Genomic DNA, 72,089 nt, shown 5'->3' on the forward strand with positions numbered 1-72,089 from the left:
CAAATAAAATTTAGGAAAAATTTCACTTATTATCTTAAACTGTCAGGTTTTGCAATCGTAACTTAGAATTATCAAAACTCTCAATGTCAGGTTCCCAATCATCAACCCCTTTTAGTGTTGTTAGGATTTTCTCTTAAATCATAACGGAGGATGTCAAAATCTTCAAAATATTCCCGTTTTAATTTTTAATATTTCTTTTTTTTTTTTTTAAAAAAAAAAAAAAAAAAAGTAAAACCAAAACATTTGGTCACCCATTGCCAGCCAACCATGGTGACCAACAACCAAGCCATTTATTTATTTTATTTTTAATTTCTTAAGGGTAAATTTGTATTTTTATAAATTATACAAGGTATGAGAGACATTTTATTTGTCACCCGTTTAACGCAAAACCCTAACAATAGGAGTGAGATTAAAAGGGGCTTATAATTGGGCACCCGACATTAAGAGTTCTGATAATTCAAGGACAATTCGAGGTAAGTGAAGTTTCCCTTAAAAATTATAAGCAAAATTAAAAACAAAGGAAAAAAAAAAAAAGAAGAAGAAGAAAAAACTTGGTTTGGGATGGTCAAAGGGAGTAACCAATTACCTCCAAAATGGCCTATAGACTAGAGTTAGCCAAACCACCTCCAAGGACAATTGTTGTGGTTCGGCCACCTTAAAAATTAGCTAGAGATGGCGGCCACCCCAAGAATCGGCCAGAGGGAGTGGCCAACGGCGATAGGGTGGTTCGACCGCCCTTAGAACCGACCAGAATGGGTAATCGACCACCTTAAAGGCCTACGAGATGGTTCGGTCACCATCAAAAAAAAGTTTTTTCTTTATAATTTTTTGTTTGATAGTAAAATTTTATTTTCGTCAGAACTCTATTGAAAAAATTACCAAAAATTGTATGAAGTGATCATTTTCTTACCAAGGCATACCCATAGAGAGATTTATAAGTATATTTTAAAATCACAGGACTTCATAGTTCCTTATAAATAAAGAATCAAATAACTATTCTGGAGAAGTTCTTCATAGAAATAAGTTCTGCTTATCTTTGACCTTTTTATTTACTAATAGCTCTCTTTGTTGCCTGACTTTTCCTTAGATTCTGTTGCACCAGTAATAGTTTATCAATGCCACTTATATATATATATATATATAGCACCGCTGCACCAGCACTAGATTAGTCAAATGGCTAACTGCTCTCTCTCTCTCTCTCTCTCTCTCTCTCTATATATATATATATAATGGTCTCACATATTACGAACCCTCTACTTCTTAATTTCACATAAAAAGTTGGAACCACAAGCCATAAGGAGCTGTTTCTCTCCTTCCAGATCATTTAAAACCCCTTATAGTGGTCAATTTTGCATATATATATATATATATTGCGTAAGAAGTTTAAGAACCGTGACCTGTACAGTCCCATGAGGTGCACTTCACTGCTCCCTAATGATTCAAACGGAACAAGATGAAATGCGAATCACTCAGTTATTGCAATGATTGTTTTTGTGTGGAGGATAATTGAGGCAACATTGTTTGATTACTTCATTTTTATATAATTGAAGATTATTGAGCATAAATATATCCCAATATAGCCTTCATCCTTCTTAATTTTTCGGCACGGTCCGCAAATTCGACATGAACTCAATATAAAATTAATGTATTAAGATTAAGGAGTCTGTTTGAACTATTACTCGTAATGGTACCTATATTAGTGCTGATACTTGAAATTTTCTGAAGAAAAAGATGGTTGTTGTGGGTTGGTGGTCTTTAGTTTGATTCCCTTATGCTATTTTGAAGAAGGCTTTTATCCTTTGGCTAACTACAGGTGACCGTTTAGTGGCTTGGGGCTACACAAGAGACACTATTACGGTACGTTTGGTTCGAATGAATATTCAATATTTGAACCGGGTTTTTATTCAAAAACCTTAATCCGAAACCAAGTTGAGTAAAACTCATGGGCCACTTGAATAAAGTTTGAATGTAGTTTGGATTTCAAGGTGATGATGATGCGTGAATTTCGAGCTGACTTGGTTTCTGGACAAGGATGCAGCTTTTGGCAAAGTTTTCTTTTTTCCTTTGCTACAATTTGTCTTATTTTAATATTTTTTAAAACCTATTATATTTTTTTTTCAAGAAAAATAAGAAAATCGCAGGCCACCCCCAGAGGTGGCCGGTGCCACCTCTGGTGGTGGCTTGCGTCCACCCCAAAGGTCGGGGGTGGCCGCGCGCCACCCCGCAACCCCCTGGGGTGGCTTTCGAGCCACCCCGCATGGATTTCGAGGTGGCCCAAAAGCCACCCCTAAGCCTTACGGGTGGCCGCGCGCCACCCCATGAATCCTAAGGGTGGCTTTCGGGCCACCCCAAATGGATCCAGAGGTGGCCCGAAAGCCACCCCTAAGGCTTAGGGGTGGCCTTCGGGCCACCACTGGAGCCGGGGGTGGCCGCGTGGCTACCCCTAGTGGCCGGGGTTGGCTGCACGCCACCCCCTGAGCACTAGGAGTGGCTTTCGGGCCACCCCAAATAGATCCAAGGGTGGCCCAAAAGCCACCCCTAAGCCCCCTAAGCCTTAAGGGTGGCTTTCGGGCCATCCACATGGGCCAGGGTGGCTCGCAAGCCACCTCCCTCCCCAAGGGGTGGCCGGCAGCCACCCCAAAACACTATATATATATATATATATTAAACAAAAATAAAAATAAAATTTTAGTTTTTTTTGTTTTTAATTTTTTTATTATTTTTTTTATTATTAGTTTTATTGATTTTCAATTTTTAAAAATTATCACTTATTTTCATAATACCAATCATTATACACAACTTTTCATACAATTCAATCATTTTCAATCACTTTCTACCATTATAAAACACTTTTTTTCAATCTCAAAAATTCAACACCCAAACACTTATTCGAAAAGAATCTGAATTATATTCAACATCCAAACACATTTTCATTGTCTTGAAATCCACAATCAAATTCAGAATATTATTCATATTCGAAATATTCGACACCCAAAAATGTGTCTTCTGCAGAAGTGGAACTAAAAGTCGGGGTCATATTTTTTTTGTCTCTTGTAGTTTTAACTCTCGGATTTGGAAGACTTGTATGCAACGATGCAATCTTATGACTCCCTCCTCTGATTGGCAAGAAGTGATCAATGAAGGAAGCAAGAAATGGAAAACTAAGTCCATGTTGGGTGTCTTTTGCAGATTGATTTTAAGCTCTATTGTTTATGGTATATGGCGTGCCAAGAATGAAGTAAAGTACAATGGTCAATCGAGAACAGAGGAGCAGATACTAAAGACAATTTCTTGGAAAGTTCAGTTCCGAATTTCAGGCAAAAGAAAATTTATATGCATATATCTCAACACCACACCGAATGCACCAAAGGAACTTGAATTGCCACGCTACTCTTAAGAGAGTGCCAATCTTATTGCTAAACTACAAATACATACAAAGAGAAGCTCTATAATAGTCGTCCAATTAATGCGATGGTTTGACCCGTTTGGCTTCAAAGTGTATGGATGCAGCTAACTTAAGCTGTTTTTTTCCTTCCAAATTCCCACATAATTATTCAACAGTACTACTGAGATGACATCCCAACCGATCTTCTCTCCCCCCACACCTTAATTTGCTTTGGTAGAATGTACCGTTGAGAGCAATGCACACGCCAAATCTCAGGATCATTGAGCATCATTAAAGGTCTTAATTAAATGCTTAAATTTATCATTTTTTTGAGAATTTAAATTTTTAATATAAATAATAATTTAATTAACATAATATCATAACAAAGATCTTGACGTGAGTATGAACATCTTGCGTTTCATAGGCAATAAAATGTTGTTAGTTTTGATCCATCAAAGTAGCTTTTTGATCAAAGGCATGTAGCGTGTATGTCTCATGTAAATAAATGTAACATAATTAATTTGAAGAGATATATATATATATATATATTAGAGTAGGGTTGAGGGAAGTACAATTATTATTGGAGATAATAGAAGATTCATTATTATCAAGTACTTCTAGGTAATCATTGCATAGTTTTCTACCATTAGAATAAAAAAAGAAAAAGAGAAAACATGATAGTCCCCGTCAATCCAACAACATCATGGGCACATGGGTTGTCATTAGAAGAAACCCATTTCTAAAAACTGATGTTTGTCTCATGTTTCATAATCCACATCAAATTTATGACCAACTGCATGGTGCACGTACCTAACCCTTTTCCTTTTTCTTTATTTCTTTTCTGAGTTGCTCTTTGGAACCACTACTTAATTGCCCTGGCCTGCCCGGCCATAAGCATTTGGAAAGAGGCCACTAAACAACACGGAAACAAGAAAACGACGTAGAAATAAACGAGACCAACATCTAGAAGAATTATTTTTGAAAGGAACCCACCTAGCTCTTCAATAATTCGATGTAGATGCTCTTCGTGAAGTTTAATTTAAACTATGTAGGTTCTTGTTTCCTGCCTTCCTTTTTCTTACAGGAAGATTCTATTCCTTGAGCTATATTAATTAACAAGTAATTATTCGCAAATTAAAGGAACTTACCATTCAAGTCCAAACAAGCAACTCCTTAATTAAGCTTTTCTATGGCACCAGCTAGCAACTCAAGTGCTCTTGTCTGACCATCTAATGGGATTGTTTATATATTGTGAACTTTTAGGTGGAAGTTCTCAGAAATCAAAATAGACATTTTGCTCACTTCGATATAGCACAACTGCTCATAGAAATTAAGTATATTTGAATTAGTTCCAAGATATAATTAACCATATGCATCTTAGCCTCAAATATACATACATGGAATCCTTAGCACTAAAAGGAGCAAGACTTTTTAATTAATTGATGTCCCTTCAAGACGTACAATTAATATACGTTGTATTTTAACTCAAGTATGTAGAAAACATGATTGTATGTTGAATCACACTGAATATTGTACAACAAGGTCCTATGTATGCAAGTCAGCTAACCTAGCAGTACATATAACAATACAACTTGGGACATATAACCCAACGGTCCCCTTCAAAACACAAGGCGGAGTGCAAGATACCAACTTGAATTTGGAGACAAAATCACGAAAACACCCTAAAAGATTTGACTTTGTAAAGAGGTCCGCAAGCTGATCATGAAACGTAGTGGAATGGGACAGTAGCGAGCCCGGGAGAAGATGATGATGGACAAAATGACAATTAATCTCAATATGTTTGGATTGTTCACGAAAGATATCATTATGGATAATCTGAATAGCAGTACTCTTGTAGTCGCAGTATACAGGAGTTGCAAAAGAAAGGGAGACACCCATATTTTGTAATAACCATCAAAACCAAAGAAGCTTCAAGGTAGTGTCAGCTAGAGCACGATATTCTGCCTCATACTAGATCGAGCAACAACAGTTTGTTTCATACTTCGCCAAGAGACAAGAGAAATACCAAATAGAAAACAGAAACCAGTAGTAGAACAACGACGATCTGTCAGATCGCCTACCTAATTTACATCAATAATATAAGCGCGTAGCTGAAGAGGGGATTGTGAGGAGAAGTGTAAATCATGAAACAGTGAACTCTTGAGGTAGTGAAGAATACGAAGCATGGCGGCCAAATAAGTGAAGCATGGAATAGCCATGAACTGACTCACCTGATAAACAACATATGAGATATCAAGCAAGTGATGACAGTAAGATAGACAAGAAGATTGCCAAACAAATGATGATACAAAGTATGATCAAGAAAGGGTTCGCCTTCATGAGGATTGAGGCGAGCATTGAGTTCAATCGATGTGTCAGTAATCTTATTTTCTAAATAGGTAACTTGACAATGACATATATATAATGTAACCAGACGGGTTTGTAGCAAAGAACCATGAAAATATGGTATATTGGTATGTAAGTTGCAAATGTCCATTTATTGACTTAAACAAACATCTCAATCATGGAACATCAGGTTTGATGCGATAATTAAACAGTTTGGTTTTGAACAAAAACTCAATGAAACCATGTGTATAAGAAGTTTCAAGATAAAGTACTGACATTTTTGGTGTTGTATGTTGATGATATCGTACTCATTGTGAACGATGTAGGGACATTATTAAGAAGGAATCTAAGCTTTGTTTAAAAGAATGAAAACTCCACTTATAGCTCCCGATCTTTCATTATTTTTACAATTAAGTACTCAAAGTTTAAAAAGTGTCAATTTAGGGTATCTATCTTTCAATTTTTTTCAATTTTAACCTTCCATTAAAATTTTTCGTTAAATCATATCAAAATTCTCAAAATATTTGCAATTTTTTTTTCTTTTTTTCCTAAAAAAAATTATGGGTATTTTGAAAATTTTGACAGAATTTAACGGAAAATTCTAACGGAGAGTTGAAATTGAAAAAAATTGAAAGATTGATACCCTAAATTGACACTTTTTAAAGTTTAAGTACTTAATTGCAAAAGTGATGAAAAATCATGGATAAGTGAAGTTTTCCATTTGAAGGATAAGAAAAATTTCCCTTGAGATAGATTCAAGAGAGTAATGATTCTAAGCCCTTGGCCAGGGCATTTTGGTAAGAGTTGCAAAAATACTTTTGTACATAAAGAAATGAGATTTCACAAGAACATGAGTAGTTATGTGACTAAACTAGGTATTCAAGGATAAGAGATAATGAATTAAATTACTCGATAATCCAAACACACTTGTGGCTTATCACTTCTTCTTATCTAATTCATGAGGATGATAATTACTATCGGTTTGAGTATTCGAATCCACTATTGATATGTCTTGTGCTTCAACACACATTAACGATGGCAGGTTTTGCAAGACCCTGATTTAGAAGGTCTATTTGGTCCGATTAAATATTCAAGGATTTGCTTAGGAATTGTGACAAAATAAAAAAATAAAAACGATGGAATGGTGTTAACTGTTAACGTGCATAACCCATGAGGCAGTATGTAAATGGAATAGTGAATGGGAGTAGAAAAGTAGTTTAGTGGAAAAGGAGAAGGAGTAGGTTGGGGCGTGAGTGATGAGTAAAAGAATGATGATTAGGGAGGAAAGGTGGGTGAAGCTTGGCTTGGCAGCGAAGCGTGTGCCACTGCCACCCCTACCAAATTGGAGGGCTTGTCTTCCAACCCAAGCAATAAGACTGAAGAAATAGTCGAGGGGACCCATATCAAATTCAAATTGACTCATCCTTTGTATGCTAACAAATCCATGGCCGCGGAAAAAGATAAAGAAAAGAGGGACAGGGCGCCGCCTGGTGGAGGTCCACCACTAATATCACCACCACCGCTAGCTGTGTGTTGTGTAGTGCTAATATATATTTGCCTCAAAAATATATATAGCCCTAGCTACTAAGCTGACCCCAATGTCACATCCATAGAGCCTCCCCCCAACATGCACTAGCCCTTTGTTAAATGAACCACCCCCAAAATTTGCATTTGCAAGTGGACCTCAATCATTAGCTTCAGTTTCCTCTCTACGCCCACCAAAAATAAATGTTATAAGCACTCTACAATGCAAATTTTATGATGTGATACTAAAAATTATGTTTAAATTTTAAATTTGATTGTAATTTTATGCAAATTTTATGACATGATACTAAAAATTATGTTCAAATTTTGAATTTGAATATAATTTTTAATGTCACGTAAGAGAATGTGCAGTTAAGAATATGAGAGGTTAAAAGGGTGACATATTTTTTTTTTTTTTTGAAATAACATTGCTAAGGTCTAGTATATATTTTTTATATATATTTATATATTTTGAATAAGGGTCGATTCAATGACTAGCTACTAGCTAGATCACGCCACATCATCTTATTATATATTTGTGAGATATTTTTATGGTGTGTAGCACTTCTATATTATCAATGTCTGGGTTTGTCCTAATCCTCACAATTGATATATATATATATATATATAGTCTAACACCACAATAGGTTAGGATTACTCTCTTTTTTGTTTTCCTATACAATAATACTAGGAAAGTAAGGAAAGGCAGGAGCGGCACTAGTGGAACTAAATACAGTGAGACTCATTAAGATATTCTACCCAGACAACCGTTGACTGAAAGAAGAACCATGGTGCTTAAGACTGCTCCGGAATTGGTTAGCATTACTTATGGATATCATAATCATTCTTGCCCAAATGACTTCATGCTAAGAAAGTCTCTATATATGTTTACTAAAATGGTGAACAAAAGATTTGCAAACCGAACCTTGATTTCTCCTCTTCATTCATTTGGGTGTTCGATTTTTAAAATTAAAATTGAATTTTTATTTGGTGCGTAAATTTCGAGATTTGACTTTGTAAGATAAAATTAGAAAAATAAAATAAAATATAATTTGTTTAGGAAAAATTGAATAAAATATTATTTCTTTAAAAAAAAAAACAAACACAAATACAAAAAAATTAAATAAAATCAGAATTTCAATCTTACATCTAAACAGACCTATTAACATTAGAGCCTCTTTCTTCACAGGGAAAAGAGAGTCTCTCTCTCTCTAAATTTCTAATCACAAGTTCAATTTTTAATTTTTTATATTTGTGTTGGACTTAATTGGCTTTAATATAATTTATTGAAGATGTAGCTAGGTCCCTTGGAACATTCTAATGGATGTGTTCAAATATTTAATGCACGCCCGCCCTCATCCTATTCCTGTAGGCTGTTGTAGGCTTTAAGAAACCATGATGTGCTTTGTATATATATGATAGTCCTTTGATTGTACCCTCCTTCCTAATCACCTTTTCTTCACTCTCCTTTCATTCTTAACTACGATTATGGATAACATTTATTTTACTCTTCAAATTTACTTTAATATAAATTCATATGTTAAAATTTTTTTTATTTTACCCTTCTTATAAATTCTATTGTTTCTTCGCAACCTTTTTAATCTTTGATTTTCATGAAATAATTACTTGAGGGTAAGATTTTGTACCAAAGTGTTGACTCAAAAGAATTATATGCATAAATGGATGATTTTGATAGGAATTATTGTAAATTACAACATTCCACCATGAAGAGGCGTCTCTGACGTGAGTGAATCTATGAAGAATCGTGTTGAAAATGGCTTGACAAAGAATATCACATCAGTATTATAAAATATTTTTAAATAAAAATTTAGCATATAATAACATATATGTAGAAACATATCCCCCCATTTTAATCAATGATCTTTGATTATCGAACATAAAATTAAACTGCCAATATTTCATGAAAACTATAATAAAATGAAACCGATCAGTATGTTCATGCATACTCCAACCCATTTTTATGATTTTGTGATTTTTTTTAATTATAAAAATTTTAATAATTATATAATGTGATAGTCAAATATCATTTCTCTAAATAAAAATAAAAAAGCTATAGGCTATAGGCTATAGAGATGGCTAATTTTGGTTGTTAGAGTGAGGGGATGGTTCAAGTCTGAATTCATCTTCGTCAGTCGCTACAAAGGCGAAGCACCTCTGTACAACTGTAACCAATTACTGCTCTGTGAGCTTTGTATGATAGGAACAGCTAGGGCTGACATGGCAAACTTTTATTGGTTGTTCGTTAACAGTCGCAGATATTTTAAGAAGTGGGTAGATGTTCCCTCCGAATCCCTCGGGTGGGACAAGAGAGACCCATGCCACTCTGGCAACAACAATGACCCTACCCCCTACGTACTCAATACTTTCTTCCATCCTCACCCTTATTTTCTTTTGGGATAAATGCAAATTTACTTAATGTGATTTGGAGTTTTGATAGATCCTTTGTTTAGTTATAAAACGGGATTAGACATTTATTGGAGTAAAAGAAATATATAATAAATAAGTCTATTTTATTAGAAAAGTTGACATAATATGTTAATGTGTTACATCAACACCAGTTATAATATCACACGTGTCATTTACACTAAAATATAAAATATATGTATATTAAATTTATATATATTAAAAAAGAAAAAAGAAACAAACAAAGGGGGTGGCCAAATCCATCCCAAGACTATGGTTGTAACGTTCCTAAAATTAATTAATTGTAGTAATTAACTCGGAGTGTTACTCGTGGCGTTTCAAATATAATTAAGAGTAATGTTTTCTGCACAACATTTGTACGCACTTTGTTCAATTTCATTACTCACACCATAAACTATATTATCAGGTTTATGGTTTTAAGTTTTTCTGTTTAATAATCTCATTACTCACACCACAAACTATATTCAATGCAACTAACAGACCATTTATATGTACATAATAAACAATAATCAATAAAGATAAACATGTAAACATATTATATGCCCAGTAGTCATAAATATATCAGCAAATAAATAACTCTATTTAATTTAAATCAAAATGTCTTAGTGAATAATTGGGATTTATGACACTATCCCTAACATGTTGTTGGCCGAATTGATAAGGAAAAATTTCTTGGGGGTTGATGTTTTAGAGTTCTTTGAGGCCGGTTGCCATCCGATTGGGTATGGGTTTTCTTATGGAAATTTTTTTACATTTGTTTTGAGTTTTTGTATTTGGCCGAAAATGGGTTGGGAGGAATATGTTGGGTTTGTTTTCTATTTGATTTTTGCACTTCCACCGAATGGGTATTGTGAGGTTTTGGTTTTATTTTTCCAGTTGCCCCTTTGAGTGATTTCATTTTATTTTATTTTTTTATTTTTACAATTTTTCCGGCTAGTTTTTGATTGTGTACTTGTGGTTTTTACAATTTTATAGGTTGAATATATGAAATATTGAGCTTTGGTCGAGTGAAAGGATGAAGGCCTTTCTTTCATTTCTTGTGTTTTGTAAGATATTTAATTTTGGATGTGCCTGCGTTGAAGAAGAAGTAATGGAAGGGGGGGCATGCGTTGAAAGAAGAAGAGAAAGAATGAGAAACATTATTATAATGGGCAAGTATCATCCTCTAAGACACAAGGAACCCTAAAAATGTGTATTCTCTCTCTCCCGGCCTCTTGGTGGCTAAGAGGTTGAGCAAATGGCATTTTTTAGTCTTTCTGGCCTTTTAAAAACAGAAAGTGATCAGTTTCAGATGTTTTCGATGCATTGAAATCGCATGCGAGATTGACACTGATCGATCACCCTCACTAGGCTGATCGATCACCCCTTGAAAGGTTAGGAGTTTTCAACCCTATATTACTCAAAGCAAAAATTGAGGGTTTAGGGAATTAGCAAAAGGGTTTTCAATGGCTTGTTTTTATTCTTTTCAAAACACTTTTTATTAAACCAAGAATATTATAAAAATAAAATAAAAAAATAAATCTCATAAACTTAATACCCCCTTTTTTTTAAAAGAAAAAAATAATAAAACAAAAAACACGTGTGTTTTAGAAAGTTAAAAGCCAGAGGGTTTGAAAGTATTTTTGTGTTTGAGAAATGAGAGATTAATTTTATGGGTTTTGAAGACACAGAGGGTTGATCAATCACCTGTTGTGGGGTGATTGATCACAACTATTTTTTTTTTGTCAAAAGGAAACAACAATCCATCGATTGCTATATTGCCAAAAATTTCCCTTGGGGATTTTCAAAAGAAATTTAAATCAGGTAAATAAATTTTTGAAAATTAAAAAGCAAACTTTTGAAAAATTAAAACTTGTATTGCTTAGTCAGTTGTATACCAAAAGATGGTATTGCGGCCATTAAAACTTCCACAAAAGTATACCTCAAGGTTAAGAAAACTATGTTTATGCTCGGTGGCGGACCCAAGCTTTAAAAGATGGACGGGTCAAATCGAAAAAAAAAATAATTTGAGAGGGTAAAACTGAAAAAATTAAAAAATTAAGGGGTAAAATTAATTTTTTAGAGAAAAATTTTGGGGCTTGGGGGGGCCAGGGTCCCCCCTAGCCCCAATGTAGGACCGCCTCTGTGTATACTCATATTTTTATATAATTATTTACTAGCTAAGGGTTGCTACCGTCATTCTAGTGACCTAGCGTCGTCGATTCCTCGGTACTCATCCATCTATTCTAAATCATCATTCATCTTCAGCTCCTTCCTCAATAAAGTTTTGGGAGAGGTTTTCCTCATCCTTGACCATCGCAGTGCTCCTTCTCAATCGTTGCCTAGTTGTAGGATGTGAACTCAGCCTACACCATTGGACTCTAAAAGTCACCTATTTTGAGTACTCTCAAAACGTCTTTCTGACGATCTTCTTAAGTTGTTTTTAGAAGTCTTTAATTTATCTCTCATCTCGTCAAGACATATCTAACAGTCTTTTGACCCTAGTGTAAAAACTTCAAATTTAAAACCTAATTTTTTACACCAAAACAGTTAAATCTTTAAAAAATTAAAATCTTAATTTTGATAACCGAAATGAGCCAATATCTTAAACCTAACATGGTTCAATGATGCCTTGTCCCTTCAAATGGGAATGAAGGTCCATTTGAATAAGCTTCTTTCCCCTCAATTCCAACTCTATAAAATTTTGCAAATAATGCATAATAGTGCCCTACATCATGTGGACTTTCATAAAGTTTCTTTTTTTCTTTTTCTTTTTCCTTTTGTTTTTTTTTTTAAAAAAAATTTGGTGCATCCACACATTCCCGCAAGTGGAGGGAATTTAAAGGCTTCTCATCCTATGGATTGATCACGTGGGAAATTTGTAACACACTTGAAAAAAAAAAAAAAAAAGAAAAAAAAAGAAAAAAGAAAAAGAAAGTGGTGGCTCTTAAGCAAGAGGCATATAAATAAAGGCATGATTTTTTTTAAAAGAAATGCTATAGCTCATTTTAGTATTTTTTTTTTTTTTAAGGTCTTTTTATTATGACATAATCCCAAAAGAACACTAGAAATAACCCTACGTACCCCTTCTTTGAGCATTCTCAAAAATCCTAAAATATACTTTTGAGTCAAACATCATAAATGAAAATTATGATTCATTTGAAATGAAAGAAATTTAGAGTTCAACCTACTAGCATTATGATTATTCAAACATGTGAATAAACAAGAATTACCGACAATATTTATCATTCTTGTCGCTTTGTATGATTGTTGTAAACTACTAATATCTTCCACATACTGACTTGTTGCATATGGATTTGATTGAAAGTATTTTCTTCTATCCCACGCCCTGATGACTTGACTTGAATGGTAGAAAGCAAGGTTAATAAGAGAGTAAAAGTAATTTTCCCATTTTATTTGTTTTCGCTACTCAATTAACCAAATAATTAAGAAAGGTACCAAGTTATCATGCAAATTATCTCACTTTTTCTTTTCTTTTTTTCTTTTTTGTACGGATCTCTATAGCCATTGGGGCTTTGCCACGTCAACGGAGTAAAATAAAAAAAAATATGTATTTAAAATTAGTGAATGATGAAATAATGGTATGGTTTATATTAAGTGATCATTTTTGGCGCATGGGAATACTTTTGTTTTGTTGAGACTCACGAGAGACATAGATAAAAGGTGGATAAAATAATGGTATATAGAAATAGAATAGAATTACTCGGTATACAACATTAATTGTTGTTATCTTTATGTCAAATAAAACATTTTTTTTTAAAATGAAAAATAAGAAATAATAAAAATAAGGGATAACTTTACAAAAGAGTATCGAACTATCGGTCGTTTTGAAAAAAGGTTATGAACTTTCAAACGTCTCATATTAGGGTATTCAAGTTTCCAAACATCTCAATAAAGGATAATTCGTTAATATTTGCTGTTAAACCTGTCAAAATTCTCAAAATACTTATATGTTTATTTTTTAATAAAATTTAATAAAAAATTTCAAATATTCACGTATAGGTATTTCTTCAAATTCTGTTAAATTCTGACCAACACCTAAATCTTAACAATTTTTCTTTTTCTTTTTTCTTAAAAAAGAAAAAGAAAAAAAGATCAGGTATTTTGAGAATTTTTTGTAGAATTTAACAGTAAACCCTAATGGATTACGACGTTTGAAAACTTAGATACTCTAATTTAAAACGTTTGAAAGTTTAATATTATTTTTTCAAAACGATCGATAATTCAGTACCCATTTGTAAAATTATCGTTAAAAATAAACGAAAGGATACAAAAAAGAAAGACAGAGATGGATCGATTAGCATGAATTATGAATAGTATGGCTCCACCGGAGCAGTGGCGACCAAGGAATTATTGCGATGAGGGTGACCCAATACTCAATTGAAGGACAACGCCGTTAATGGGGATTAGATTTGCTTTAACTAATCCTAATGATTTTGTACCAAAATAACTCATCCCTTGCTCTCTGTCCACGACCCACCAAAGGATAAAAAATAAAAAAATAAAAAATAAAATAAGAAAACGAGTCGTTATAGGTCGAACTGTTTTGTGAGAAGAATTCGGGCATCCAACGGTGAATATTTCGTCAAACACAAGAAGCATCCATCTTATAAAGCCCACCGTTGTGGCCCTTCTTCAGTACACTCTTTTTTTTTTTGTAGAAGAAGCGGTCTTTTGTACGAGCAAGATGCAGAGTTACTCTGTTCTTCACTCAGCATCTTTGCCTTTTGCCTTTCTTTGTCGTTCTTTGCTAGCTGGCTTTGGAAACTATTGATTTCTTGAATGCCCTTTCTTTATTCTCTGCAAGAAGAAGAAGAACAAGAAGAGATCTTTTCCATCAACATCAATAAATCCACTGTTTTTTCTGGATTTTGATGAATTTGCAGAGAATCAATCTCTTGAGGTCTAAAATCAGCAGTTTTACATTGATATTAGACTTCTCTCGTTTCCAGTGTACGAAATAGCTCTTTTGGTCTATTGGGTTCCTCTTGTTTTTCTTCTTCTTCTCCTCCTTCTTTCAGACAATCAAAATCAAGTACGCCATGGCCAACCTGTTTCAGAGCTCCTTGCCCAAAACCACCAGATTTGAGACGGCGGTCTGGGCGGCAAAGCTCTTGCTCCTATCCATGGGGATTGTATCCGTTTTTATGATGTTCAAAGCGGCAATAGTTCCGTACACAGTAAACTTGTCAGCATCCACTCTTCCTCGCCTCTGGATCTCCCTCCGAAGCTGGCTGTCTCCGCCGTACATCTACATCGTCGTCAACTTCATCATCATCACCATCGCCGCCTCCTCCAGCTTCCAACAGTACCCAAAGCACCATCATTCTAATTCCTCTTCACCCACCAATGCCAAGCCCGCCGCCGCCGACCCATCCCAGAACGAAGACGAAATCGATAGCTCCGAAGACCCCAATTCAAACGCTATATTAACTACAGCCAACATTGACGACTCCCATGAGATCATCTGGCACAACATCATGCAACCGCACGAGAAGCAGCGAGTGATCATCAGAGATACTAATTTGCCCAACGCTCCGCCGGAAACATCATCCGGCGAGAAGGAGGAGGACGACGAGGAGGACGGGGACAGCTTGGACGCGACGTGGAAGGCGATCATGGAGGCGCAGGGGAAGCCGGTGACGCAGCAGCTGAAGAAGAGCGACACGTGGGACGTGCCGCCTCGTGTTGCGCGGATAGAGGCGGAGAGAAATGACGTGGCTGCAGGTGGCGCTGACGATCCGGTGGCTTGGGCTCGGCGGGAGCTGAAGAAGTCGGACACTTTCAGTGACAGAGCGTCGGTGAAGAGGGACAAGTCGATGAGTCACGAGGAGTTGACAAGGCGAGCGGAAGCGTTCATCAAGAAGTTCAACAATGATATGAGGCTACAGAGGCTGGAATCTCAACAGCGTTTCTTGGAGATGGTTAATGGGGGTGTTTAGTTTAGTTTAGTTTAATTAATTAGTGCTAAACTAAAGTCTTAAACACATGATGAGGAAAATGACCCACGCAATTGGTACGTGTTGGAGTTTGTGGGGTGAAACTTTAATTTTCTGATAAATCTGGAAATATTGAGGGGGCTTTATGTTGGTCTTAATTACCACCCATTTGCAATCTCATAATAATTTAGAATAGATTATAGATGATCATATATATATATAGATATGGTGTGTCTGTGGGTGTGCATTAGTGTGTATATAATATATACATAAACTGTCTGCTTGTGTATTATTTGAAGTACAACAGCTCTTGGTCAATGCATGTGGAGTCTTTCTATTTAAAATTCCTTTTTATTTTTTATTTTTATTTTTTTTATGACTGAAAATAAAATTACAAGCAAAAGAAAATTAAAGTTAACCAGAACAAAGGCTAAAAATAACACGATTCATTGCAGCAATCCATTTTACAGTCTTGGAGAAAATTTATTGCCGCAAAAGAGCTTCACGAAAAGGGAGACAGAAGAGTAAGTATAGAAAACCGTCAAATCTACTTGAAGAAACTAAAAAGGGTGTTGATGTGATTAGCTTCTTGAAAATTATTTCATAAAAATTTAAGTCTTACTCCAATTTCATTATTTCAACTTTTCTTCTATTTTTTTTTTTTGGATGAATTTCCCTTTATTTTTTCAATAACATTTTGTCAAAAGTTATGAGTTTTTTGTGTGCTTTATAATAATTTATCTTACTCTTATACTAGATTGGATTTTGAGTACACACATACTAGTTGTGTCACCTAGAGGTAAAATAACCATTTGCTAACTGCTAACTGTGCAGCCGCAAAACTGTTAAAATCGCTTTAAAAACTGATAATTGTTAACTGCAAACCGTCCTACAGGAGCGGTTAGCAGTTATATATATATATATATATATATATATATATATATATAAAACGATGTTGTTTTGATGTTTAACACCAAAACAACATCGTTTTGGACGTTTAAATTTAACTCATCTTTGATTCTCTCCGCCTACGATTCTCTCATATCAACTGTCATCGATTCTCAAAGCTATCAGCTTTGTAGTCCTATGGTAGAGAAACATGGAGATCTGAAGCCTCCTACTCTTGATTTATATGAAGGTATGCCTATCATCAGTTAACTTGCTTTATGTATATATATATATATTTTGTTCTAGTCCATGGCCGCCAACTCCTGCTTTTTTTTATTATTATTATTTTTCAAAAATTAAAGCCATGGTCGGCGACCCCCGTTTTGTATCTGATTTGCCAAACTGTTGCCGGTTTATAAGTGCCAACCAGGGGTTGGCGAAGGCAGTTGGCAATTTTGCTAACTGCCTAGACGGTTACAGTTAGCAGTTTTGGCCAATAACCACTAATCGTAACCATCTTTTCACCCCTAGTGTCACCTAGTGCTTTGCATTAGCCATCTCACGCAAGCGTGTTGCATAGTCGCTTTGACGCACTTAGCACGTGCACATCATCACACACGAGCCACGAGCTTATTATGTACGTGTGCATTTTTCTGACATGTACAACTGCTACTCTAACAGTCGTTTTTTTTAAAAAAAATATTTAATTGTTTTTTCAACAATCAAAAACTGCTATTTCAAAATGCTTTTTCAATAGTCAAAAACTGTTTTTTCAACTGTAAGAAAATTGTAATAAACTACTTTTGTAATTTATAAAATATATTTTTCCGCATATTTTATTGTATCTTTTCATTCTCTTCTTCTCTACTATTATAGAATTTCTTATTCAGAGTAGTCTTCAGAATTTGCAATATGCACACTACATTTTGACAGTATTATATCCCGATGATAGAATTGTTGTATTTCCTATTGCAAAACTTATTGTATAAGTGGGATGTAATATTTATCTAAGAGACAAATTAATATTCGCCTTACTATTCAAGAGATCAGTGATTTTTCATACAATTTTTATTTTGCTTTTATTAATTTTTATAGTTTTTACATCTTTATTTCCAACATAGCGCACCGGCCCTAATGCACATGGTATGAAAAAGGGAATACAATTGATGTGAGAACTATCTATTTATTGTTTAGATTTAAAGTTGATACATCTATCGGTATATATAATATTACATTATTTAAATTTTTAAAAAACATATCAACATTAATTTTATATTCACCGTTAAATGCATTAATTTTAAATCCTATTACTTAGTATAATGTTCGTAGAGAAAGAGTTGGTGAAAGATTATTATAGAAGAAGTTGCGCGTAGCTCGTATAGATGGAAAAAGTATAAAATTATTTTTTTAATTTTGTGAAATAATTTAAAAACCTTATGGTTGTAATAGTGTTGTTCCTTTTGTGGGAGAATAGGCTAGGCAAATAATCAGACGGCTGACGGCTCTTTATATATAATATATTTGTTGTTGGTGTACGTTGGGCAATCGACCAAAAGTGGGCAATTTGGCTTTTAGTAAATTGAACACAGAATGGGTCACATAAAGAATTGTTGTGCAACTCCAAATTTGTTGAAATTCTTTCTCAACCACTGTGGACCGTACGTGATAAAGAGGATATTTTTCTACTTCTTATATATGGTTGCGGGGAGGGCTTGAGAAAATAGCTGCCCCAGTCAGTTCACAGCTTCGCGACAAGATCATACTGCATTCAAACCATCATGCTGGCCCCAGGTGTTTCAATCTACCCTTTACTTGGCACCACTAAAACAAACAAAAAAGATTTTAGGTAATGTAGTAGAGTGCGTGGGTACCTAAATACACTCATGAACAGTGTACGGATATCGGGGTCGTATTTGAGCCGAGTCAAGTTGAGTTTGGGACTATTAGACTCGACTCGAATATATATGAGAACTCGAGTTCGAGCCGAATTTTGAAGGGTTATTCGAATTCGACTTATTAAGAGCCTAGCCGAATTCGAGCTTAATTGGAGTTTTATAATAATTTTTACTTTAAAAAAAAAAATATTAAAATTCAGTACAATTTTAACTTTGATCTATATTTTGCATTCTAAATAGGACGTTTGTAGTACTACATATATTATGTTTACTATGTTAATATTTATACACTATAATTATAAATCTTATATTTATAAAACTTATTTTTATACATGTATATTAATAAATATGAATACAATATATATAAATATATATACACGACGAGCTAATGATTCGAATCGAACTTATACAAGCCGATTGAGCTCACGAACTTTATCCGAGCCGAGTTGAGTTTATACGAGTATATCTCATATCTCATATTTAGTTTAAAATCGTACTTTTTATCTACGAAATCGTAATTTTAAACTCACCGTAAGGTAATAAAAGCAATAATGAGTTCTCAAACTTTTTAATTATTGCTTTCAATTTTTAAATTAAACAATTCAGATTTTGTCATCTCTGTACTTACCATTAACTTATATTTTATGCATTAAAGAAAAAATAAGATATTTTAAAGATGTTAGGAAAAATATTAGTTTATTAAAGCCCATCAAAATCATTTTGGCCCAACCAGTTCAACTGCCCCGACCACCCGACTCGGGTAGTCGACCCGGATACGTCGTAACACCCGAGTCTACGAACATCTCGGGATTACTCGAGATTTAAGAGACACGTCGCACGATACATAATTAGATCGTGCGCCCGAAGTTTCTCAACCAACATGTCACCCATAAAGGATTGTGCACCCGAGATAAGCGGTCATGGAACCCGAAATGTCCGTGCGCCCGAGGCCACGTCCTCCTCAACTACCGATCCCCACACAAACTGGGAACAATCCTAACTGCTCCTCAATTTCTATAAATACTAGAATCTCTTCAGATATTAAGGTAGACTCTATGCTTCTAAAAATTACTTTGCTCATAATCAATATTTTCTGACTTAGGCATCAGAGGGGGATCGTTGGCACCCCCACCCCACCCCTGACGCAGTGTTTTTTTATTTTGCAGATCATAAATAACAAGGCGAATCATCATCCGACACGTCACCATACTGAAAACTGTATCAACAATTTGGTGCCGTCTGTGGGAACGACAAATCGTTTCTTGCAAAAATATAAATTCAGAATGGTGACTTGCAATCAGATCACGTCTCTCATCAACAGAAGCAGATTCGCACAAATCTGGGCTTGCATGCAGCAAATCTAAATTAACACAGCTGCAGATCTACACCCATGCTTCATAAATCGCGTTCAACCGACAGATTTATCCTCAAGTGGCACCGAATCGGTGCTCACCCCCATAAAAAAATGAGATAAGTTTATTCTAATGTGTTTTCAATCAATTTGTTAATTTTTAGCATTAGGCTTTCTTTGTGCTTTTGATACATGAGATATCTTTTGATTAAAAAAAAAAAACACATAGAAAAGAAGAAGGCTCTTTAAGGCATTAATGGCCTACAAGCTTTCGTTGCTTCCACAATGGATATATGACTTTGAATCTATACATATAAGTTCATTGTTGACTAGTCATAGTTACTATCATTGTCATTATGCATGAGAAACCAAGGACTCGCACAGCAAACCATAGAAGCTTTCACTTGGAAATCAATTATGAGCATGACTCCAGTGGTTGGATTGGAGACATGCGGTGCTGTCACGGAGAGCCCAACTCAGATTTTATTTTCGTAAAAATATATATATGGTTTACTCACTCATGGTCTTCCCTTATATATTCATGTTATCTTTAACTTCAAAAAGGAGATTCTGATCATCCAAAAAGAAGATCCTAGTCTTCCCACTCTTTTCTTTTGTAGCTTCGGACTACAACCCAGGTGTCACGTCTGTATGCTATAAGCAACGGAAATATGGCATAGTATGTGGTACAAAAGATCAGAGATTACACGTGAGTCGCTTGGATGATCTCCATTGGCTTATCCGAAAATGCCACTGTGGCATCACTACAAAAATGCATGCATTTTGACACGTGCATTTTGACACGTGTACAGTGTCGTACACGTGTCAAACAGTTAGACACGTGCATTTTGACACGCGTGATACGCGTGTCAAATGTGCATGTTACGAACTGCACAATTTGACACGTGTATGAAAATACACGTGTCAAACGGTTTGACACGTGTATAAAAATACTCGTGTCAAAACGTTTTGACACGTGTATTTTCATACACGTGTCAAACCGATTTTTTTTAAAAAAAATTCCAAATTGCTAGCCACGTGTATGCATACACGTGGCTACATGTGTGTATATATATATATATATATATAAATTATATATTTTTCTTGATACGTGTTAAGAATACACGTTGCCAAAAATATTGCTTTAAAAAAAAAAGAAAAGAACATGTCTGTACGTTATTTAAAATATTGCCAAAATCAAAAATATTAAGCGTTGCTATACGAAACACATGCACTGATGATCGTCCACTTAGAACTGGCCGGTGGTCCGGTGTTGACGAGAGAGAGAGAGAGCGAGAGACAGAGAGAGCGAGAGAGAGAGAGATAGAGCGAGAGACAGAGACAGAGAGAGCGATGGTCGGGAAGCTGGCCGGAGGGAAGGCCGACCACGCGGTGGTCGGGAAGCTGGCCGGTGGTCCATTGTTGACGGAGATCGAGAGACAGAGAGCGAGAGAGTGAGAGAGAGCGAGAGGGAGCGAGAGACCGAGACAGAGAGGCGAGAGACAGAGACGGAGAGGCGAGAGAGCGATGGTCGGGAAGCTGGCCGGAGGGAAGGCCGGTGGTCCATTGTTGACGGAGATCGAGAGACAGAGAGCGAGAGAGTGAGAGAGAGCGAGAGGGAGCGAGAGACCGAGACAGAGAGGCGAGAGACAGAGACAGAGAGGCGAGAGTCGCGTCGGGAAGCTGGCCGGAGGGAAGGCCGGTGGTCCATTGTTGACGGAGATCGAGAGACAGAGAGCGAGAGAGTGAGAGAGAGCGAGAGAGAGCGAGAGACAGAAGCTGGCCGGCCGGTGGTACAGAGAGAGTGAGAGAGAGCGATACAGCAGAGAGTGAGAGAGAGCGATACAGTGAGAGAGAGAGAAAGAATAGTGAGAGCGCGCAGAGAGAGAGAGAGCGAACGAGAGTGTATAAAAAAAAAAAATTCCGTTTTGAAACTTAAATTAACAATCAGGTGGGCGCGGGATATAGTTCCCGCGCGCCTGCCTACACCAATCCGGGACGTGTATTTAAATACACGTCCCCAATTGTTAAAAATCTATTTAGTTAAAAAAAATTATATTTAGAAAAAAATAACATTTTGACACGTGTATTTAATACACGTGTCCAATTAGACACGCGTATTTAATACGCGTGTCCAATTGTTGAAATTCTATTTAATTAAAAAAAAATTATATTTGAAAAAAAATAACAGTTTGACACGTGTATGTAATACACGTGTCCAATTGGACACGCGTATTAAATACACGCGTCCAATTGGACACGCGTATTAAATACACGCGTCCAATTGGACACGCGTATTAAATACACGCGTCCAATTGGACACGCGTATTAAATACGCGTGTCTAATTGTTGAAATTCTATTTAATAAAAAAAAAAATTAAATTTGAAAAAAAATAACAGTTTGACACGCGTATTTAATACACGTGTCAAATTGGACACGCGTATTAAATACACGTGTCAAATTGGACACGCGTATTTACTACTCGTGTCCAATTGTTAAAATTCTATTTAATAAAAAAAAATTATATTTAAAAAAAAAAAAACAGTTTGACACGTGTATTTAATACACGTGTCCAATTGTGGCGGCTGTACAATTAGACACGTGTCTCATAAGACACGTGTCAAATTGGACGCGTGTCTACAGTAACCGGTACTGTAGACACGCGTCCAATTGTCAGTATTTTTGTAGTGCATCCTTGCCGGCACGACAGTAGGCTACGATATGCAGGAGAGCATCTGGCATCAAATAGGAAAAGCATGACTCTTCGGTTTCAAGCCACCATATGGTGCTGACCTCCGGGTAAACAACACAAGTATCGAGTACAGTAGCCGAGCTTGCAAATCCTACCTCCCGAGCCCCAAAACTCTCGCGACACGCTCGGTTCACGAATCTTGAGTTTCTTACTTTTTAACCGAACAAAGTCAAAAGCCGGCCTTCACCCGAGCTTCAGTTTCAAACACAGATCAATATCTGGAAAGAGAAAGGAGGAGAACAGCTATATGTTTGCCAAAGCCAAGAAGGGGGCAGATTTCTGCAGAATCCCCTTTCTTTTGGCACAGTGAAGGTGCACTTCATGTTTCAAAAATATGGAAATTAATTCCCGATGCTCACAAGTTTCCACCAAACTACTTCGTCGTCTTTCTCGACCTCTCTTATGCCAGTTAGACGATGGATGCTAGTAATGCGGGCAGACCCGCTCAATGCTTCTTCAACAAACCGTTCGGCTAGTAAATAGCCGATCGAAGGTCGAAGCGCCCGAGAGACAAGAAGAGGCTTGCAAAAAAAAAAAAAAAAATAAAGGACCTAACCCATATCGTAAAAAAAAAAAACTCATTCTGGTCCGAACCGGCCCCGCGAATTAGACTAACTCCCAGAACGTCGCCTCCTCGGGTCAGACTTTGGATCGGGGGAAATAGGGGTGCATCCCTCGGCCGCTACCTCGGAGGACCCATCACCCCAGCCAGTCTCTCCCAGAACGTCGTTCGAAACTCAGATTTCAGCTCCAGTCCGATCTTCCTTTGAAGATCCAGCCCTTTACGCCATGAATTGTTCGGTGGAACAAAAGGTCATGACGACGGTTAATGGGTCCGATCTACAGGCCTTGAGATCTTGTCCAACGATGCTGATGAGTTCCGTTCCCAGACTTGTCAAGTTCAATTATGGGTGGCTTTTTCTTTCGCAGATGTCACCGCATGCCACCGGCTAGAATAAAACAGGATCGCAGTCACAAGAGTAACTTTGGTTAGAGTTGAACTTGGCAAAGAGGAACTTGGCACTCAGTTCGATAGTCGGGTTGTGTCTTTTTCTTTGTTGTGTTGAAAAGGAAGACCGTATGGAAGAACTCGGTGAAGGTTGATTTTTGGGGAGCTCAATCTTTGGAGCTTCTAGATCTGGACCATGGATGAGGACTGCTCTAACAATGGGCCAAAGGTTTTGGCTATTTGATCTTATACCAAGCTTTCGGCTGGCACTGGCATTGATGCCGAGGATTTATCATCTTCATCGCCTCCAGCCTTCTCAAACTACAACAAGCAAGCGCCTTTGAAAATACCGGTCTGAGGAGTATGAGCAACAAAAAAAAAAAACCGCCAGTGAATAGCCCAAGTTTCAACACAGCACATATAAGCTGATGATACCATCCGAGCAAAGGATGCATTCCGAAGTCAAGGGTGCATTCCGAGCCGAGGAAACCATCCGAGCTAAGGATCAACCCGAGCCAAGGGTGCATCCCGAGCCGCTCCGCCGACCACCGAGACGACGCAACACACACTGCGGTCTTCATCCACAAGCCTTGCAAGTAGCGGGAAAAGACCGAGAGACCCACAATAATGGGGTCCGGATAAAACCAGATTTCAACGTGAAGCGGCCATTCCACCTCGGTCGAATTGAACGAATTGATAAGCAAAATTCAAACTGTTTACCGAGACCTCTCTTCAGTCAACATGATACCGAGCACCCCTAAAAAAAAAAGAAAAATGGAGTCCATGGCCAAGCTCAAAGTGTAGCAATGCAAACACCCAATACTGTCAAAAACAGTGCATCTTTCGCTCTCATTTTTGCAATCCAAAACCAACTATCCGGTTTCTACATGGGGCCGTGACATGCGGAAACACTCTCTGGAAAAGAACCAAGCTAGTGATGTCAACAACTTTGGCACAGCCGCTAGCCCGGACTAGATCTAATGCTCCACGGTCCCACCTTTGTCCAGACTACCAAAGTCCTCGCCACAGGCCAGAGACCATCGTTGCAGCTGATGTTTCTGCCCAGACGATCTACTTGACTTGGAGGACCGGATGTCCCAGTTTGCCAGCTGCATTTCCCGCACAGCCTTACAAGTCGTGGGTCATCATCGGTACAATACCCAGTGAATCATTGATCAAGGAGCAAGCAATTGCCCGGTTTAATGATTCAGTAGGATCCACAAAGTGTGATAACAGGTCAGTGCTCATGATGGTTTTGGCTCAGACGCTTGAAGGAGACTTCTCCTCAACTCAGAGGCGGCTGTGTAGAAGTACAAAACATCAAGCCTTAACAACATGTATAAAAAAAAGCATCACGCAAATGTCCATCCCTGCTGATGTTTGCCTTCATCGAATTTACCAGATAAGTCCGAAATCTCCCTTTATCTCTGTATATTGAACTATCAATTGGAGCTCTGCTTCCCTCATATTCAATACTTTTAGCCTTTTGTCATCTTTCATGTGCACTATGAGACAAATTGATGAAACTTTTAAGCACATAATATAAGTTGTATTTTCTCATAAAGTCAAGACCGCAGAATAAACGCCATTTGCTTGGCATGAGACATAGGGATTATACCATGTTCATTACTAATCACTCCTATGAAGATATTGGTTTGACTTTCAGAGTAAGCATTTGCAATAGCACATTGAATAAATCCTGTGGATTTAGACTCTCCCTGTCAGCAGCACGAGCTTGTACAACAATGATTTAATGTCTCAAAAGATAAAATTCTAAGCCGAGGGTCCATCCGAGCCACAGATCATCCCAAGCTGAGGGTCCATCCGAGTCGAGGATCTCATCCGAGCCGAGGGTCCATCCGAGTCGAGAATCCCATCCGAGCCACAGATACATTCCGAGCCTAAGGACCAATTTGACCAAGGGTCTAATTTGATCGAGGCTCCAATCTGAGCTGAGGATAAAATCCGAGTCGAAGATAAATTCCGAGCTGTGGAAACATTCCGAGCCAAGGGAGCAATCCGATTAAGGCTCAAATTCGACCGAAGGTTTAATTTCCCGAGAGTCCAATCTAATGGCACACTTCATCAAAATATTGAGATAAGTTTACTCTTTGCATTTTTGTTTATGCTAGCGGCTAGCCTACTCATAAATTTTTAGACAATCAAATATATATCTCATGCATTGAACAGTGAAATTTAAAATTAATTTCTCGCCACAAAAATGATTACACATCAAGTATAAAAGTTGAGGGTACCTGGTAAAATAGAAAAGTGAAACAGAAGACTATATCAAGTCGCATGATTGAATCTCAGTGCAATTTTGCAAACTTTGCATTAATAAATTGTTAACTGCTAGGCTCTACTACATATGTGCTGTATAGACACAGGCAAGGCTAATATTTCAGGCCAGAGGTCTCTATCAAGGGAGATCAAAAAATTCAGAAAAAAATGCTCGCTCGTGAGCAAAACCTGGCCAGACAACTTCACCATACCCATGCTCTGTCAAGCTTCTCCACAGCCCTTTTGAATCCTATGTCTCAACGATGGGAGGAACTCCACTGAAATGCTCAAGAGGAGAAAAAGACAAAAGTCTCGTCATGCCTCGAGCAGACTCAGCATGACTCGAGCACCAAAGACTCGTGCCCCCGAGCAAAGGTCTCGGCATACCTCGAGCACACATAAGCCTCGGCATGCATCGAGCACACATAAGCCTCGGCATGCATCGAGCACAAAAGCCTTGGCAATCCTGACCAAAAGCCTCGACAATCCCGAGCAAAGCCTCATCATGGCCTCCAGTAGACCCGAAAATCCCGAGCAAAAGCCTCGATACGTCCGAGAACGAAGCCGAGCCACCGTAAGCCTCGGGCCACCATAAGCCCAGAGCCGCCGTAAGCCTCGAACCAGATCAAATCAACTCAAACCAGATCAACTCAAAGTGTTGTCTCCCTCGGTTTGAAACACAATCGGCTCGGAACACACACCCGGTCATGTCCCTCGGTAACACGGGGGGTGACTCGGTTCAACTCAAAAGAGATCAACTCAAAGTGTTGTCTCCCTCGGTTTGAAACACAATTGGCTCGGAACACACACCCAGTCATGTCCCTCGGTAACACGGGGGGTGACTCGGTTCAACTCAAAGTGCTGTCTCCCTCGGTTTGAAATACTACCGGCTCGGAACACACACCCGATCATGTCCCTCGGTAACACGGGGGGTGACTCGGTTGAACTCAAACCAGATCAAATCAAATCAACAACAATTATGCTTTCAAAGTGCTATTTCTGTGTTGCAACGCCCATAACCACATCTGTTTGGAAATCAATCTATCAACTCAGGTATGCAAACTAATCATTATTCAAAATATATATATCTGTTCTAACAAATTTCAGGGGTCCTGCTCCGGCACATACCATACGGGGAGAAAACCTCTACAACAAACCATATGGGGAGGCAACCCCTACAACACACCCGATCATGTCGCTCGGTAACACGGGGGGTGACTCGGTTCAACTCAAACCAGATCAACTCAAAGTGTTGTCCCTCGGTTTGAAACACAATCGGCTCGGAACACACACACACCCGGTCATGTCCCTCGGTAACACGGGGGATGACTCGATTCAACTCAAACCAGATCAACTCAAAGTGCTGTCTCCCTCGGGTTGAAACACAACCGGCTCGGAACACACACTCGATCATGTCCCTTGGTAACATTGGGGGGTAACTCGGTCAAATCAAATAATTAACACCCTCGAGAATAACTCAGACAACTCAGTCAAATGTTGGCCTTGCAATTTTTCTCGCTGTTTTCAACTAACCTTGAGCTCCCGATCCCAAGTCTCTCTTAGTCAATCCGGAACACTCAGTTCTTAGTCCCGAGCCTCAAAAGTCAAACCGATGTTGAATCGCATTAAATGCACCTTATTGCATACGTTCGCTGATCCTGAAATTCGAGATTTTAAATGTGAGCAAATTTGAAAAAGTGCGGGATTTTTCCAAAGATGACTTCCAAAGGCCTTCGGATCGACACTCTTCGGGTGAAGTAACGACTGAAAAATTGGAACCTTCCCGGTAACATGCACCCGACTCAATTTTGGAATCTGCAGTAAGTTAAGGCCGCTTAATTGTTCCTAAATTCCCTTAGGCATAAAATTTTTGCATAAGAGAGTTGAGGGGTAACTGTTAGGAAAAATATTAGTTTATTAAAGCCCATCAAAATCATTTGGGCCCAATCGGTTCAACCGACCCGACCACCCGACTCGGGTAGTCGACCCAGATATGTCGTAACACCCGAGTCCGCGAACATCTCGGAATTACCCGAGATTTAAGAGACACGTCGCACGATACATAATTAGATCGTGCGCCCGAAGTTTCTCAACCAACATGTCACCCATAAAGGATCGTGCGCCCGAGATAAGTGGTCATGGAACCCGAAATGTCCGTGCGTCCGAGGCCACGTCCTCCTCAACTACCGATCCCCACACAAACCGGGAACAATCCTAACTACTCCTCAATCTCTATAAATACCAGAGTCTCTTCAGATATTAAGGTAGACTCTATGCTTCTAAAAATTACTTTGCTCATAATCAATATTTTCTGACTTAGGCATCAGAGGGGGATCGTCGGCACCCCCCCCCTCTGACGCAGTGTTTATTATTTTGTAGATCATAAATAACAAGGCGAATCATCATCCGACATGTCACCATGCTGAAAACTGTATCAACAAAAGGTAATAAATGCTAAAGTGATAAAATTTAATTGTTTAATTTAAAAATAATAATGATAATTTCAAAAAATTTACACCGGATTTACCATAAGAAATCAAGAGGACTTAAATCAATCCCATAATTACTTTCATATTCTGTTCACGCGATGAGTAAGACTTAAGATTAAAATTATGAAAATTAAAGGAGTTTTAACGAAGACAGAAATTTCCTACAAATTGATTTATAGAAAATTTTTTATAACTTACATATAAAAGTGACATGTATCCCATGATATGTGAGAATTACATGTTGTTTTAATAACATGTGTTTCTTATATTTTTTTTAATAGGAAATTTTCTAAAAATTAATTTGTAAGAAATTTATGTCATTTACAAATAATAACATAAATTTTTGAATATATATTGTTTTCTCAGAAAAGATAAATCAATGAAGTCATGGACAAACTTAATAGCAGCTAGCTCCATCAAGACAACAGCACCAAATAATTTCTTGCCTTCTTAGAGAATTATCGTTATACAGTTGGGGCCTGAAGGCCCAAACGAAAACCAACCCCAGATACGAGGCGAGCAAAAGTCCGTACCCTTTGTTCAAACACCCGACGTGGCAGTCAAGAAATTCTTAGATGATAAAGCTAGTACTACTATAATGACATTATTGCAGTAAAAAAGAAACTCCTACCAAAAGTAAAACATTCGCAGTAAAAAAAATGCGTGAAATTTAGAGAAACTACCCATTGTAGAAGGCCGTCATGGGTAAAAACTGACAGGCAAATGAGTCCCACACATCATACCAGAAAATGAACGTCAATCCAACCAATGCAATATTGTTTGTAATTGTACGTACGTGAAATCAGAGATTAGCAAGTAAAATGTTCAAGAAGAGTAAGTAAGGAGTCACCAAGACGGTCACCAAACGAATTGAAGGAGGAGCTCGTCACATATGGCGTACGTACTCAGGTCACGAGATGTAAAAAGTTGAACAAGAAACACAGCGTTTCGCGGGGCCGAGAAGAGATTATCAGCAGCAGCGTAATCAAGGGCAAGCACCACCAGTTCAAGGAGCCAGGTGCCTCCACGTGGCCTTTACAAGTGGAAGCAGCAGGCGGTACTTCGGGTTTCTCCTTTGACCTATTCGATGGTGGAGCTGGGCTTTCATGACCATGATCATTTGGAGGAGTTGGCTGGTTGGTGTTGTATGGAGGAGCTCTTCTTCCAAGTCCTCCTCCATGGCGCTGATCTGTATCACTACCGTCACCGTCACGGTCACCGTTACCGTCATTTTCGCCATCACCGTTACCATTACCGTCAGAACCAGCATGGGTTGCATTGGGGGTGAGCTGAGGGAGGACTTGGGCTTGGAGTTTAAGGCCCATGTCACAGTGCCCGAGTCGGCCGCAGATGAAGTACCTGGCGCCCGTCTGGTTCAGCTGGATCACGGTATAACCGTCACGGTGCGCGTTGATTGGGTGTGATATTTGACACAAATCGAAATCGGATTGGTCCACTTCTAACACATCGTGGAGCGGAGTGTAGGCGAACACTGTCACGCAAACCATACAGCCACTTGGCAGTCAGTTACATTCCGTTACTAGGTTCTATAATTCGTTTACAAATTTTTCCCTCTATGTACCAAAACTACCCCTTGACAAATTACTAATTTACAGTTATGCAATTTTGTCTCTACTCGGTGGTTAATTGAGGCGTAAAACCCATCGATGTTGGCACTTGTGTTTTTCTGGTGTCAATTATAAATGTAATAAAATAATTTTATCTGTTTTTTGGATGATATAAATATAATTTTTTTTTAGGGAAAAGTACATAAAACCCCCTCAAACTACCACACAATTGTCAATGTACCTTCCAAACTACCAATTGTGTCAATGTCCCCCCTTAAACTACCAAAAAATGTCAATGTCCCCCTAAGAACAACAAAAAGACAAAAATGACCTTAATTTTTTTTGAATAAGACAAAAATGTCCTCATAAATTCAAAAAATTAAAACTACAGCTAAAAAATTAAAAAAATTAAAAATTAAAAACTAAAAATTAAAATTAAAAAAAAAAGCAACGAAAAAGGAACAATTTTTTTTTTTTAAAAAAAGAAAACAAAAAATAACTGAAATTTATTTTTTTAAAAAAATAAAAAATAAAACAAATGAAAAAAAGAAAAAGAAAAACCAATTTTTATTAAATTAAAAAACGAAAAAGAACAATTTTTTTTTTTAAAAGAAAAAAACAAAAAACAAAAAATAACATAAATTTATTTATTTGTGTAAAAAATAAAACAAATTAAAAAAAAAAACAGTTTTTATTAAAATAAAAAAAAAAAACGAAAAAGAACTATTTTTTTTAAAAAAAAAAAAAGAAAAAAAAAAGAAAAAAAAAACTGAAAATTATTATTTTTTGAAAATAAAAAATAAAAAACAGTTTTAAATTTTTTATTATTTTTTGGAAGAAATTTTTTTTATTTTATATTTTTTTAGTTTTATTTTATTTTAATAATTTTATAAAGGGCATTTTTGTCATTAGGGGGACATTGACATTTTTTAATAGTTTAGGGGGGATATTGACACAATTGGTAGTTTGGGGGGTACATTGACAATGAGGTGGTAGTTTGAGGGGGTTATGTGTACTTTTCCTTTTTTTTTTTTTTTTTTTTTTTTATTATATTTATATCTTTTCAAATAGATATTATAGAAGAATACTAGAGTGAGCTTTACGTTCCTCAATTAAAAAAGAAAAAGAAAAAGAAAAAAAAAAATCCAATACATGCAAGCAGCAACGTAGCGTTTGTTTTCTCAGATCATCTTAACGATCAAAACTAAGTAATAAAACTGTGAAGATCCAAATTATTTTATCTTTTCACGCAATTATGTTTGCCTAAATTAATTTCCTGACAAACCAAACAGAACCTAGATCGAGGACCTTTAGGGATAGAGTTGAAAAAGAGAGTGAAAGGAAACGAACCGAGAGAGTCACCGACGTGAAAGGTGGTGGCAGCAGACCAAGCTCGGAGATCCGAAGCCAAATCCCAGCCGGTGGAATCACCAACGGAGTGGTTGGTAGCGGAGACGCATCGGAACAGAATCGATGTCATCATTATCACTACGATCGCCTTCACTGCCCATCCTGGCCTCAATCTCTCCATTTCCTTCGTATTTTCCTTGAAACACAACAAAAAAGACGTATATTAAACCAGAATATAAATACGAAAAATATATTCACTAAATAACGAAACGAAACGTAGAGTTAGATGTTCTGGACCTTTGATGAGACAGAGCCAACTACGCAAGGAGCTTTGATGTACTATACATTGTAAAGATTAAATTAAGGAGTCTTTGATTATCAAAATTTACTCAAAATAGAGTCAAACGAGAATTTAATTAACAAGACTCCAGAATCTGTCACTTTCTTGGGAAAATCTTATATATATATCAACATATTTGTATAAAGTTCTCTGGCTCGAGAATATCTGAAATTTTTTTTTCGAGAAAAAATCGAATGGACGCCAAAGGATGCTCGAGAAATTAGTAAGGTGGGATTTAAGGAGTTAATCAAAAGTTAAGCAAGCAGAAGATCGAAGAAGAAATTCATCTAAGAGCGACTAAACACAAAGGTATATATTATAAGTAAATGTTACCAAAAAAGTTTCTGACTCTTGCTCTTCGTAATTTGTACCGAGAGAGCCAGAGAGAAGCAAGCAATGATTGGAATGTAGTATGTACCACCTGCAAATTCAGAGCGCCATGTCAATCACAAGAAGAGGAAGAAAAAGAAGAAGACGAAGAGAGAAGAAGAGAGAACCAGCGGTAGAAGAAGAACGGAGTAGCAAGTGATGATCGACTGAGCAGTGAAACCTTCCTTCCCGCCTTTTATAGAGAGAGAGAGAGAGGAAATGTCACGTGGTTTGTTATCTTGGGCGATTGGAAGAAAAAATTGTTAGCAGCTAGGTACGTATACCCACCCTTTCACAAGGCGCGTGCACAATACGCATTCTTCTGCAAAGACGAAACTACTGGTCTACAACTATTTTCGCTGCCATGAGAAAGGAGTACTGTGTCTCGGCGGAAAATACAAAATAATAATAATAATAATAATAATAAAAAAAAGGTAGTAAAAATTTGATTTAAAAAATTATGTGGACATTTTGAGGTTTGGGGTGACCAATCCGGCAACCCCCGAGCCATGGATGCCGGTGTGGATATGTGGCTGAGTTATTTAGGATCGACAATCTTTGACACAATTTGCAACTTTGACACAAATTAACAAATTAGAATTTGATATAATCTGACCTGGATTCCTGTGGCCGGAGTTGACCTGCATAACCCGTTTAATAATTAGACTGATCAATTTTAGGTCAACTCACTACATCATGAATGACCGGTTGACAAGTTAATTTATAAGATCAGATTTTTTTGGTTTTACAATAAAAAAAAAAAAAAAAAAAAAAAACCTAAAGCTAAGATTAAAGTAACTTATAGTAAGAATATCCGGTGCGCGTTAGTCTTGTTTGGGTTTGTTTTGATTTCCATCTTGCATGTATTGCTTATTTAATTAGCCATTTGCATCCCATGGAAATCTGAGGATTTATACCGTGGTCAAATTATTCATTCTATTCTTGGAGTTGTGCTAAATGCTAATTTTGTGATCCTCAATAGGTGTTAAACTCCAGGTTAAAATTGTCTATAATTATTTGTTCGAATTTGAAAGAATTCGGACAAGTATTTGTGAGGGACCACTTATAAGATCTACCTGATCAAATAAAAGTTAAATTGCCTAACCACTTATCCAATAAGATAAATCTTTTAAATTATCTCTCACAATTACTTATTTGAATTCTCTTAAATTCAGATAAATAAATATCGTAAATTAATGATCCTAACCCGCTAGAACACTAGGTTTATGACGCTCTGCGCGCAATTGTATCTTAAATTAATGCTTCTGCCCTTCTACAGAAATTTGGACCTGGCCAATATCTTATACCCTTTTTCTTCAATATTATAGCAAGTCCAGTGTTTTCTCTGACATTGAAAGCTGTGTTTCTTATTGCCCTTAATTATCTTAATTTATTTATTTATGTTTTTGGTGTTGATAATTTCCCCTCATCAATAATATTAATATTTTGACATAATTTTGTTTATATTATGATTTGTTTTTTTAGTTTATAAAATAATAATCAAAAGGGTCATGTTTCTGTCAACTGAGCACATGACCTATTTATTAAATGAGTTATGCGGGTCGGGTCAGGTCGAGCTAAACAAACACGACTTGTCTATCAAACAGATCGTGTCGTATCACCTGTTTATTTAAATGATTTGTTTCGGGATTGAAGAGTACCTGACTCAATGAACTAAATAGGTTATGTACGTTAGGTTTGAACATTAATATGTTGGCGGATCAAATAGATTAATTTGAACTCGATACGCAACTTGAATTGCCAACACAGCCACCCTTACCGCCTTTGAGGGGGCACCCAGTGCTGGCCACCCCCACTATCAGTGGGGTGCCCCCTTTAGGTTTTTTTTTTTTTTTTTTTTTTTTAATATTTTAATTATTTTTTTTTAAAAAAAAAATTATTTTAATTTGATTTGGCAAAAATTCTGAAGTGGCATTGCCGGACGTTACAAAATTGGCCAAAAAATACACGAAATGACCAATTTCAAATCTGCAACAAACTTAAGAAGTGAAAGTTAAAAATAAAAAATAAAAAAAAAAGGTGTAAGGAAATATTAAAAAAAAAAAGGAAAAAAAAAAAAAAGAGAATGTTTATTAAGAAATTTATCGTAGAGTACTTACCCTAATTCTTTTGATGATTAGTAAGGGATAAAGAATCTACAACACATAATATTATAAGGATTTTATTTTATTATTATTTTTTTAAAAAAATAAAAATGAAAATGGAGTAAGTACCAATTTAAGCCTCTAATTAACAGGAAGGAATTGCACCTTACAAAAAAAAAAGGGTAGGCACCATTTTTAAAAGAATACAAGTACTTAATTTTGTTACAAGTTGAGTTGACGGTTGCATATCACTTATCAAATTAATCACTAAAATATGAATTGTCATATGACAGTCCAAGTACTTACGGACATGAAAGTCTACATAATACTTACCACGTCATGAGTCACTAAAATATAATTAAATTGCTACATAACCGTTCGCGTGATATTGGTTTTCATTGAACTTTCAGTATTTGAATTTATTTTTTCTTTGTTCTTTACCGAGAGGAAAGAGAACATTAGAAATTAAAAAATATATTATTTATATATTTAGTGAGTAAACAGTACTTATCATCTTACCAAATGTTTCTCTAAACTGTTGAGCCGAATTCAACATTCAGCATGAAATCCGTTGCTCCTATTTTAGCATTCCACTAGACTGCTTTACTTGCAAGTTGCATTAATGAATGAATGAATGGAATAAATAAATAATAAAAAAAATTGAGAGAGAGAGAGAGAGAGAGAGGGAGGGATTGGGGGGGGGGGGGGGGGGGGGGGGAAGTTGCTTCGGTTCCTCTTTAGCTAGATGAATTTCACAATTTATAAAAAATCCATTTTCTTGAATATAGCTTTTACAAATGTTTTTTTTTTTTTTTTTTAAGAAAATAAAATATAAAATCAGTCCTTATAATTTTATTGATTTACAATAAGCTCTTTGTGATTTAAAGATGTTTGGTGAGCTGCCTCCAAGTGGTATGTAAAAACAACAAACTAATCCCTACTATCAAATTTCGTAAAAATTTTTAACGAATTTTGTTGGTGTACCATGTTAATTAGATCCAATAAAATTACTACACGTGTTATATATTTAATTATTGACTTTTAAAAAAACACACCTAGGATTTTCCACCTAAGCTACGTATATATCCCACGAAAAATGATTCAATGCCACCCAAATATACAACTTTTCACCACCTTGCCCATGTGGCAAGGTGGTCCCCCAATTGTCATCTGACCTTCTTTTAGAATGAAATTGTGACCTTCTTTAATTTCGGCCGATTTTTCTCTTACCCCTAATTATTCATATATTATCTGACCTTCTTTTGACTATGGAAATGTTGTTAGCTGTTTGTAACTGACCTTGCCTAATGATAAAATGGCAATGCCAATAAAAATTGAAAGGCAGTGTAAGCAAAAGGAAAATTTTGAAATTTCATATATATATATATATATATATATATATATATATTTCTTGATTTAACAAAATAATTTAAGCTTGTATTCTTTTACTTATCTTCTTTTACTAATTTTTTGTTTTCTAGGATGTGAACTAAACAATGTGAAAGGAGAAAATAAGAAAGAAAAGAAATTATGCTTGTTTGTTTGTTTGTTTGTTTTTTTTTTTGGGTTTAAACACGCCTGACTCCCCTGTGGTTTAACGACTTTATTTTTTGCCTTCCGTGGTTCATTTTGTATCGTAGATGGTGCATCAATTGTAGTTAAAAACAGAGATGGTACCTTCGTCCAACTTCTACCTAAAAATCACTACAAAAAAACAAGCATCTCGCCACATGGCTACAGTATTTGTTACTATAGCCACATTGTGACTTGACCACGTGTATTATAAGGCCACGTCTCTAAGTTATTCAGTGACGTGGTCATTGTACCACATGTGCATTTTGCGACGTGGTGATGTACGTGGCCATGTGGCCACATGGCAACGTGTTATATCCCCACATCGCCACGTGGCCACTTAGGAGAAAAAGTCACGTGGCCACATGGTGACATGTTATTTCCCACGTCATCAAGTGGGGACATGGCCACATGGGAGAAAAAGCCATGTGGCTACATGGCGACGTGTAATATCCCTACATCGCCAGGTGGTGACGTAGCCATTTCAACATGTCACGAAATGTATAAATTTATTTTTTTTTTTTTTTAAAAAAAAAAAAAACGAAAAAATGCATATTTTTAGTGACATGGAGAAAAAGTCACGTGGCAAACCAACGACGTCCCATAATCCAACACGTGGCTATTTGGCGAGGTGTTGCATTGGCATCTCGCTAATATATTAAATATATAAATATATTTATTTATTGATATATAATTATTTAGATAATATATTTGACATATTAAAAATATAAAAAATGCCAGACTTCCCAATTTTTATTTTTTAATTAGAAGTTAGTTCCCAAATGATGTGTGTTATACATCAATAATTACTTTAAAAAATAAATACAACTTTTAATTAATACTATGTACATATTTTGCCAAAATGTCACGTGGTTTGTTATCTTAGGCGATTGGAAGAAAAAATTGTTAGCAGCTAGGTACATATACCCACCCTTTCACAAGGCGTATGCATAATACGCATGCTCCTCCAAAGAAGAAACTAGGGGTGGGCAACAGTCAGGGCGGGCTGGGTATTGGCCATTTTGTCACCCAGACCCACACACTGTAGGTTTTACAAACTTTACCCGTGGCCTGGCTACAATGAGTAATATCCACCGGATCTCGAGTTTTGCGAGGCGGATGGGGTAGGTTGAAAGATGGACGTACCATGCCTCATACATTTGTTATACAGTGAGTAAGTCCAAAAATGCACTTGTAAAGTCATATAAGTTATATAATTTTTTTTTTTTTTATCTTATTCCAAAAATGCATAATTTCAATAGTTTGTTTGAGATTTTTTTTTTATTATTATTTACTCATTGTATATGCACTTGTTCACTATTTTTGATGAATTTTATTTTTCTTTTTTCTTTATTTAAGCCTTGTTAAGCCCTATTTGATTGTCATATGGTGATTGTCATTCCTATTTGATTGCAAGGAAAGACAAATAGACCTTTGTCACTTTGACAAGAATTCAACTTTGATGGCACCTTTTTTTTAAAAAAAGGAGAGCACTTTATAAGTTATTTTTGTTTCAACTTTATAGGAACTTTTTGTTTAAAAAAAAAAATGATTGTCATGGTTGAGGCGAGTGTCTGCATTTGAATATCATTTGAATATCTTCTTTCTATTGATGTACTGACTTAGTTTGGCATTCTTGTTTGAATGTAGGATTCAGTATATCTGATGCTGTTTGTATAGTTGAACATTACTAACGTCATCAATTTATTTCCCTTTCTTATATTATGGTTGAAGCTTGTCCATTGGGTGCTTACTGCTCACTTGCAAAACTCAAAACAAATACTAGTGTCTGTGAGCCGTAAATTCAAATTCTTTTTCTAACTACGTTCGTTTTTGTTCTATCTTTTTCCCGATCTGCTTTAGCATATATTAATATTTATTAGAAGAAATATTTTGCAAATACCGATATCAGCTACCTCATGGGAAGCCAAACCATACTTGTGGTGGAGCAGATGTTTGGACTGATATCTTGAGTAGCAGTGAGGTATTCTGTTCAGCATGATCGTACTGTCCCTCTACTGTACAAAAACTTCCTTGCAGTATAGGGTATTGATAATTATCCTAGAACTCCTAGTTTTTCTCATATTTGCAAGTGCAGTAAATTTTTTTTTTTTTTTTTTTTTTTTTTTTTTTTTTTTTTTTTTAAATTCTTTTGTTTGTTTCTTCTCTTTGTTATTTTTTTCCTCTTGATAATGTATGATGGCCACCTATTGCTGACTTCTTTATTGCTAAGACGATTATGTGTATTTTCACTTGTGAATAGTTATGCACTCCTTCATGCCAAAATTTTAAGGAAAACTTGTGATTAAAATAAAATTTCTCTAAACATGCTTGTGATTAAATGTAAGGAAGAAATAAATAGTGATAGAGGATATCAAGATGGATAAGAGTTGGATGCGAGAACTTACTCGATGTTCAGATAAATATAAAAAAGGTGTTGAAGAATTCTTAAGAATAGCGAGTAAATGTGTAGGTGTAGGTGTAGGTGATGAGATGAGGTGTACATGTCGTGCATATGGAAATCTATTTTTTCAGCATATTGATTTGGTAGAGCGTCACTTGTATGTAAATGGAATTGACCTTAAATACACTCAATGGATATTTCACGGGAAAGAAGATCCGTGTAGGATAAATGTTATTGGCAACTTGTAATCCGTGGGCATGAATGCAACGAAAGATGAGATTGATGAGGTTGAAGATAGGTGATGTGCGTATGGGGACATTTATGGATGCTAACATAGGCGAATCCTCTGATGTTTGAGGTTCCGACACCAATGATCACGAACAAAGAACATCTTTTGACCAGTTATGTGTAGATGGTCTGAGAGAAATTTATTCAGGCCGTGAGAAAATTTCAAAAATCTCTTTCATTTTGAAGATGCTTCATATAAATGCGATTTGCAACATGACTAACAAGCCATTCGATATGATAATTGACTTGATAAAGGGTGCCTTTCCAGATGGAGAGACATTGCCATGCTCATATAGAAAAACAACATGGTTTACCCGAGACTTGGGTATTGGTTTTGAGTTGATACATGCATGCAAGAATAACTGTGTGCTTTTCTGGAAGGAACATGTCGATAAAAATAAATGCCCAAAATGCGATACTTCAAGATGAAGTAGTGTCAAAGGTAGTGGTAAGAAAATCCATCAAAAAGTCTTGCAGTATTTTCCAATAAAACCAAGGTTGCAACGGTTGTTTACGTCGAAAGATATAGCCAAACAAATGAGGTGGCACAAAGATGGATGAGAAGATGATGGCAACACTCTAAGACACCCAACCAATTCTATTGTGTGGAAAGAGTTTGATAAAGAACATGATTGGTTTGCTCGTGATTCCCGCAATATGCGACTTGGTTTGGCAAGTGATGGTTTCAACCCATTTAGTAATATGAGTACATCATATAGTATGTGGCCAGTAGTATTAGCATTGTACAATATACCTCCATGGAGGTGTATGAAGGCTCCAAATTTGATATTGTCCTTACTTATCCCCAGACTCACGGCACCCAGAAACGTGATTGATGTGTATTTGCAGCTATTGGTTGATGATTTGCATGAATTGTGGAATGAAGGCATAAGCACTTGCGATGCAGCGGCAAAAGAGACATTTCAGTTGCATGAGGCATTACTATGGACAATAAATGATTTTCTTGTATATGGAAACTTATCTAGGTGGTTTACCAAAGGAAGTCTTGCATGTCTAGTATATAACAAGAATACAACCTTTAAGAGATTGAAGTATAGGCATAAGACGTGTTACATGGGTCATCGTAGGTGGCTTCTTAGGGGCCATGTATGGTGCCGAAAAGGAGAATTGTTCAATGGTATTGAGGAGCATAGATTAAAACCTAAAGACTTGTCCAAGGATGAGCTATTGCAACAATTAATGCATGTTACAGGTGTGTAGTTTGAGAAACGAAGTGGGACGAAGACAAAGCGCATAAAGCGCACAGATGCTGAGTTGAATTGGACGAAAAAGAGTATTTTCTTTAAGTTGCCTTATTGGTCAACATTAAAACTACGACACAATTTAGATGTCATACAAATTGAGAAGAACATATGTGATAGTGTCTTGGGTACATTGATGAATATTGATGGGAAGACAAATGACATATAAAAAGCACAACTAGATTTACGTGAGAAGGGTATATGTAAGGAATTGCACTTACAGAGAGATGATGCAACCACCACGATGCCACTTGCGAAGTACACATTGACAAGAGATCAGAAAAAAAAAATGTTATATGACTGGTTGAAAGGTGTGAAGTTTCTTGACGGGTATGCATCTAACATTGGGTAGTGTGTGAACAAGCTGCCTGGTAAGCTTTCGAGAATGAAAAACCACGATTGCCATGTCTTCTTACATCGCTTACTTCCTGTTGCAATCCGTGGATATTTAAAGCCTGAAATACAAACAATGTTGACTGAGTTGAGTACTTTTTGTAAGCAGTTGTGTGCACGGACGTTGAAAGTAGATGTCTTGAAGTAAATGAAGGACAATATTATCGTAATTTTGTGCAAGTTGGAACAAATATTTCCATCTGCAATTTTTGATATTATTGTCCATTTAGCAGTTCATTTATCTTCAAGCAATAGTGATACAGACTCTGATGATGACATATTTTAATAAAAATCTATAACACTTCTCTTTACATGTGTTTGTCAATCCAAACAATTCTCTTTCCTTATTCTAATTTATTTTTTATTTTTGGAAGAAATTGCCCACTCATATGTCTTATCCACATTTCTCTCTCCTTTTTTTTTTTTTTTTTTTTTTTGGGGGGGGGGGGGGGGGGGGGGGTGTAGAGCCATCAACGCAATTACAAATGCAAAGAGGAAAACAAATAGTAAGAGCAGGTGATAGTTGTAGTCGAGGCCTAGGTCGAGGTCATGTTGAGGACAATGACAGACTTACTCTCGTGGACGATGTAGTTGGTGATATAGACATGTTATCGCTGGTGGAGAGCCATCCTTCTGAGGAGCAGTCTGCTCCCGTATACTCATTACCAGCATGTAAGTGAACATATGATCTTTATTATTTTATTTTTCCATTGGGTTTGTTAATGCTGACTATGTTTTCATGTTTTGACTAATAGCTACCACATCCGTCAAACAAGGAAGAGGTAAGAACAAGAACAAAAAGTTGAAGGAAATGGCAGAGAATGGTCCATTCAATATAGAAAGCCAAAATCAAACACGTTTACGTGTAGGCGAAACTGCTCATTTTTTCCATGGGCGATTAGGGAGATTGTTAATGACCATTGTGACCTATACTATGATTGTTTGACCAAGGTCCCAGTTGAAATGAAGCGAATGTTAGAAAATCATGTGAAGGTATGACTCTAATTGTTTATGTATATTATGCTACTTGCTATAAATAATGTGACAAAGTTTTGACAATTGTTTTTGTAACTACTATGTCTCAGAGTTTATTCATGTTGGATGAAAATAATATATGGCACATGAAGGCCTTAAGATATATTATGGGTAAGGCATATTCACGAATTCACTTCGACCTGCACTTAGATGACTACCAAAGTCATCTCAAAGACATTGATCCGAAAGATTCGGCAGCAGTGGTCAATGCAATAGCAAAGGCAAGGGATACTTTTCCGAAAGATATTTGTCGAGAGCAATGGCCTAAGATTTGTGACTCATTTGAAAAAGATACATGGAAGGCAAATATATCTTCTTAAACTGAATTGTTAATTAAGATTTATAAGATTTGAATACATCTGTAAGAAATATAATGAATATTTAATTTTTGGTTGAACACTATCAGAAAAGTGTAGCCGGAATAAGGAAAATAAAAAGAAAATGAAAACAAATCACACCGCTAGCACCTGCTCTTTCATCAACGTTATTTACAAGAAGGTGAGAAGTTTAAAGTATTACATTATCAAAGTAATGTTAGTCTATTAACATTAATTATGTGTTTTTATGTCCAGGCAAAGATAACTGGTAAGAAGCTCGGTGCTCTCAAAACTTTTAGGGATACACACACGAAGAATGATGGATCTTTTGTAAATAGTGATGTTGAGATATTATAGGTAAGTAAATGAAATGTTTATTCGTAATGAATATAAATAATTAACTTGTGATTTAGTTAATGTTTATATGGCTTATGCCAAATGAAATGAAATCCATAGCAAACTCTAACAATGTGGATTGCACTTAAGAAGAAATAATATCGCAAGTGATAGGGGGGCCACGCTTAGGATATATGTTAGAGGGATGGGGTGTGGTGTGGTAGCTACCTAGTCAATCTCATCCTGAGCACACCAATTTGACAATCATGAAGAATGCATGCACAAACAACAAGAGATGGCCGAATCACAGGAAAAGATGCGGGAAGAGAGTCAGTTAGAGATGCGGGAAAAGATGGCCGGATCAGAAGAAAGGATGCGGTCAAAGATGGATAATACATCTTCGAGGGTAGGAGAATTTTTCTAATTGCAATAATTTTCACACACACATCAAGTAATTGTTAGAAAGATTATTGATTATGATATGAACTCTAATCTTCTTAGGAATGGAGGGAGCTCTACTGGATATCAATGAAGCCAAGTTAAAATTTGAGGGCACTTTGGTGGTAGTTTTCATTAAAGACTTTCTATAATAGTATAAAAGATTTGAACAATTATGGTTTGTATTTAGTATTAAAGATTCGAATAATTATGGTTTGTATTTAGTACAAAAGATTCGAACAATTATGGTTTGTATTACAAGGTAAGAGATTTTGTGCAATTTTTCCGTTTGAAAACTTTGAATAATAAACCTCCCTTAACATGTTTATCAAGGTCAAAGAACGCTGAGTAAACAAAGCAAGGGAGTAAAATTATATAACATAATTTTCTTTTTAAGTGTATGTAGGATGACAAGAGAGAAAGATAAGCAAGAAATTGCGGTGCTCAAGGGCTCAAGTGATGGTAAGTTATTTCAATCCCATTGTCACTCACTTATTGGTGGAAGTACTGTGAAATGTAGCAAGCGGAAGGCTTGCATGGAGATATAAGGATGAATACAAATTATTTGAAGTGTTTGACTATTGACTACATATTGGGTAGGAATTTGGAAGCGGGGGATATAGGCAGTTTCATTGATACACTTAATGTCTTACTTTAGAACAACTAATTTCTTTAGGTAGAGTTTGAACATTAATTTGAATTATGACTGTGTTTGGCATGAATGTGGTGGAATTAACTATTAATTCTCATATTAGTATTTTTGGGTTGCTAGGTTTTATTATTTGATGAGAAAAAGGTTGGGTCTGGTTTTATTATTATCCGTCATGGTTTGTTTTTGATTTTGTTGTGTTCTCCGTTATGCAAAATGAACTTGCAAGCTTTAGTTTTGAGTGTGAATGAGTTGCATTGGCATTTTGGAATGTTGGGTTGAGAAATTCTACCTTTTTTTGTGCGAGAGAGTGAGAATTGGTTTCATTTCCACGAGATTAATGCTAAAGTTCAGGCTTTATTTGTTTAAATGGACACAACTTCCGGGAATATTGGAATAAATGCTTTTTTTTTATTAGGCTGACTATTATTATGATTCTAACATTGTTAAGCCACACTATTGAAAACTTTGCATTTTCAAACATTGAAAAGAAAGTTGCATATATATTCAAGCTTTAGTGTTTTACTATACTCTTGTTTATTTCCTTAAGTGCATTGAAGAATATTCCTAAACAACAAAATTTTGTGAATTTTAAGGTCCTCTTTGTGTGGGGGTGGGATTGTGATTGTCGAACTGTGATATCTATGGTTTTAAAGTTAGGGTACGTCCTTCTCTTCCAATGCATTTTGACTATACTGATTGGAATATTTTAATCAAGGTTTTGTATGAAATTGTTATCTAATTGGGCTACAATGCAATGAAGTTGATAACAATGCTCACATTTTTTAATTTCTGAGACAACACCACAATGAGAGGATTAATTTGTAGTATTTATTTAAGTTTTGAAGAGCTAACCATGCTTGGTATTGTGTTTCCAGCTCATATTAGCAACAATTCCAGATGATTATTGAAGAATGACCCTAGAGTTATATTTTCATGACATGCTTTTGCATTTATGGTAACTTAATTATCCCGTAAACAATGCTATTGATAATGAAGTTAACGTAACTCAAAGGGCAGTGGCTTTGGAGAAGGCTTTTATTCAGTTAGTGAAGGTTTTCTCTTAGTACTTCTGTTCTTTCAATGGTTGTTTCTTATTTGTATGCATAGTTCTTTTCTAATGCGCTACTCTTTAAGTATTAGACTTGTCTACAATGTTTTCACCACAAGAAAAACACATATTATGTGGAAAGTTACATCAAGTATATTGCATTATACCATTCTGCATGGTCTGAGAATTTTGTTAATGATAGTGTTATTGTAATATTGTCTATATGGTCTTAGTGTAATTGTCTTTGTCTCTGTTAGCTTTGTGTCTCATATTTTATTTTGATGTTTATGTTGGGGTTTTGGATGTGGGTACAATTTGCATGTTTTGTGAATTTTTTTACTGAATTATAGAAAATGAGGATGTGGGTGGGGTTTGTTTGTTGCTTTTAAATTCTGGTGATTTCATAACATATGTGTTTTGATATTGTAATTTTGGTTGATTGTTGTTTAGATTTTGGGGTTGCTAGCTAGGTGGTCTTGTGATGTTTTGGAGTTTAATAGTTAGTTTTTACCGTGTTTGGTGTTGGTTAAGCATATGAACTAGTCAACTTGACTTCTAGGTTATTAGTCTTAATTATAAATGAATTATTGATAATTAGTTTTTTGGTATTAGTTTTTTTATTTTTTATTTTTTATAAATATATAGTTTTTAAAATAAAACATTATTAGTGGCGACTAAAGTTTCTGCTAATAATATTTATTTATTTATTTTTTTAATTTTTTTAATATCATTAGCAACAACTTTCGAGTCAAGTTCTAAAGTTCTTTACCGTCGACAAATTTTTTTATTAGAGGCGACATTGAGTAAGTCATTATTAGCGGCGACCCATTGAGTTACCGCTATTGATCATTAGCGGCCACATGTCACTGCTATTGATCAATAACGGCGACAAAGTACTCATTAGCGGCGACATTTTGTCACCCCTAATAAGCTTATTTTTTTGTAGTGATATATCTAGTTCTATAAATACATGTGAAACCCCATAATATTAGTAGAGAGGTTATAAACAACAAATTATTGAAGCTTACAAGCCTCACCTATTAAGGGGTGTTCAAGTCCATGTGAAGAGTGTTAAAATATAAATTAAATAATTAAATTCGACTAAATTCATCTATTTCTATCGGTTTATGCTTTCGATAAGTGTTGATTTAACAAAATAATGACTTTGTCATAATGTACAAATTTGACCTTCTAATGTTGTCATTTCAAAATCATTTGTGTAGATCGAGAAACTTGCAGTTTAAAATATTACATTACAAATTATATCATCATCATATCCCATACCGTGAATCGAGCACATGCCTTCCAAACCAGTGGAGGTAAAAAATGGTACGAATTATCTCTCAAAGCATGCATTTGCTACATTCCTTGCTCAAGTTCATAGTGAAATGACTTTTTAATGAACCTTGTTTATTATGTGTTAGCTATAGTAGTTGTCCATCTTCTGTCTACCTTCTACCACTTCCGGTTGTGCGACTGTTTGCATAGGTTCTCAAAGATGGAGATTGAGTGAGCCCATTGGGAGAAAATGTTGTATTTTGATTGCCATTCTTCAGTTGCAGTCTTCTTCTAGCCATGTAACCCCTGATCCAGGGGGTCACATCCTCGTTAATTTTGATCATTATGAAAAAGATGAAGCGGTAGACGACTACCATGCTGAAGATAACACTAAGATCCACCCATTTTGAACGGTGGACATCAATCTGGAACACATTCTCCAAGATGTACTCGCCGGGTATCTTGAAGAGAGCCGGCGGTTGGTTGTCAAACATCAATCCCTTCAGATCATTCTGGTATTGTCCCTGAAAAGTTTTCAGTTGTTTTTTAGTGATCACCAACCATTTTGGCGGCACAGAATTAATGATCGATCATCATATCATGCATCAACCACTTATTCTAGTAACCATTTTACCTGCAGAGCCCAGAAATGGAAGCTGATGTATGACATGGGGTAGCGCCACACAGGCTTTGGGATGTCGTTTGGAAGCCTGAAGTACCCAGACACTAGCATGAATATGCCCTGACATGTAAAGAAAACACAACAGAGTAATTTAAGAGTATGAAGCATGTTCTTTCATTTTGGGATGTCACTTGATGTTTTTAAGGCAGTTCGCTATTTAGCATACTCTTTTTCTAGATGTATGATAGTCATATAGCAGTCTACTAAATAACTTTACTCTTTTCCAACGTGAAGATTTGTATGTGCTTTGCAATCCAATGTGGAGGAAGAAGATACAAACCTGAATCCCAGCCCCTATGATGATACCCATAAGGAAGTTAGGGACAATGCTGGCAATGGCCATCATCAAGCTCTCAACTACAGCCACACTGGCATAAAGGCAGAGGACAAAGAATATATAATGTTCAAATCCTGGGTGGAGGCGGACCATGAAGTAACAAACGGTTCCAGAAAGGAAAGTTATCAGAATAAGGAATGGCATTGCAGAGAGGGTGTTGCCGATGACAAATGCAGTTACACCATAATGGCCATTCAGCCTCTCTCTCTGAAAAACCTGCAAAATATCAGCAGAGGAAAATCAAACTATTAGATTCTACAATCTAAGATGCTGATATAGGTGAATAGGTGAAATTTACCTTCATATCTTCTACAAACGAAGGAAATCCCCCAATTGACATGAATGTCACAAAACCAAACACAAAAGATGCACATGATCCCCTTGCCTGCATCATATCAAGTAAAACAAGAAAAGAAATCTTAGTAAATGATGGTTCCAACACACTGTTTCATGGAATTAATTTTTTGTTTTCTAAACCCCATGTTTCGCGCCGTCTATTCTACTGTTGATGTCGCTTTTCAAACGACACTAACCACCGGTTTTTTTGGCAGTGATCTTCAAAATATTGTACACTCGATTTCTTGATAATGTTGTTAGCTTTAGAGTATTTAACTAAGTAGTGAAAGGGGGAGAGAGAAGTAGTAATAACATTACCAGAATTGAATTGTAACCAGTCCCAATATTCAAATAGATGCTCCCAATGCAGATAGTGACTACAATGTAAATTACAAGCCGAAGCCAGTAATACCCGAAGTCCCTTGACATGTTGATGAATGAACGCTTGGTCAAGGTAAAGGCTTGCATCAAGAAACTAGCCTGACTGCCTCCTGCATCTAGCACTGTTCCTTTCTGCATGCATGCCAAAAACTTCCATTGTTACCACAATATCGATTACATTGAACAAGTGGATGCCCACCAAAGTAATGAGAAAAATCAATCAGACGATCAGAAAACGGTGAACAACTTACGACTTTGGAAATATCTTCAACTTTTTCTCTCGCTGAATAGCAGAAGTGAGACGCCCGGTAGAAGTCAATAAGAGTTCGGATAGCTTCAGCTGTGGTAATCTTCTCTAGTGGATCATCACTTGTCTCGAACTGAGGCATAGACCAATGTCAAAGCCACAAATTAGCAAAGGAAGAAAACTACCATAACTCGTTCTTATCGGGACTGGCCAAAGTAAGAAGATAATAACTCTGTAGCCTAGGGTCTCGTAGTAATATTGATCGCATTTTCTCTTCTTCGATCTGTGTACTATTTTTCCTAAGGTCTTTTTTTTTTTTTTTTATTTAAATTTTTCTCTTTTTCATTTCTTTCTTTTGATTGTTTCTCGGGAAATAAAAACTGCTATAGTTATCAAATTAAAATTAAAAGACATTGTAGTATGTAATCAATTGACTTAATGCGGTTTGATTGTTTTGGTTTATCTTAATTAAGTTCTTTTGTTTTGGTGCCTTAAGTTACATACATTGATATGCATATGATAATGTATTTCACACTGTGGAACCATCAATTGACTTTAAAACTCCTTTGATTTCTACAAAAAATAAAAATAAAAAATAAAAAACTTATTCAAATTGGAAAAATCTTTTGGTGTAAAGAGACCAAAATTTTGGCTTTTCCATGGGTGTTTTTTCATAATAAAGTTTAGATTTTTATAATAGGGCAACAAGGGTCAAGCCAATTGAGGCCAAACTTAATATTTTGACCCCACTCCCCTGATTGAACTTCTAAATCCCCTAACTGAGGGGGTAAGAAATTCCCAAACTACTCTTGTATTTTTTTCAATTTTAATTTTTTTTTTTTAAAAAAAAATAATTGTAATGCGATGATAATTTTGTAATTTTATAAAGGGAAAAGTACATATAACCCCCTCAAACTACTATATCATTGTCAATGTACCCCCCAAACTACCAATTGTGTCAATCTTCCCCCTTAAACTACCAAAAAATGTCAATGTCACCCTAATGACAAAAATGCCCTTCATAAAATTATTAAAATCAAATAAAAACTAAAAAAAATTATTAAAAAAATATAAAATAACAAAAAATTATTCCAAAAAAAAAATTAAAACTGTTTTTTATTTTTTTTTTTAAAAAAAATAATTTTCAATTTTTTTTTCTTTTAAAAAAAAATTATTCTTTTTCGATTTTTTAATTTAATAAAAACAGTTTTTTTTTTCATTTGTTTTATTTTTAAAAAATAAATAAATAAATTTCAGTTATTTTTTTTTTCGTTTTTTTTTTCTTTTAAAAAAATGTTCTTTTTCGTTTTTTAATTTAATAAAAACTGTATTTTTTTTCATTTGTTTTATTTTTTAAAAAAATAAATAAATTTCAGTTATTTTTTGTTTCTTCGTTTTTTTTCTTTAAAAAAAAAAATTGTTCTTTTTCGTTTTTTTAATTTAATAAAAACTGGTTTTTCTTTTTTCTTTTTTCATTTGTTTTATTTATTTTTTTTAAAAGAAAATCAGTTATTTTTTGTTTATTTTTTTTTAAAAAAAAAAATTAAAAAGTTTGTTCTTTTTTTTAAAATATTTCTTTTTTAGTTTTTTAGTTTTAGTTTTAATTTTTTGAATTTATGAGGACATTTTTTTCTTATTCAAAAAAAAAATTAAGGTCATTTTTGTCTTTTTGTTGGTCTTAGGAGGGACATTGACATTTTTTGGTAGTTTAGGGGGGGACATTGACACAATTGGTAGTTTATGGGGTACATTGACAATTGAGTGGTAGTTTGAGGGGGTTATGTGTACTTTTCCCTTTTATAAAATTTACAGGGGTATAATAGTCATTTCACCCTTTAATCGTCTAATTTAACCCCAAATCCTAATGGGAGGGGTGATATTACAATTTTTTTTTTAACTTCGATACTTTAAATTGAGAGTCTATGAACTTTAGGAAATAGATTGCAAAGCGATAAAAGTTCAGATGAATTAAGTAAAATTTCTCTGAAATTTATAGAAGATGGGAATAAGGCCTCGATCTGTCCACTATGTCCAACTCTGCTGCAAATTGCAACCTTACACACCTTCCTCTAAATATTATGATTCCTTTGGGAATATCATTGAGTACATCATTGAGCAAAAATTTGAATAAAACATACTATCAACATAATCAATTAATCAAATGAACAATTTAGTAAAACCTAACATTGGATGGAGCACAAGAATTTTCTTTGAAAGAAAACCGAACCAATTCCATTACCAAAACAACTGTTGACACCTAACTGTTAGCGTACCTTCGTTCCTATGCTAAATTATTAATTAGATAATTAAATTTTCTAACACTATTCCTCTCTTGTGTTGACTTAGAACCTGTCTAGGATTGCATTAATTAAGGAGTTAAAAACTGCTTTTTAGCACATAAAAAGTTGGGGAGGAAAAAATGTGTTTCTCCGGTGAAAAAAAATAATAATACTTTTTTACTTTTTTTTGTTCTAAAAAAGCCAAAAAAACTGAGTCTAGAGAGAAGCTTAAAAATGAGGTTGTTTTAAAAAAAGCTTTTTCCGGGTTTTACTATAGATAAAAGCTCTATTCCCTAACGCAATCTCAAACAGTCTCTTAAACATCCATTAATGAGAGAGGCCAAGTCAAATATTTAATTGAAGTAAAAAACAAATTACGGAGAAAATGTTTTATATCGAAATCTTAATCTCATACCATATTAAATTACTAATTATTCAAAAAACTTAAAACTAATAAATAATAACATATTTAATTATTTAATCAATATCCTAACATAATACCTTAGACTTATCATTTTTACTAAAACAAGTGTAGAATTCAAAGTAAAAGAAGGCAAAGCTCGTACCCGAAGTTTCATGGATCCTTTTAGAGTGGCCTTAACTTTATCGAAGTCAGAATTGATGCATCTAAGGAAATGATCAGATGGGTTCCTCAAAGCAGGGCAGGGGAAGCCAGCTTGTGCAAAGAACTTCAAATACAAAAGAATATATAATTAAGAGCTCCATTTTCTAATGTATGCAAAAAAGTAATAATGCAATTCTCACCTCGTATGCTTCGGAAGCCTTGCCAAAATACACAGTTTTGCCTCCAGAAAGCAAGTACAATTGATCAAACAGTTCAAACACTTCACTGCTTGGCTGGTGAATTGAGGCTATCACTGTCCTCCCATCTCTTGACAGACCCCGTAGAGTTTGCGTAACAAAGAAAGCCGAGGCACTGCCACACATGCAGATCCAACCACTTTACAACCCAAATTAAGGTGACAAAATGAACTCTAGACAAGGAGAAAATAAAATCTAAGTGAGATTTTGTTTCTGGTGATGTGTCCGGACTGACATGGAGCCGGGAGATCGACTAGATGGAGAACTGATTTGGCAATATTTAATGATTGCTCGACAATGATTATGTGGAGAAGGTACACGTGACGCAACCTGATTGGACCAATTGGCTTTTACTTTGTTTTCACGTGGCAAACAACCCACTTACGAAAAAGAAATATTACTTTGTATTCTATTATCATTTTTTTCATTATTCTTTACTGATGTGGCATTATCAATTCACCATTGATTTTTTTTTTTCTTTTTAATTAAGATTGATCTAAAGATGGATTAACAATGTCACATCAGCGAAAAAAGATAAAAGAATAACAAGATAACATCAAATAGCATGCCTCCTTACGAAAATAGACTGTATGATTCATTTTTAGAGAAATGATTACTTTCATTTTTTTGCACATTTCTGTACAAGAAAAGTGTCAATTAATCATTGAATCTATAGGACCATATGTACGTAGGTTTCACGTATGTAAATTTGCAAAAGAGATATGCAAGAGATCGAATGACGTGAAACACAGTCCAACAACTAATTATTTTATCACTTTGAAAAACCCAAAGACTGATTTGATAGGCATGCACCAAACACACATGAACCACCTTTAATTTGTATTTGATATTTATAGTGATCGATGATATAAGATATATTTTTGGAAAAAAAAGATGGAATTTATTTTGGGAAAGTCTTTAAGATATATATATATATATATAGTAATTAACCTATCAAGTCCGCTGGTAGGCTCATCGAGGAAGAGCAATCTGGGTCTCATCAAGATCTCAAGAGCAATGCTGACCCTTCTTTTCTCTCCTCCACTGATTCCACGCAAATGCCAGTTTCCGATGACCGTATCGGCGCAGTCTTGGAGACCCATCTCTATTATGGTACTCTCAACCAGCAAACGTTTCTCTGACCATGTCATCTTGTCGGGGAGACGGAGCCGAGCTGAATACGAAATTGTCTCCCGGACTGTTAGAGTGCCGATCAAGTTCTCATCTTGGGTCACATAGGCCTGAGTTTGCATGCACCAAAACAAAAGATCAAATACAGAAGCAAAGACTTATTAATTAATTGCCAAAGCATGTCAATATATATATAGGATTCAATTCAAAGATGTTGGGACAGATACACAGAAATAAAATAAAAAATCTAAATAAAACATAAAAAAGTTTAAGCCCCTAAACTAATATATACCAGCTGCCAAGTCAGACATTAGGATACACTAAACTAACATTTTGCGGCCGAAAAACCCATCCGTCAACATCATCCATGAGAATGAAAGGAAAAGTAATCACGTGCAAGTTTGACTAAAATCTTTTTCTAAACTAACTAGCTCCACTTTGACCCTTGAAATACTGAAATTGCCCTTTTATTATAATTATTTTAAAAAAAAATCAAACCACCTAAAAAAATATGAAATTGAGAACAAACATAGGGGTGGCTAATTGACCACGCTTTTGGTTTTAGGGTCCTTTTTCATTCTTGGTGGCCCTTTGGGTTATTTTATATATATATATATATAGGAAGAAAGACATAAAAGTTGCATGGGACCATTTTTTGTCATTCATTTTAACGATTGGACACTGATTGAGGGGCATTTTTATTACAAGATAATGGTTTGGTGTATTCTATTGTCACAGTTGGCTATTCATGGAGCCAACTTGAAAAAGGGTGAGGCTCAACCGCTCAAGTATATTTTCCCAACAAAAAAAAAAAAAAATAATAATAATAATAATCTAAGGTTTCAACCACAATAATTATATGCAACAATGGAAACAACTATTCCATTATCGTTTTCCCCTCTGAAGAAGGTGAAATTAGTACGACAAACTATTAACTGAGAGACCAAAGAAGAACTCACTGCAGTCCCGAAAGAGAGCTTTGTTTTGCGGCCATTGAGGAGGATGGTACCAGAAAGGAATGCGTTGGCTGCAAGGCGGCTAGAAAGAGCGTCGAGCAGGGTTGATTTCCCTGAACCGGAGGGACCCATGAGGGCGGTGATGGTTCCAGGCTCAGCATAACCGGTGAGTCCCTCCAACACCTTCTGGGTCTCCCCGTTGCTGAGAGTGACCGTCACGGTCAGATCCTTCCATGTCAGCCTCGCCGACACGTCACCCGAGAAGTCTGTGACCGCCCTGTCCCTCCAAAGAGTCTCACTCAGAGGACTCAAGCCGCCAACCACAATCCCGTTCCCCGCAGGCTTGCTGCTTGCCTCTACCTCCGTCGCCACCGCAGGATTTTCTGCAGAGTTTCTCATCATCTTCCGATCAATCTCACCCACAAAGAAAGAGAGCAAAAGGTTGAGATTTTTTTAAAGGATGAGGAGGAGGAGGAGGAGGAGGAGGAGGAGGAAAGAAAGATGTGATCGAGGAAATGGGACTTGAATGAGGGGGTTGTGAATTTGACTGGGAATCTGGGAAGAGAGATAACCCATGCAAAAGCAGCCTTTAGAAGAAGACTGGCTTTTTAGTGTGACAATCAGCACAAAATATCAGTTTTTTTTTTCTTCTTTTTCAATCTGAATGACTAGCGCTCATATCTTCGTTGCTTTAGATCTTCAAAAGCCTGAGAGAAGCAACTTTGAACCAAAGAAAGATGGCTAATAACATGGTTAGGAGCATTTTCTTTGGTACAATTAATGTGTTTTGTTAGATGTTGGTAGAGGCATTTAATACCAGAACCGACCTCCATTAACAGTCGGTAAATTCGTGTCTCTATCTCTCTCCCCTTCCCTCTCCTTGGGAATATGATGGAAAATAGATAACATTTATTTTATTTTATGCTCAGAATTTAAAGTTTGTGTATCTAATTGTGTATATAAAATAAATATTAACACATCTTTTTAATTTTAAAATAATATAAAATTGTACATGTACACAATTAAATGGACCAACTTTAAAATCTAATGATACTAGCTATCCATTTTATTTGAAATTGAAAGCATCCTTGTCCCTCACACTTTCACGTCTCGATTATTATATATCTTGAACAAGCCTCCACCCCGGAGAAAAAAGAAGAAAAAAAGCAGCTTCTTTGCTGAGAAACTCTTTATCCACTCTCAAGTTTACACTTCTAAGTATATACTCTTTAATGTGGCAATAAAAATCGCCAATGAATCTAAAATCTAATTATAATGATCTGTTTAAATCTAATAATGATTGAGGAGAATGTCACTTAAGAGTATCGAACTTTCACATTTATTTAAAGAATGTACCTGAATTTCAAAACATTTCAATGTAGGGTATCCATTTTTCGAAAAGTCTCAATTAGGGATCATTCCGTTAGGATTCTTCGTTAAATCCTATCAAAAATTTTAAAATGCCCATATGTTTATATTTATAAAAAAATTTATAAAAATTTTCAAAGATTCATGTATGGATACTTTTGCAAATTCCTTTAAAGTCTAACCAACACTTAAATCTTAACAATTTTTTTCTTTTTATTACTAAAAAAAAATGATGAGTATTTTAAAATTTTTGATAAGATTTAACGAAAAATTTTAGCGGATAACCCTTCAATTTTAATGCCTTCCTTCCGATAATGACTTTTAGAATTACCTCAATAATAGTACGTAAGAGTGGATGCGACGTTTTTTTTTTCTTCTTTATCAATAAAGCAAAACCGTCTTAATTACGTGTCCCAAAGAGTAACTATCAATTAATACAAGTGGTTGTTCCCTTTTTTTTTTCTGAGTTAACACAAGTGGTTGACGGTTAGAGGTTACACATCCTTATTGTACACTGCTTCATGGGCACCTGGAAACGGCTAACAGATCCATTAAGGGCCTCATCTTTTCTCTGATTATTTTTTCTAATCATGACATGTCATCCAATAAATATCTAATATTTTGGCTGAATCAGAAAAAATCTTCTTTTAACATGGGCATAAAGGTCTATATATTAACCTCAAAATTAAGAGTACTCCTGTAGAGCGGGGGAGGGTCCGGAAGAACGCAACACTTACTGAGCTTCAAAAGGGCTGACATACGATTAATTATGCAAGGTGATAGAAATCTCGCTGGACTCTTGGTCGAACAAGATTGCGGCAGAATTTTTGCTTGACATTCGCTCGAAAGCTGCTCGTGGGAGATGTTAAGAGGAGAGACTAGAAACTTTGCTTGACGACCACTAGGACGGTAAATGAACAAATACTACAAAAAAAACATTGATTTTAGCCACGTGGCTACAGTATCCGGTACCGTAGCCACATGACGATTTAGCAATGTGAATAATATACCACGTGTCACATAAACCACATGGCTAATTTATTAAAATATATATATTTCAAATTTTAGCCGTGTGGCTTATATGCACGTGGCCAATTGGCCACTTGACACATAAGCCACATGGTTAATTTATTAAAATTATTTTAATTTATTTTAAGATTTAAAATTTTAGCCACTTATTTATTGGCCACGTGGCTAATCTATCATTAATTGTTAAAACTTCCCTCCAACCCACTTCTAATTTCCCTCCTTCTTACTTTTTTTTTTTTTTTTTTTTTTTTTTTTTTTTTTTTTCAATTTTTCCCCTTTTTTTTTTATCAGTTCCCCCGCCCCCTTTTTTAACTATTCTTTTTTCATTTTGTTATTTTTTTCTTCCTTCTTTCCCTTTTTCCTACGCTCGCCGTTCCTTCTTCTCATTTTTTTCTTCATTTCCTCCACACAGAGTCATAGAGAGGGAGATGGAAGAGGGAGACTGAAAGAGCTGGAGAGAGAGATTCTGAGATAGATCCGTGGTCAACGACGGAACTGGAGTCCAGAGGGTCACGGCCCGAGAGGTAGAGCTTGTGGTCGACCGACTCTCAGAGATATAGGAGATCCGACCGACTCACGCTCGCCGGCCGATTTTTGGTTTTTTGGTGTTCGGTTTTTCTTTTCCTTCTTTCCCTTTTTCCCACGCTCGCCGTTCCTTCTTCTCCTACTCACGCTCGCCGGTCGGATTTTCAATTTGATTTTGGGTTTTTCTTGTTTTGGTTTGATGATTTCCGGCGAGTGGTTGAGTGGGCGACTAGGTTTTTGTTGTTTAGGTTTAATGGCAGGCGAATTGGTTTTTTTTTTTAATTTTTTTTTTTTTTTTGGTTTGATTTCTGGCGACTGGATTGTTGTTGTTTTGGTTTATTGATTTTTTTCCCATTTTGGGTTTTTGTATTTTTGGTTTGATGGGTTCCAATCCGGCGACTGGGTGATTGCCGGTCCCGGCCTGGATATACGCCAGATTGGGAGAAGAAAAAACACCGGCCTGGATGTACGCCAAATTGGGAGAAGAAAAAAGAAGAAAATTTTTAGTCACGTGGCTATAATTGCCTTTTTTTTAAGAAAATAAAATTGCATTTAGCCACTTGGGGTGGCACGTGGCTAAACGTCACATGGTTAATGATGTGCGTTTTAAATAGTACTCGCAAATGCACGAATCGTTTTGCAATATAGTGTTATGCAAGTGCGAGGTCGATCCCACAGGGAAATGGTCAAATATTGGTATCTTGCTTAATCAACCTCATCTTAACCTAGTTCCAAAGGTTTGAGACTTGATTCAAGAACAAAAGACTAAATGAAAGAGATGTAATGAAATATGTAAAATAAAAGGAACTAAGATTAAGGAATCCACCAAACCAAATCCTACAACTCACACTCTTGGTTTCCACTTGAACACCCAAAGAACATTAAGCTTAGGGTGTTATTCAAGTTTCTTAACCATAAACCCAAGGACCATTAAATGAATCCAACTCATTGACAAATCACAAAGAGTACCGATTGAAATCAAAACATCCAATGTATCGTTCAATCACAATGGATATCATCATTCAAACCGATAAAACAATGTATTAGTCGGTTGAAACACATAAAATGTCCTCTATCCACCACTAACCACATTCATTGCAAAAGATAAAGTTTTTAAATGAATGGAACTTGAACAACTAAAATGATATATCATTAAATGTGCAAGTGGTACAGCAAGGTTGTGAGTGTCATCAATGGAAAGGTTTCATCCTCAACCCTAGTTGAGGTTACTAGCCTTCCATGACTAAGAACACCACAATAAAATGATGAACAACCATGGAAATGAAAGAAAAGCTCTACAAAGAGAAAGTATCTGAAAATAAACTACTGAATTACACTACAAGAAGCACGAAATTAAACCTATCTACAGAATTTCTGCTCTATCCTACTCTCCATTCTTTTTTTCTTCAACAAGGGGAGGGCTATGGCTTTTATAGAAGCAAGCCATGGCAAGAAATGACTCATCTACCCTCCTCTAGGGTTCCTCTGCAGCTAGAGACAACCACAAACACGAAACCAGCGTGTTCTGCAGCAGAAATCAGAGGGAGGACTGCTTTTTGGCTTCTGATTGGGCGTTCTGGCGCGCTCTGCAAAAGCAGTTTCTGGGAAAATTCGATCGATCGACTTTTATTTCGATCGATCGACTTCGGGCAAATATTCGATCGATCGAATTTTAAGTTCGATCGATCGACTTGTCAGGGTCTCCGAATTTCCAGCTATTTCCTTATGAAATTTGTCATTCCTCTCTTATTATCCTACAGAAACCGAAAACACAAAAACTAACCAAAACATTAGAAAATAACAAGGCTAAAGGTCTAACTAGTGCAAATCAAGGGGTCCAAATACACAATATTTGGCACTCATCAAATACCCCCAAACTTACATTTTGCTAGTCCCTTAGCAAAAACAAAATGAAAAACAAAATCAAAGCATGAAACATAAGTCCTCTTTCGTGGGAGAAACGATTGCATTTAGCATATGCAACAAGCCTTTTAAACCCCTAGGACTCCCTAGTGGACGAGTGAAGTCTCGTGAGGGTTTGCCAGAAGTGGTACCCACAAACACTGAAATGCCGTATTATCAATTGAGCGAAAATCATCATTCAAACACATGGTTCACACATCATGAGTATGTTTAACAAAATGAATATCACATTATCATATTATCAAAAATCGATCAACTCATAGATGGAAAATTGAGACAACACATGTTCAAAAGTGTAAAGTGTGAATAATATAGAATCATGGGGTTTCGATTTTCCTCAAAGCATATATATCCAAAAATTCGCAGGACTTCCGTCAAATAACCAAGGCTTATCTTACATTTATTATTATTTTGTGTCGGCTGTGCAATGTTTGACTCCTTTAAGCTTTCTAATTGACCCATGTAACGAGTGTTGGGCCAGTGACTCCCAAACCAGATGGTTTTAGGGCACTAGATGTAAAAACATCCCTAAGGGCTTAATTACTCAAGTCAAAAAGGCTACGAAGTCAAACTAGCCAAACAATCATCCAAGCTGAAATTCTCATCTTTTTACGCGAACACCCAATGCTTAATGAGGCAAGGGGCCCGGTTACTCAATGAAAAGTCAAATTGGTGATATTATTCTAAGCATTTTTTTTTTATTTTTTTATTTTTTTTTTTAACAATAAGCCAAGGATTCATCAACAAGTCATCCTACAAATCTCAAGACATATCAATTTTAATTCAAATCTCATACCCCACAGAAACAAATGCTAATGTGCTTGTGATGAACAGTTTAAACATGTCAAGTCTCTCTAATCCAAAGATGAGTCAAAAGATCTCAGATTTTCATGATATGCAAAATTCAACATTTTAATCAAACCAATGAGATGCAAACCATAGTAAGATGTAACCATGCTCAACTAACAATGAGGCAAAATATATTTTTTTTTTTTTAAATGAATATTAACAAAGCAAGAATTAAATGAAAACAGACAGAAATGTCTACCCCACCCCCAAACTAGAATAACACATTGTCCCCAATGTGGCTAGAGTTACAATACCGAAGGGTGATGCAAGGTGGGCACACTGTAAGAGAAGCGCTCCCCCAAACTTGAACGGCAGACACTGTCCTGAAAATAACAATTAAAACACAAAAAAGAAAATCAAATGATAGGGAAAAAAAATGATGAGGGTTGCCTCCCACAAGCGCTAAGTTTTCAGTCTTCAGCCAGACTTTCCATTCTGACAACAATCACTCCGAGTAACTCGGGTCCTCTAAAAGGGTCATCTCAACCTCCGAGCTCTGTAACTCCAAAAATGGCTTCAGTCGTTGCCCGTTCACCTTGAACGTGCTGCCATTTTTTGGATCCTCAATCTCAATGGCCCCATAAGAAAATACTGATCGAACTATGAAAGGGCCTGTCCATCGAGATCGGAGCTTCCCTGGGAACAGATGCAGACGGGAATTGTAAAGAAGGACTTTCTGACCGGGCTCAAAAGATCGTCTCAATATGTTCTGGTCGTGAGTCTTCTTCATCCGTGCTTTGTACATCCTAGCACAGTCATAGGCATCATTCCTCAGCTCTTCCAATTCATTGAGTTGGAGCTTCCTCTGTGAGCCAGCCTTTGTGAGATCAAAATTCAGCTGCTTAATGGCTCAATAGGCTCTGTGCTCCAACTCCACAGGCAGATGGCATGCTTTCCCGTACACGATACGATAAGGTGACATGCCAATCGGTGTCTTGAACGCTGTCCGGTATGCCCATAATGCATCGTTCAACCGGAGAGACCAATCTTTCCTTGACGGGTTCACCGTCTTCTCCAAAATCCTCTTGATCTCTCTGTTTGAAACCTCCACTTGTCCACTCGTCTGAGGGTGATAGGGAGTGGCAACCTTGTGCGTGATGCAATATTTCTTCATCAGCTGTTCAAAGACCCGGTTGCAGAAGTGCTTTCCTCCATCACTAATAATTGCTCGAGGAGTACCAAAACGAGCATATATAGTGTCTTTTAGAAACTGGACCACAACTCTGTGGTCGTTGGTCTTGCAGGCAACTGCCTCTACCCATTTGGACACGTAGTCCACAGCAACCAAAATGTACAGATAGCCGAAGGAGTTTGGGAAAGGTCCCATGAAATCAATGCCCCATACATCGAAAATCTCAACAATAAGAATCGGGTTGAGGGGCATCATATTTCGATGTGAAATACTCCCTAGCTTCTGACAGCGCTCGCATGCAACACAATAAGTGTGAGCGTCTTGAAAGATGGTAGGCCAATAGAATCCGCACTGCAAAATCTTTACAGCGGTCTTCTTCGCACTGAAGTGGCCTCCACAGGCATGATCATGACAGAAGGAGATGACACTGGATTGGTCAGGCTCGGGAATGCATCTCCTAATGATCTGATCGGGACAATACTTGAACAAGTAAGGATCGTCCTAGAAAAAATTATTCACCATGGACATAAATTTGGACTTATCTTGCCGTCCCCAATGCAAAGGCATTTGACCGGTGACAAGATAGTTCACTATGTCAGCGAACCATGGTGAGTGAGCATGAGCGATATGCATCAACTGCTCATCGGGGAAGGTCTCAGAAATGGGGGCGGCTTCTTCCGTGAAGTCTACGGTAATCCTCGAGAGATGATCAACCACCACGTTTTCGGAGCCCTTCTTGTCCCGAATCTCAATGTCGAACTCTTGTAAGAGCAAAATCCACCGGATGAGGCGAGATTTAGCATCTTTTTTGGAAAAAAGATACTTCAACGCCGCGTGATCCGAGTAGATGATGACTTTAGAACCTAGTAGGTAGGATCGAAACTTATCCAGAGCAAAAACGACTGCCAGCAGCTCCTTCTCAGTGGTCGAATAATTCAGCTGGGCATCGTTCAGAGTCCGACTAGCATAATAAATGACGTGGGGAAGTTTGTCAATGCGCTGCCCCAATACAGCTCCAACGGCGTAATCGGACGCGTCACACATGATCTCGAAAGGTGTACCCCAGCTTGGGGGCCGAATGATGGGTGTGGACGTCAGAATTGCCTTCAAGGCCCCAAATGCCTTCTTACAATCTTCATCAAAAATGAAAGGGGCCTCCTTCACCAATAGTTTGCACAAGGGCCGGGCGATCTTGCTGAAATCCTGAATGAATCGCCGATAGAATCCTGCATGGCCCAGAAAAGAGCGAACCTCTTTCACCATCCGTGGGGGAGGAAGGTTGGATATCAGATCTACCTTTGCCTTGTCGACTTCTATCCCCCGACGAGAAATGACGTGCCCGAGCACGATTCCTTGTTATACCATAAAATGGCACTTCTCCCAATTGAGCACTAGGTTCTTCTCTTTACACCTCTCCAAAACCAACGTGAGGTGGTGCAAACATTCCTCAAAAAATGACTCGAAAACCGAGAAGTCGTCCATAAACACCTCCAGAAAACGCTCCACCATATCAGAAAAGATGCTAATCATGCACCGCTGAAACGTAGCGGGTGCATTGCATAAGCCAAAGGGCATGCGTCGGTAGGCGAACGTTCCGAACGGACAAGTGAAGGTCGTCTTCTCTTGGTCTTCAGGGTCCACAGGGACCTGGTTATATCCAGAATAACCGTCCAAAAAGCAATAATACTCGTGCCCAGCCAACCGCTCCACCATTTGATAAATGAACGGAAGAGGAAAGTGATCTTTCCTGGTGGCGGTGTTCAGCTTGCGGTAATCGATGCAGACTCTCCATCCAGACTGTACTCGAGTTGGAACCAACTCACCTTCCTTGTTCTGCACGACTGTAACTCCAGCTCGCTTGGGCACGACATGAATGGGGCTCACCCATTTGCTGTCAGAGATGGGGTAGATGATGCCAGCATCTAACAACTTGATGACTTCTCCTCTGACGACTTCTTGCATGGTCGGGTTGAGCCTTCTCTGTGGCTCCCTTGATGGCTTGGTGTCTTCTTCCAAGTGTATCCTATGCATCACCACCGAGGGGCTGATTCCCTTAATGTCTTCAATGGTCCAGCCTATAGCTTCCTCATGCTCCCTCAAGACATCTAACAACCTCTCCTCCTGAGCGGTGTGAAGATCTGAAGCTATGATTACAGGCAGAGTCTCTGCTGGACCGAGGAACTTATACTTGAGATTGTCTGGTAAGGGCTTAAGTTCCTTCTTTGGAGGCTCAGGTACTGCTGCCTCCTCTTCCTTCTTGCTCTCTAGAGGAGCAAACTCCAAAACAGCATTTGCTTGCTCAAGCAGTACATCCAGGTCCAGATCCTCTCCAAATTGAGCAAGGCATGCTTCCAGGGGGTCTTGTATGCTTGATTCTTCAATGCTTTCCTCCAGGATTTCCTCTATCAAGCAGACATTGTTGATCTCATCGCACTCCCTGGGCTGTTTGCCGATGGTGAAAATGTTCAGCTCTACCGTCATGTTGCCGAAAGAGATCTTCATTACCCCCGTCCTACAGTTGATCAGGGCGTTAGCCGTAGCTAAGAATGGTCGCCCTAGGATTACCGGTATCTGAACTCCAACATTCTGTACCGGCTCGGTGTCAAGCACTATGAAATCCACGGGGAAGTAAAACTTATCCACCTTAATCAAAACATCCTCCACTATTCCCTGTGTATCTTAACTGACCGATCAGCCAATTGCAATGTCATGGAGGTGGGCTTCAATTCTCCTAATCCTAATTGCAGGTAAACTGAATAGGGTAGGAGATTGACACTGGCTCCAAGGTCAAGCAGGGCCTTCTCAATGTGGCTGACTCCTATCGTGCAAGAGATGGTAGGACATCCAGGGTCCTTGTACTTGATGGGCAGCCTGTATTGGAGGATTGAGCTGACTTGCTCGGTCAAACAAACTTTCCTCGGGACATTGTTCCTCCGCTTGACAGTGATTAAGTCCTTCAAGAACTTGGCGTAAGACGGCACTTGCTGGATGGCATCCAAGAACGGAATGTTGATTTGCACTTGTTTGAATACCTCCCGAATGTCCTCGAATGTTCCTCCTTTCTTGGGCGCGAGAAGTCTATCAGGGTAAGGCGCCCTAGGTATAAACGGCCTAGGAGGAGGAGTCTCTACGGTCGGAGCTAATGTAGATGGCTCGGCATCTTTCTTCTCGACGCTCCTGCTTCCTTGTTCTCCTTGTGCAGCAGGGTTCTCTTCTGGTTGAACCACTTGGTTGTCCACTTGTTTCCCTGATCTAAGTGTGACAACGGCTTGCACATGCTCCTGCCCATGCACTGCATTTGATGATCCTCCCTCGTGAAATTGCAACTTCGGATTCGGCACAGGCTGACTAGGGAGCTTTCCCTTCTCTCTCTCCCCCAGGTGACTAGTAATTTGCCCGATCTGGGTCTCCATCTTGGCAATAGTTTGAGTGTTCACCATGGTAGCATTCTTCACGTCACTGATGGATTGGCCGGTAATCTGGATGAAGGCCTTAAGAGTGTCTTCCAACGATGACTGTGAAGAAGAGGCAGGGGCTTGAGTGGGGGACTGGTATGATGGTGCTGGCTGGGCTGGACGGCTTTGATGGTGAACCGGCTGATGAAAACCAGGGGGTATTGAGTATGAGATTGGTGAGAAGCTCCCCCTTGAGCCAAAGGCTGGTTCTGCTTCCAAGAAAAGTTAGGGTGGTTCCGCCACCCTGGATTGTACGATTCGGAGAAAGGTCCACTGGCTTGCTTTCGATAATCGTTGAAAGCGTTCACTTGCTCCATTGGTGATTCGACAAAAGTTGGCAATTATGGGCAAGTCTGTGCTAAGTGCAAGGGACTAGCACAGATGGAACAGCAGTCAACATGGAATGGGTTGGCAGCATTCATGGATTTGCTAACAACTAGGGCTTCGACCTTTTTAGTAAGGGCATCTATTTTCATCTTTAATTCTATATCCTCCTTAACCTCATAGATGCCTCCCTTTTTCTGGATGCGAGCAGCTCTATCTCGACAGCTTGAAAAATCCCACTGTTGGGAATTGTCGGATAACTGATCTAGGGTCCTATACGCCTCCTCTCCCGTCAAACTCAGAAACGCGCCTCCGTTCATTGACTCGATCATGCTACGATTGGATTGAGTTAATCCTTGATAGAAAAATTGCACCAGTCTCCATTTCTCGTATCCATGTGGAGGGCACTTAATCAGCATATCTTGAAATCTCTCCCAACTCTCAGAAAATTTCTCATCTTCTTCTTGAGTAAATGAGCTTATCTCCTTCCTACACTCATTGACTTTGGACATGGGGAAGAATTTGTTGTAGAACTTGTTGAGCAAGTTCTCCCAAGAAGTGATGGAACTAGGCATGTTTGAATCCAACCATGCTTTGGCCCTATCATGGAGTGAGAAAGGAAATAGCCTAAGATGCACAGACTCTTCAGAAAAATTTTGAAATTTGAAGGTAGCACAAATGTCCTTGAATTTCTTCACATGGCTATAAGGATTTTCGAGGTCTAAGCCATGGAATGCGGGTAGGAGTTGAATGACATGAGGCTTGAGGTCAAAATGAGTGGCATTGGTTGGGGGTAACACGATACATGAAGGAGAATTTGTTGCAACGGGTGCAAACAAATCCCTAAGTGTTCTAGTATGATCCACGTTTTCTCCCCGATTCCTCTCATTTTCATTAGCATGCATGTTATCTCCCATCTCAACAGAATTTCTAAGATTTCTCCTAAGAGTTCTTTCAATTTCGGGATCTAAAGTTGTCAAGTCTAAGTTCAATGATCTTCTGAGATTTTCTGGGCATTTCTAATAATATCAAGTGTTATTCCTATTTTGGCATTTCTAATTTCGGGAGTTTTAGCCCCGATTAGCAAAGGGCCCGAGAAGCTTTCTAGTTATGAATCGGGAATAGAACCAATGGGCGATGCTTGGCTACAATTTCGAATTCGGTATTATATGTTTGCTCTAGTTTTTGTTGTTTTTGATGTTGAAACGGTTTTCATACACCAAACATACACAAATGTTTAATCCCAAGAAAGCAATCAAACAAAAATAAAGAAAACAATTTGCTAATAGGGAACCAAGTTCTCCAAAGTACAATCTAAGCTAATTCCCAGGTAGGTGAGGGGGGTCACAATGGACACACTTAAATCCCAAGACCAATCCTTGCCAGAATTCACCTTGACATTGCCCTTAGATTGCTAAGTACCCTTACTAGCAAAATATTTTCTCTTTTTTTTTTTTTTTTTATAAAAAAAAAAAAAAAATAACACAACTAAGATAATTTTGAAAGACTAACACAAATGCATACAATTTACACTAAGACAGCAGTAAAAATAAAGATAAGAATACTTACAAGTTGGGACCAAAAAGAATTTTTGGTAAAAATTTTCTGCTACTGATCTTATCCAGGAGCTGCCTTCTGAGTTGGGGTCGATCGATCGAATGTAATGGTCGATCGATCGAATGTCGATCGATCAAACTTTTTATTCGATCGATCGAATGTTCGAAATTTGCAGGGCCCAGAAACAGAAATAGAACAGAAAATCTCTTCTTTTTTTTTTTTCTTTTTTTTTTTTTATGTTAGAACAAAATAACACAAATCTAGGATAATATAAAACACAAACTAAACAGAATTTGAACTAAATTATAATGACCTAAAAGAAAATTTAAACAAACAGCAAAATACTATTAAACAGAAACAAATTATGAACAAAAAATGCACAAAATGGACTAAAAAAAAAGGTACTGGAACAGTGATACTCACCTAGTTCCGAGCTGCTGCTGTGCAGGAAGTTGATCGATCGAAGTATATTTCGATCGATCGAAAGTCGATCGATCGAATATATTGTCGATCGATCGTCTTTTTTTTATAGTGCCGATTCTAAGTCGACCGATCGAAAGTCGATCGATCAAATTTTTTTTCGATCGATCGATTCTTCAGGGTACCCAGTAAGTTGCAGAAGCTGCAGAACAGATCCGGGAAAAATAAAGGAAAGACTTAGAATGCAGAACAGAAGCTAAACAACAGTAAAAATGAAACAAAAATCTATCTAACTAGTAGAAAAACAAAATCAATCAAACAAAAACCAATTTTTGAACCGATATCCCCGGCAACGGCGCCAAAAACTTGATGTGCGTTTTAAATAGTACTCTCAAGTGCACGAATCGTTTTGCAATATAGTGTTATGCAAGTGCGAGGTCGATCCCACAGGGAAATGGTCAAATATTGGTATCTTGCTTAATCAACCTCATCTTAACCTAGTTCCAAAGGTTTGAGACTTGATTCAAGAACAAAAGACTAAATGAAAGAGATGTAATGAAATATGTAAAATAAAAGGAACTAAGGTTAAGGAATCCACCAAACCAAATCCTACAACTCACACTCTTGGTTTCCACTTGAACACCCAAAGAACATTAAGCTTAGGGTGTTATTCAAGTTTCTTAACCATAAACCCAAGGACCATTAAATGAATCCAACTCATTGACAAATCACAAAGAGTACCGATTGAAATCAAAACATCCAATGTATCGTTCAATCACAATGGATATCATCATTCAAACCGATAAAACAATGTATTAGTCGGTTGAAACACATAAAATGTCCTCTATCCACCACTAACCACATTCATTGCAAAAGATAAAGCTTTTAAATGAATGGAACTTGAACAACTAAAATGATATATCATTAAATGTGCAAGTGGTACAGCAAGGTTGTGAGTGTCATCAATGGAAAGGTTTCATCCTCAACCCTAGTTGAGGTTACTAGCCTTCCATGACTAAGAACACCACAATAAAATGATGAACAACCATGGAAATGAAAGAAAAGCTCTACAAAGAGAAAGTATCTGAAAATAAACTACTGAATTACACTACAAGAAGCACGAAATTAAACCTATCTACAGAATTTCTGCTCTATCCTACTCTCCATTCTTTTTTTCTTCAACAAGGGGAGGGCTATGGCTTTTATAGAAGCAAGCCATGGCAAGAAATGACTCATCTACCCTCCTCTAGGGTTCCTCTGCAGCTAGAGACAACCACAAACACGAAACCAGCGTGTTCTGCAGCAGAAATCAGAGGGAGGACTGCTTTTTGGCTTCTGATTGGGCGTTCTGGCGCGCTCTACAAAAGCAGTTTCTGGGAAAATTCGATCGATCGACTTTTATTTCGATCGATCGACTTCGGGCAAATATTCGATCGATCGAATTTTAAGTTCGATCGATCGACTTGTCAGGGTCTCCGAATTTCCAGCTATTTCCTTATGAAATTTGTCATTCCTCTCTTATTATCCTACAGAAACCGAAAACACAAAAACTAACCAAAACATTAGAAAATAACAAGGCTAAAGGTCTAACTAGTGCAAATCAAGGGGTCCAAATACACAATATTTGGCACTCATCAGTTAAATAGCCACATATATAAAAGGACACGTGGCTAAAATTACATTTAGTAACAACTGGATTCACTGCGTGTAACCCACGTAGCTAAATGCACGTGGCTAACAGTTAGTCATGTGTATGACCCCTATACACGTAGCTAACTGCAAGTGACTAAAAACAAAGTTTTTTTGTAGTGAAAGCTACTCGTAAACTTGTTTGGGTTCGACTCGGTCAAGCTCGGCTCGCACTCAGTTCGATTATTAAATGGGTTGCTCGTGAACATGAAACTAAGCTTTATTGTTAAACAATACATACTCGTTTAAAACTCGGCTCGACTTGATTAATGTTCGTGAGCAAGCTTCATCGTATAAGACTCGAATCGTTTGTAGGCTCAACTCGTGTATATATATAATAAAAATAGCTTATATAGTACATCACTTTTCAAGTAACAATAATCAATTATATATTAATTATATATATTATAAATATCAAAGGATATATATATATATATATATTAACTATTGTTATTTAATTTATCTATATATATATATATACACACACACTATAAGCATATAAGTAGTGACATAAGTATATTCAATAATTTATGCTATATGTTATAAGTATATAACATATACTTAATTATAACACTATTACACTAAACAAACCACATCCTGTTGTTATTGTCTCACACAAACATTTAGTGTAAACACTAAATATCTTGTAGTTAAAATATTAAAAATGTAGTCATGTAGTGTATAGCTAGCTATTTATAGTTTACTAGTGTATTGTGTGTATTAAACTTAGTTAACTAGCTAGTTAGTTGGCTTAGTTATATAATTTATATATAGAGCTAATTGGTTAATATATATATTAAAAAAAACAATGTTGGATAATTAACCGTGTATATATAATAAACGTTTTTTTTTTCTTTTTTTTTTTTTTATCAAAGTCAATTTTATATATTAACCATGTATATTAAACTTTTTTTTTGCTACTATTAATAGTAAATTATTCTGAATTTTCTTTGTATTTGCTTGCTCACAAGTGTCACACACCAATAAAATAAAAACAAACACACACCCCTCACAAGAATAGTTGAATTGGCCGATTGTCCCACATAAAAAAAGTAAGGAGAATTTTCCATCTAAGTAATATATAAAAGTTATGCAAGCCACTATATCTTATTAAGCCAAAGCTTTAGTTGTCCCACATGGAAAGAGTAAGGAGATCGAATTCTTTACCTAAGTAATCTATAAAAAGGATGCAGTCATCTCCTTTTGAACTAAGCCATGTGTGTTATCACGCATGCCAACAAAAGTAACTTTGAGTTTTTATTACAAAGTTGCCCTCAATTTGTTGGTTGGGAAGTTAAATTTTTTTACTAATGTTGTTTAATTCAATAATAATAACATTAGCTAAAAAAAAAAATTTAAGTTAAAGATTTTTTTTAAAAAAAAATCTATAAATTTTTAAATAGTTGAGTTTCGAGTACTCGGCTTGCCTAGCAGGCAAGCTCGAGCTCGCACAAGGAATTCTCCTTGGTGAGCCGAGTCGAGCTCAAATTTTAGTACTCGGCTCGAGCTCAAACTCGTAAAAATTTTAAATGAGCCGAGCTTGGACAAGTAATCCTCACCCGAGCTCAGCTCGTTTACAACCCTAACGTCCACTCAACCTGGCTCTAGTAAGATTGTGACTAAGTAATGCAGGACAAAAACTTCGCGCAATACTCGTGCGACCTTTGTTCGAGCAAGTTTGTATTTGTTTTAATAAAGTTTAGCTTTTATAATTTTGTTTCCAAGGCTACGTCCCTTATTTTTATTTAAGCATAATAAGGACGGCTTGACAATCACGGTTTTTATTGTTATTCAGTTTTATCAATAAAAATACTCTAGAAAGAGTTTTTCTTCTGCTTTCCTATATCCCTAGAATTTTTGTAGGCTTTTATAGAAGATTTATTTGATCTAGTGTTGACAAAATCAACTTTCCACACGCCACGATGTATTAGTTGGTATCAGATTCATGTTATTTTCGTACCATGGCACACAGAGGAGCATGTGGAACAAGGCATGCAACTATTGGTAATGTGCATAAACTCAATGACACAACACATAATGAGCAACTAGAGGCAAATGGGTGAATGATTTAAGTAGCTTGGTGATCGGTTTGATGCACTGGTTGATCAACTCGTTGACTTAGTTGTTGCCAACGAGCATCACTGTCAACCAAATCTGCATTTTGGGAGGAGGATGATGAGGATAGCCTCGATGGAGATCCCATCAACCCTTTTCCAGAGCGTGGAGTGAGGAAGGAGCATCCCTTGGTGCCAAACAATGCTACCAGATAGGAGGCATGGGTTTTAAGCTCGACATACCGAATTCCTATGTTGGGTTGCCGTTGTGGAGGAGATCTTGGATTTCAAGAAGGTCCTTGATGATAGGTAAGTTCCTTTTGTGGCTACTAAGTACAAAGGGCGAGCTGTGGTAAGGTGACAACAATTTAAGTAATGTAGAGTCCACAAGAAAAATCAAAGAGCAACATTTGAGAAAAAATATTGAAGCCCATCAAAGGGCCTTACCCTTGGGGAAAACCTTATTAGGAGGCCATAGTGTAGTAGGAGCAAATAATGGTGGTACTAGTTACACAAACCTTACACCTCTTAGTCGTAATGTGGTTTCACCCCTTGCATAAAATAGAGGGCAATCAAATGTGCAGCACGCCTAATAAGGCAGCTTTGACTAATGCCCTATCATGATGTTTCAAATGCTGTGAAGTTGAACATCAGATGCCTAATTGTAGGGAAGGTGACCGCTATGGTAAATGCTTGTTTATTGAATCTGAAGAACCTGTTGATAATAATTCAATCGATATTGAACAAGATCCTAAAAATGATGTTGGGGAAGAATGTGGGGGGGGGAACTTGTCGAGGAGATGAGAGTCCTTTGTTAGTTGTGAGAGGAGTGTGCTTTACACCTCGTAAGTCTAAGGGGGTTAATTGTACAATCTCTCTTTCAAATGTAGATTAAAAATATCAAACTAAGTATAATGATGATAAAATAAGGTTATAATACATGATACGAATTGATATTAAGGATACTTAGGCAAATTATTAATAGAGTAGGTAATGTTTTGATATCTTTATAATAATCCAGACAAGGAAAGTTTGTTTGAACAAAGCATGGGTTCATTCGAACGGAAACTTGAAAACTAGGGTATTGGGTTGGTGAGGCGTGACACACATTAAATGGGAGTTTGTTCAAACAATATCGTGAAACCGTGTGAAAAATAAGTCATGATAGATATAAAGTAAAGGGGACACTTTGTTCTCATTAATTTTTGCTCCTTGCCACAGAGAAATGGACGAAAGAGAAGAGAGAAAGAGAGAATTAAAGGACGAGAAGGAAGAGGAGAGTTAAAGAGAAATGTATGGAGAAGTGTGGTGGAAGGAGAAGAGAGAATACCTCTATAGGTGCAAGCAGTCCACACAAGCATGGTACAGAGATAACCAATCCATATACAACAAAATCACACCAAACCCGCTTATTAAAAAAATTAAAAGATTTGCTGGCATGACATGACCTTGCACAGAAACGGGGCAAGGGCCCATTGAGTCTGTGGGTGGTCGGCCACCCAAAGACTCAACATTTCTAATTTTCTTTTTTATTAAAAAAAAAAAAAAAAAAAAAAAAAAAAAAAAAAAGGTTTTAGAAAAATAAAAAATCATTTAGGTTTTTTTTTTTATTATTATTTTAGTAATTTTGGTTCAATTCCGCATATCTATTGTTACCAAACTAAGGAATATGAATAACTATTTCATTCTACCATCCTCCATTCCCGATAATAACTATTTATTTACCTAATGGAATACTCATTCTGTGCACCAAATGAGGCCTTAACTACTGAGGTACACACTACTATTTTCTTTACGAGAGTAGCTACAGTTAGGTTTACATCCAACAATCCAGACTCCAAACCACAAAGTCCTAGCAAAAAAGCACGAAACAAACGAGTATGTCGTCCCTAAATCAAAAAGCATAGTAGCAATACAACATGCAAGCAAAAGAGTACTCATCCTCACTTCATTCAATGGCTCTGCATCCTTTAACGTCAACTTGTACACACGAGCTGGTGCAGTGTTCCACTGTTCCTCACGCGATTTTGGTCGAGAGAGTTGTTGGTGTAATACCCGGAAAAAATACTATGCTTAAGATATTGACGCATAAATAAAAATATGTGCACATGCATGTATAGGTATAAGGCTTAATAATTATTATTAGTTTAAATAAAATTATATATTCATACATGTAGAGAAATCGGGTTAGTAAATAAATTACTAACCAAAGTCAATCGAGCGACTTTGGAAGCGAAGTCGATCTATCGAATGTTATATTGATCGAGCGACCTAAAATTTGCGGGAAAATAGGATCGATCGAGCGACTTTATAGTCGATCGAGCAATTCTGGGCCGAAGTTGATCGAGCGACTGAATAGTCGATCGAGCAACTCAGTTATCCAGTGCGACGCAGTTTACATATAAATAGCAATGAGCGATTTTTAACCTTTAATTCTTGAACCCACACCATGCTCTTAGGACCACACAACCATACCCCCTTCTAGTTAGTTTAGTTAGCCCGATTTGGCTCCAAACCAACTAGATTTCCATAGATATCAAGCAATCAATACCCAAAGATGTGGAATAGTGACCTATGGGATTTGGGCTACGAATTTGGGGTATTATTCGGCTTAAATCCGACCATTGAAGTGTCTTCTTGCTGACTCAATCTCAGCCATTCAAGATTATTATATATAGGATGCATGGGTGATTGATTTTCATGAAGAAGAAACCAAAATTTCAGCCCAAATCTCTCTCACGTTCATGCTGTCCCCTTCCCTGTTTTAGTGCAGCAACTTGGAGCACGAAAATCTCCATGTTTCACTTTGTTTTCTAACACTTTGCAAGCTAGATTAAAGTCGTAGATTGCTCCCTTTTCACCCCAAAATCAGTAGAAATTAAGTTAGATCGAACCTCTACCTTTAGACCAAAAACAGAGTATTAACTAGTAAGAGTTTCTAGTTGGACAGCAGCTTTTCTCCTCCATTTGTGTCACTTCAAAGAAGCTTCAGTGAGTATTTTCTCCCTCAAACTTCTCAGAAAATAAGTAGCTCTTTGTTGACTATGATTTATTCCTCCTATGATTATGTGCATATATATATATATTTGTGTGTGAGTTTGCTAACCAATATTATGTATATATGTGTATATGACTAACATGTTTGTGTATATAAAATATAAGAATATGAATGTGTTGAGGAGATTGTGGGTTTATTAACTTGTGAAGTATATATGTATATGAAAGTGTGTGATAATTTAGAACGCTTGAAGAAAGTATGTGTATGTGTGTGGATTTGAATATGTGAGTGTATGTGTAAACATGTGTGTGTTTACTACATGATGTAAATGAGTTGTGTTTGAGTAAAAATAAGTAAGTATATGTGTATATGTTATGTAGAAGTATATGTGTATGTGTGTGAGTTATATGTAAATAAATATATATGTACTAATTGGAACTAATGGTTAAAGAAGATATTTGATTGTATTAACAGAACGTTCAATATCATGATTAAGAGAACCAAACATCAATACCGTCAACCAATTTATAAATGGAAATATTAGGATGATTGTTATAATAATTTCTTGTGGATAAGTATAGTAATAATAAATATTG

The 72,089-nt window shown here is 36.7% G+C and overlaps 3 protein-coding genes across 3 annotated transcripts; 1 reads left to right on the top strand and 2 right to left on the bottom strand.

The window, feature by feature from the left end:
* Positions 1-14,333: 14,333 nt before the first annotated feature.
* On the top strand, positions 14,334-15,797 carry LOC133867344 (uncharacterized). Its single transcript, XM_062304077.1, has one exon. The coding sequence runs from the start codon at positions 14,743-14,745 to the stop codon at positions 15,640-15,642; it is 900 nt and encodes a 299-aa protein (XP_062160061.1). The 5' UTR covers positions 14,334-14,742; the 3' UTR covers positions 15,643-15,797.
* A 13,352-nt stretch (positions 15,798-29,149) lies between these two features.
* Positions 29,150-31,343, bottom strand: LOC133866154 (uclacyanin-3-like). Its single transcript, XM_062302704.1, has 2 exons — positions 31,163-31,343; positions 29,150-29,736 (listed from the first exon to the last, which is right to left on the bottom strand). The coding sequence occupies exons 1-2, from the start codon at positions 31,341-31,343 to the stop codon at positions 29,150-29,152; spliced, it is 768 nt and encodes a 255-aa protein (XP_062158688.1).
* Positions 31,344-44,895: 13,552 nt separating this feature from the next.
* Positions 44,896-52,946, bottom strand: LOC133865253 (ABC transporter G family member 11). The gene is made up of 10 exons (XM_062301624.1): positions 52,174-52,946; positions 51,035-51,324; positions 50,027-50,198; positions 49,828-49,950; positions 46,987-47,115; positions 46,673-46,867; positions 46,317-46,403; positions 45,962-46,234; positions 45,634-45,741; positions 44,896-45,523 (listed from the first exon to the last, which is right to left on the bottom strand). Exons 1-10 carry the CDS (start codon positions 52,570-52,572, stop codon positions 45,170-45,172), a joined length of 2,130 nt encoding a protein of 709 aa, XP_062157608.1. The 5' UTR covers positions 52,573-52,946; the 3' UTR covers positions 44,896-45,169.
* Between the last annotated feature and the right edge of the window lie 19,143 nt (positions 52,947-72,089).

The sequence above is a fragment of the Alnus glutinosa genome, chromosome 4 (assembly GCF_958979055.1).
Source record: "Alnus glutinosa chromosome 4, dhAlnGlut1.1, whole genome shotgun sequence".
NCBI lineage: Eukaryota > Viridiplantae > Streptophyta > Magnoliopsida > Fagales > Betulaceae > Alnus > Alnus glutinosa.

Coding starts and splice junctions, on each gene's coding strand:
- LOC133867344 (XM_062304077.1), top strand. CDS start 14,743: ATGGCCAACCTGTTTCAGAGCTCCTTGCCCAAAACCACCAGATTTGAG.
- LOC133865253 (XM_062301624.1), bottom strand. CDS start 52,572: ATGATGAGAAACTCTGCAGAAAATCCTGCGGTGGCGACGGAGGTAGAG. Junction 46,404..46,672: donor CTGGTTACAATTCAATTCTG/GTAATGTTATTA, acceptor GATATGATGCAG/GCAAGGGGATCATGTGCATC. Junction 45,524..45,633: donor TCCATTTCTGGGCTCTGCAG/GTAAAATGGTTA, acceptor AAAACTTTTCAG/GGACAATACCAGAATGATCT.
- LOC133866154 (XM_062302704.1), bottom strand. CDS start 31,343: ATGGAGAGATTGAGGCCAGGATGGGCAGTGAAGGCGATCGTAGTGATA. Junction 29,737..31,162: donor TCACGTCGGTGACTCTCTCG/GTTCGTTTCCTT, acceptor TTTGCGTGACAG/TGTTCGCCTACACTCCGCTC.